The 71,299-nt window shown below is 45.9% G+C and overlaps 2 protein-coding genes across 3 annotated transcripts; one reads left to right on the top strand and one right to left on the bottom strand.

Annotated features, from left to right (window-relative positions):
- Window positions 1-32,218: 32,218 nt before the first annotated feature.
- On the bottom strand, window positions 32,219-44,469 carry NANP (N-acetylneuraminic acid phosphatase). Its single transcript, XM_073338397.1, has 2 exons — window positions 44,284-44,469; window positions 32,219-36,075 (listed from the first exon to the last, which is right to left on the bottom strand). The coding sequence occupies exons 1-2, from the start codon at window positions 44,371-44,373 to the stop codon at window positions 35,350-35,352; spliced, it is 816 nt and encodes a 271-aa protein (XP_073194498.1). The 5' UTR covers window positions 44,374-44,469; the 3' UTR covers window positions 32,219-35,349.
- A 118-nt stretch (window positions 44,470-44,587) lies between these two features.
- Window positions 44,588-70,733, top strand: LOC140909335 (sulfotransferase 6B1-like). 2 transcript variants are annotated; one of them, XM_073338395.1, is made up of 7 exons: window positions 44,588-45,212; window positions 59,245-59,360; window positions 64,389-64,478; window positions 65,235-65,361; window positions 68,017-68,111; window positions 68,814-68,970; window positions 69,467-70,733. In XM_073338395.1, exons 1-7 carry the CDS (start codon window positions 45,179-45,181, stop codon window positions 69,595-69,597), a joined length of 750 nt encoding a protein of 249 aa, XP_073194496.1. In that variant the 5' UTR covers window positions 44,588-45,178; the 3' UTR covers window positions 69,598-70,733. The 2 variants fall into 2 exon arrangements, with proteins under 2 accessions (XP_073194496.1, XP_073194495.1); XM_073338394.1 differs by lacking the exon at window positions 44,588-45,212 and adding an exon at window positions 50,769-51,309.
- Window positions 70,734-71,299: the final 566 nt, after the last annotated feature.

Below are 71,299 nucleotides of genomic sequence, written 5' to 3'. Positions count from 1 at the left end.
TGACGGGACTTTTCATGATCCAGTCCACGGTGCTGACCAGATCCGCCGTGACCCAATCCCTTTCACCCTGCAACCCAGTTCTGGGTTGCGACCCACAGTTTGAAAACCACTGATCCACAGTACTGGAAACTAACAGACATATCCATCCAGTAGAACCATCCTGCTGGTACCCAGAATGCAGTGAGCTACCTGATTTGTGCATTAACCATTTTTGGCATAATATGCTTAATATGTATTGGCTTTAGCCAAATCAGATGGAATTCAGTCTGTTGTAAGAATTTCACACTGAATTCTTTACAGGGTGTTTTCTTGAGCAATTATAATTGGTGCTGATTCTTTGACAGCCACCATTTTGCCAGATCTTGAGCTGGTGTAAATCAGCATAGCTAAGTCATTTTAGTGTAGCTATGTCATTTTACTGTAGCCAATGATCTGGCTCACAGTCTGCATGTTCAGCAACTCTGCAGATGATTATGGTCATTTGCTATATATTCAATTGCCACCATGATTTTTTGGCTTACCTGGTGCTGCAACAGTCTGACCAATGTTTGTTTCTTGGAAGCGGGTCTGGGGATTCTCTGAGCCCATCAGAGACCTGAAGATTTCTCCATTTTCTCTCTTTTACTGCCCTGGACCTTTAGATGCACAATACCACAGGACTCTTCCCACCTGGGAGGAGAAAGGGACAAAGCTCCCTTCAGAATCCACCACTGAACTTGATTGTTTAATTTGTTAGTTTAAGGTTTACAAAGTGGTATGAAGGCTTGAATGATACAGTTACTGGGGCATGAGAAATTCCTAGGAAAGACAGACAGTTAATCAGATAAAGAGTTATATACAGTAAGGGCTAAGTATAATTCTCCATGTCACTCCTTCATGAAAACGTTTCCTAACTCTACGGTCTGACCTTGCTGCCTCCCCATCACTGCCAGCCTCTGAAGGCCCAGAAGAGACAGACAAGTTCGGACCCAAACTCTGATATTCCCCTTTGTGGTATTGCACTGTGTGGCTAAGCCACAGAGCCAGCATAGCGTGACTGACTTGTTAAGCTCAAGGTGTAGCATGCCAGGAAGGCTGCCAAGTCTTTTAACTATGTCTTTGTTGTCTTTTAGCAGGTAGTTTGCCAAGATATGCGGTTTGGCTGAGTGGAAGTACTTTTTGTTTATGTATGTCAACATAGTAGGCTGATTGATCAAAATGTATTATTTCTAAGTTCCTACATGCATGGGATACTGGCAGATAAAGTGGTTTCCATATCCTTTCAACAACAGGGAGCTACAGGATGTATTCCTGGCCCTGATGTTTGCTTTCAGATCACACTGGATTTAGGAATATTAACATGATTTATATACTTTATAGCTTAGACTTAGAGCATCACGGTCTTGGGGAGGAGAAAATGTTCTTGATGATGATGTTTGGGGTTGAGAGGAAGTGAGGATGTCAGCCACAGTTCTTAACGGCAGGGTGATTTATCTAAGAAACCTTCAGGAATTAGAAATACATAAACAACACTTAAAGATTTATACCCAAATGATACAGACATTGTTCACTTGAACTCCTAGAACTAGATAGGCATTAACAGGTCATATAGGAATTCCTACAAGTTCAGGGATCTTGCTTTGCTTAATGACTACTTTCTGCCTCCTTTTGCCCTCCAGCCATTGCCTCACCACCAGGGCCCACTACATTGGTGTTGTGTAATCCCTTTTCCAACGCTCTCCTACATGCCCACTCTCTGCCTGTTGCACTGTAATTAAACTTGAACCATTTGGAGCTTTTTATAATCCAATCTCTGTTCAAAAGATCCTGGGCAGAAGCAAATGGAGCGGCCTCCTCTCTAAAGCTCCGTTTCTCATCAATAAAAACAGAGTGAGAACTGCACTGATTTAGAACAGGGCTGTCATTTTAAAAATTCTGATTGCGTTTGTGTTCCCCTTGACTAATATTCATAAATACGCTGACTGTGCTTGGACTAGGTTTTGATAATGCTACTAAAAATTGTGTTACAAGCAAAAACATGGGGCTATGGGTTTACAGGCTTGGGTTCAGTTTCCAGCTGTAGTTTTTCACTCCCCTACGCTTCAGGTACTCGAAGTTCTATGCAGACAGTGCAGTCAAAAGCTGGAGGCTGGAAGAGGGAGTGACTAGCGTTGCTGCCTTCCAGAAATCCTTTTGTCTGATATGAGATTAATACTGAGAAGTCTGATTCACCCTCATTTGAATTAAAAAAATGCCATTACTTAGTCTTTCAAGGATAGAGGACAATCTGCTCCAAAACAAACCAACAAAACCAGATAGTTTAGCAGTAGAGGACTGATCTTGTTCCTATTGACGTCAGTGCTAAAAGTCATATAAATCAATATGGCAAATATTAAATGGATTAAAATCTGGCAAACTGATAGATCTCAAAATGTAGTTGTTAATGGGGCAATTATCGGCTTGTGGGGTAGCTTCTAACAGAGTCCCTCATTGCTGATAAAAAGTTGCAGGGGACACACAGGAGTGATGAATAGTAACAAAGACAGGTCACGGATATAGCATGATCGTGTTCCCTTGACTAGGAGGGTGCAATCATACAACCTGCATTTCAATACAGCCATATAGGAGGCCATGCATCTGGGAGAAAAAGAATGTAGGATGTATTTGCAGGCCTGGGGACTGCATTCTGGAAAGCAGGTGACTGAAAATGACATGGGGGCCATTGCAGATAACCAGATGTACATGAGCCCCTAGGGCAATGCTGTTTGCCCTTTTTTGCTACACGTCACTAGAGATTTTGCATCAGTCTTCTTTCTTCCATTTTTCCACTGAAAAGGGATAAAGGGGATGGGAAAAGAGAGAGAGAAAGGGAGGAAAAGCTCAGAAATTGAAAAAAAAATTGTTTTAATCAAAAATCAAAATGTTTCATTTTCTGGAAAAGGACAGCTCTCTTGGCTACATTAACAGGGGAATAGGGGCAGGAAAGTGAATGCTCTGTACACAGCATTCATGAGAGCACTACAGGAACTGTGTCCAGTGCAGGTGTTCACATACTTAAAAGAATATTGACAAAGTTGGAAAGGATTCAAACAAGAGCTATCTGACTGATTTTTTGGCCTGGAAAACATGCCTGAGAATGAGACCAAAGGAGCTCAATCTGTTTAGTTTATTGAAGGGAAGGCTAAGAGGCAACTTGACCAGTCTAGAAGTGCCTACGTAGGGTGTAGATATCTGGGACTCTACAGGGCTTTTTAACTTAGTAGACACAGGCCATGCAGGATCCAACGGTGGGAAGTTGAAGTCAGCAAAGGTCAAGCTAGAAATGAGATGCGAATTTTTAACAATGAGAATAATTAGCCACAGAAACCAAAGTATGTGATAAATTCTTAGTCTTTAATAGACTTTAAATCTCTAAAGGATATGCTAGAGTTCAGCCACAAATTGTGGGATACATGCAGTAATAACTATGCAGAAGTCAGACTAGAATACCATAACGATCCTTTGGGTTTAAAATCTCCAAATATATAAAAGGAGCATTAAGTCCTTGCTGAGTAGCAGGTTGGGAGTCTAATATTATTGATATTTATTTGTATTACTGTAGTGCTTAGGAGTCCCAGTCATGGACCTAGTGGGCTAGATGGTGCTGTACAAACAACAAAAAGACAATTCCTGCCCCCAAAGAAACTTTTTCCACCAGTTGATATAATACTACATGTAAAAGAAATTGACTTATCTGTCTCTCCTTTGAAATATACCTGCTTTAGGATTAAAATAATATTTAAAACATCATTTACTTGATCTCCAGGAAATAAATTATCTCACAAAGATAAGTTAATTTTTGTTTTCCTTTTTCATTAAGTAGTAGGAAACACATTATAGGAGTCTGTCCAAATGGGCGTGTTTGGCTGTTCTTCAAACTAAAATGAGCCTTGGAAGATTAAAGTGGAGTTTGACTCGGGATCAGGTAAATCAACATGTATATAATGCGACTAAATGGCCTACAGGACATTCGTCTGTTCTACAGTTACACAGGCTGTCTATAAAAAGGAAGTTATTTAATTTCTTTACCTGTTACAATTGAATATGCTGTGTGAGGCAACTGCTGAATGTTTCTTTGAGACATCTAAGATTTTAAGTATTAAGAGTAAAGTTACACAACACAACTTTCGATTTATATGTGGTCTTGCAGTTAAGGCAGAGGACTGTGTAAGGAGTAAAGAACAGGTATGCCTTGAATGATTAATAGCTACTGATTCCTTCTGGCTCTCAAAAACTCAAAAAGCACAGAGTGGATCAAGAGATGAGTGGGGGAAGTTGTGAGTTAAACAAACTAGAAATAATTGGCTGTGAGACTGAAGGTCAAATAGGGCAAACTGTCTGTTACTCCAAGAAATCTAAACTGCATGTTTTTCACCCCAAATTATAAACTATATGTTTGTTTGCCATTCTAAATCAAATATAACATGAATAATCTATTTTTTCCAATCAATGTCTTTCACTCTGAGTTAGGGCAGAGAAATGAGAAGCTTCTATGAATCAGATAAACTCTCTCTCTCTCTCTGTGTTGATAATGTCTTTGTTCTATTGTAAGCCCTAAATAATGTGAAATGCTTATATACAGTCACAGAATATATGGAGTATATTGACCAGATTTAGAATACTATGATTGATTTGGGTTTTTCTTTTCTTGGTAAATGACTGTTGCACTCTGCAAGTGATAGGCATTGTATAGTATAAAAAGGAAGGCTGAAAGATAAAATCACCTGACCTGCATATAACTTGGAATTATTAAAAAAAATTGCTTAAAAGGGTGGGAAACCCAATTCATGACATAGGCTAATACTGAAATAAAATCCTGAAAATAAATTGTGACAGAGTGCCAGGAGCCTAGACCTGATCCAGCTCTGGTCACTAAGGGGGCCAGCTGTTGCCCCCCACCCCTGAGTGGATTTAATTTGGAGATGGGTGCTCAATAACTTAATTAGGCAGAAGGCTAATGAGAACAGTCAGCCCATCAGCTGGGAACAGTGAGGTGAGGAAAAAAAGACAAGGTAAGAGGCTGGTGGGAGTCAGGGGACACAGGTTTGCAGGATGAGGCGATCTTTCCCTTTCTGGGCTAAGGGGAAAGTTAATGTCCACTTATATGTTGCTGTACAAGGCGGTACTGGTGGTGAGGACCAAATAAACAACACACTGGTGCTTAGAACCTGGAAAGTGCCCAGCCTGTTTGTGGTGGTCCACAGGGCAGAGGAGGGAGCCCTGCCACGTGAATCAAACATAAAAAGACTCTGCTAAAAAAAGGATTGAAGAAACCTGTTATACACCCATGCCATGTGCTGGATACCAATGGAAGCAGCAATGAAACTGAAAGCTGAGCACTCAGTTGGTAAATGGTCAGTGGAAATCAGAGGCGGGTGGTGGTTTCATATTTAGATAGAATAAATGGGCCAAACACACATTCACATAACCCAGTCACCGACCAATATTAAATAGTTAAACAAGGTGTGCTATACAGAGATCTCAGCCTGCTTATTACCATGGCAAACACACATTAAAACCCCTTTTAAAGATACAAAAAAGACAGAAATACAGTTAAACGTTTGAAATGTAGAGTGTTAAGTACGGTTTCATTTTAACAACCCAGTAGTCTGATCACACAAAGGTGATAGCTATTCTCTCCCTGGAGTGGATTTAATGGGGAGATGATTTAATTAGGCAGAAGGTTAAGGAGCTAACAACCCTTTGTGCCCTTTCCTTTTAGCTGGGGAGAGTTCTTAGAAGGAGACAACCCGCCCCCTTAGTCTTTTTGATGGTCTCAAAGATGGTAATAACTGTCCTCGGAAAAAAGAAGTTAGTTGAGACAGGCTGGAGCTGTTGTCTTATTTCTTATAAGACAAACACACACACAAAAGGGGAGAGAAAAGAATATTAAAGAGAGAGAAAATGTATCTTGTCTCTGGTGTTGACTCCAACTTGCAATTGGAAAACACAGGCATAGCACCCAGCCTTATCAGCTACTCCAAGTCCTGGCAAACTTGTACCAGCATTGGGCTATTTAGGGCATTGCTTTTAGTTGCCTCTTTCTGGTCACAGGCTTACAGCAGCATTGCAAAATATGGAGTCTTGGGCAGCTAAACCAGGTTCCTTATTAGACAGGAGGAAAAAGGAAAGAGATGGGAAAGAAAAGAAATAAGGGAGGGAAAGAAAGGGACACAGTGGGGAGGAAGGAGGGGGGAGAACAAATCTCACATACCAGGTGGTGGTTAGGATGCAGCCAGAGCCAGTAGAGGTGGTGATGTTATCTGGGTGCCTCACGCTGGCCCACTCTGGTCAAGACATCTCTTAGGATGAATCTCAGAGACCAGCTCAGCTGACTTGGGCTCACAGGCCTTGGGCTGTAGGGCTAAAAATGGTAGTGTAGATGTTTGGACTCAGGATGGAGCCCAGGCTATGAGACCCTTCCCCCTAAAAGGGTCTCAGAGCCCAGACTCCAGCCCAAACATCCACATGGCCATTTTATAGCCCTGCAGCCCACGGATGCTGGAGCACCCACAGGGAAAAATTAGTGGGTGCTCTGCACCCACCGGCAGCCAAGCTCCCCACCTCACTTCACCTCCCCAGAGGTGCTCCTCCCTCCTCCCCAGAGCGTGCTGTGTCCCCGCTCCTCCGCCTACCTCCACTGCCAAACAGCTGTAGCAAGCTGCGGGAGGGGGAAGAGGAGGCACCGGGGTGGGGATTTGGGGAAGGAGTCAGAATAGGGGCAGGGACTTTGGGGAAGGGGTGGAGGCGGGGCAGAGGGAGGGTTGAGCACCCACCGGCACCATTAGAAGTCAGTGCCTATGCTGCAGCCTAAGCCCTGTGAACTTGAGTCAGCTGACCTGGGCCAGCTGCAGCTGTACCATGGGTCTTGTATTGCAGTGTAGACATAGCTTTAGGGGCTGATCCTATGCCCACTGAAGTTAATGGAGGAAATCTCATTGATTTCTGTGATCTCTGGATCAGGCCCATAGGATCCATTAAAGGTAATGGTAAAATTCCTATTGACTACAAGGGGAGCAGGAATTAGCCCAAAATAGATTAGTGCCTCATTTAGCTCATCTATAAAATGGGAAGAATAATATTTAATTTACAAGGTGCTGTAAAGCTATTTTCAGTAACTGTCTCTTCACATCTACTGATGAAAGCCTCATCCAGGATGTGTCACTTTTAGTTTTAAAGGCACATGTCAGCCCTGAGATGTTAAAAAGTAAATGAATGAATTTAAAGGAACAGGAAATGGGAAGGATGAGTGGAGGAAAACAGATTTGGGAAACCAAGATGCCAAACCTTAACCGAACAAAATGAACTAGACAAAGAGCCAGTAAAGGCCTGCCCATATGATAAATATTTCCACGAATAATCCTTGTTACACCTTTCTTGGAAGTGGATTCTACCTTTGCTGTTGTACTTAGTCTCACTTGTGGCTGGCGAATGGTCTCCTTTTCAGCAGATTGGTGCAAAAATATCAGCTCTGTCAAGACCAGTGTGAAATTGCCTTTTTGCAGAAACACAAATCTTTCTGTAGGAACGCTGCAACATTTTGCTTGTGTGAGTTTTAATTAAGGGCTGGGATTCTGATATTCTTATTCACCGCTGGAGATAATGAATGTCTTTGAGGCAAAATGTTTTGATGCTGTAAGTGCTTGATTGGAGTTAGCTGGCACTATTGTTTCACTCTATCACAATTGAATTTGTTGAACAAGAATAGGGTATTTTTTCTTGATTTATAATTACATTAAGTTTGCCAAAAGACTTTGTTCCAGGTGTTTTGGGATGAGAAAATGTGCTATACATTGACAATTAGCTGCTTGATGAGGATTAAAGGTAGGGTCTGAGGGAAGAAAGAGAGGCTTCTGAAAGCTTTGGTATTGCTGGAGCTGGAATATTGCCCAGAGCAGAGTCCCTCGCCTTTAGATTGGCTTGGGAAATAAAAGTGAAGATAAAAGGAAAAGGGTGTTACCTGTCTCATCCGACAAGGCTTTAGCAATGTTATCTTGGGATGGCAAGTAATAATTGTGAGAGAACACAAGGAATCAGCTTAATCTACACTTGAGGTCATAGTAGTGAACTAGAATTTAAGGTGCCTGATTTAAATAACTTTTAAGTTACTGTGTTTAGTCTTTTATACAATAGAATTGCTCCTTTGCGGGACATAAATGGCCAGATCCTTAGGGCAGGACAGTGAACTCTGGCCCCGTTACTTCCCATCCCCGACATGTCACTGAAGAGGCACAAAAGGCACTTGGTTAGGGCCAAAGGCTGAAGATCTGGCCTTAGGTTTGCAAGCTCAAAACATGAAGGGCAAAGTTAGGATCTTTGTCCTCATAATGGTTTTGAATGTCAGGATTTGGATGGATTCACTGCTACCAGCACTGTATAAGATTAAACAAGAGCCACAAATTTGAATGCCATAGTGGATTTCTCTAAATGCATTTTGGTGCAACTTGCTCCTTGTCTTGCATGATGAAAGCTGGCAGAAATGAGAGGCATGTATTTTAGATTGCAGCCAATTCCTTGATATGATTGATCTGTGATTCATTTACCCTCAGTGAAACAGAAGACTTGGTGTTTATGCTGTTGAGTGCTCAAAAGCAGTAATGCTTTCCTGAAGTTATCACTGAACCCATGTCTCTCTCTTTTGGAGTGGCAGATTTCAAGATGTAGTTATGTTATATGTCAAAAAGCAGAAAATCTTCTTGCTGACTGTGACTATGTAATTATGAGTCCACCTAAACTTCTAGGGATTAGAAGAGGGTGTAGTTGCCTGATGAGATGATTTTTGGACGATGCACTTCATCTGTTGTACAGCAGGCAATTCTACTTGAAGTCAGGAGGGGATATTATTGTTACATCAGTGGATTATTTGAGGTCCTTCAGTAGCTGAAGCTTGCTTTTCTATTCTTGTCATCCTCGGCATTAACTTGACTGGGGAACATCGGGGCAGGAGGAAGACTGTGAGAGGGAAAAGGGCAGGTGGAATTCAGGCAGCAGACTGAAGAGATGCAGAGGAACAGGGGCAAATGAGAGTGTGAGGGGGTAAGAGACTGTGAGGAAAGGGAGGGAAAATATGGGAGGCAGGTGTGGCACAGGAGATTATGAAGGAACAGGGAGGAAGAAAATGAGGGAGGGAGGAGACTGGGTGGTGGTGTGATGCTGACAAACCAAGTGCCAGCTCTCGCCAAAGTCCCAATGTCTCAAATGAACGCTGACCAATACAAAGCTGGAGTCGGTCTGGCTCACCTGTGTGTTAGTATTGTTAAAATGGAAATTAGAATTATAAATGTGTTTAGTGTTTAGACTTTATTGAGTGTTTGTGAGTTGCTGCCTGCATTAATCTAATTTAATCTCTGTTTCCCATACTATAAGGTAATATTTGAGTGGTTGCATTGTGAGCCTCTGTGAGTGGGTAAATCTCCTCCCGCAACCCATGAAGATGAGTCATGCAAGTGGATTCCTCCCATCAGGTGAGTTTGCAGCTCAGGAATTTTTATCCCCTTCCTCCCTGTGCTCTAACAAGAAGGAACAGGTTCACGATGCTGCTTTGACTCTGGGGGGCAAAAGCATAAGCAAGAGATCTCCAGCTGCTTAGCCTGGGTTATTCCTAAGGGACATACAGACCTTGCTTATTATAGAAGCCTCTATTATCTTTTGAAACTTAAGATTGTAACTCATTTGTGTATATCATTTACTTGCTTTAACCTTGTAAATAATTCTTTCCTTTTCCTATTTACTAAATCTCCGTATAGTTTATTATAGGATTGGGTGCAAATGTTGTCTTTGGTGTGAGATCTAAGGTGTAATTGACTTGTGGTAAGTAACTGGTCCTTTGGGACTGGAAGTAAATTGAATATTGTTGTAATTCTTAGTGTAAGGGACCATCTATCATACAAGTATGCTCACCTTGGTAGTAAAAGAGAATGGTGTACCCAAGGGGACTGTCTTTGACTCCATGTTTAGGCTGCTTTAGTGCCTGAGGAGTTTACATTTGATAATTGGTTGGTGAAATCTAAGTACAGAATTCACAACCAATTTGGGGTGTGTGCCCTGGTTCTTAACAGTCTTTCTTGAGATTGGTATTTTTATGCTCTTGAATCACTGCTGGCAGCATTACTGGTGGGACAGGTACAAAGACATGTAGACAGTAGGGGCAGGGAGAGAGATGGAAGGGGAGGGGGAGAGAATAGTGATGAGGGAAGGAAATGAAGGAAGAAAGAACAGGAGTACCTACACTGCAGCAGTTAGGACAGGGTCAGTGGACTCCCCCTCTGAGCAGCCTGGGAAGGTGTACATCTTATGTGTGCCTTTTTGTGTAAAAGCAAAATCAATTTTGCCCCTAAAATGATCTTGTGCACAGAGGCCTGGGCAGCTTCCCCACAGCAGTCATTGAAAAACAATGTGATTTATTTTATTTTTAAAAATCTAATCCTGTTGTTTTGGGTCTGACTCATGATTTTTGATTACTTGGGGTTGGCAGTACACAGGTTATTCTCAGAATAGTAGTTTTCCTAAGTGTAAGACAGCACCACCAGCAGCAAACTGAGACATTTTTCTAACATAGCTGTTTCTATCCATCCTGGCTATAACTTGCACATAAGTTCTTCTCTGACCCCCATCCTTTTGAGACCTATACATAAAAATCAAAAGGCTTATTTTGTAAATGTAATGGGTGTGTGTCATGCAAAAATACAGGATCTCAGAATGAAAACGCTGCTGGTTTTATTACAGTTACTCCTGTGCTGCCCTGTACTCCCTTGCACACATGTAGTTCCCCTTTGAAGATTTAGCTTCCTGTGTCTGGAGCTCTGCAATATTCACTGACTTGTGGATTAGTTTGTTTCCTGACATCAATGTATGTCATAACAGCATTTTCCTGTAATATACAGTAAGTACTTTTGACACCTTAAGGTATTTTTAATGTCACTGCTGCAATGTCTTTCTCTTGTTGAAAAGTAAAAAGTTTATTCTACTTGTTCGTGGGGATTTTTTGTTTTTGTTAATAGTGGTAGTCAAGAAAGTAAAAGGAAGAATGATGGTCTTGTGGTTAAGCCATTGGCCTAGAACTCAAGAAACATTGGTTCAATTCCTGGCTCTGACGCTGTTTCCTGCATCATGCTGGGCATATCATTTGGGACTTGTCTACATGGCCCTGCAGTGCGGACTATGGGGATGTGAATTGCAGCATGCACTAAAGTGTTGCACTGTAACTGCCCCATGTAGACCCTCCTACTGCAAACTAAAAGGTACCTAGTTAGTATTAATGTAGTTCTGTTTAAAATACAACTACTTTAATGCGAACTAGGTACCTTTTAGGTTGCAATAGCAGGGTCTACATGGGGCAATTACAAGACAACACTTTAGTGCATGCTGCAATTCACACCCACATAGTCCATGCACTGCGTAGACAAGCCCTTAATCTCTCTGTACTTCAATTCCCCATCAGTAAATCTGGGATAATACTTCCTTTCTCTCGCCTTTGCCTGTCTTGTTCTTTTAGACTGTAAACTTTTTGGATGAAGACTGTCACTTACTATTTGTATGTGCAGCACCTAGCACAACGGGGACCTGATCTCATTTGGGCCCTCTAAGCATTTAAAGTAATTAATACAAGTGGAAGGAATGTAATGCAGGTTAGCACTCAGAAAACTTGGTGATGGGTGTGCTATAAGAACCTTGAAAGATACATTAAAAGAGAGGAATTATTTATTAATTAGTCTGTTTTTAATTCCTGCATAAGAAATGGCACCTGCTGTTGAGAAAGGGGTTTGGGGCTAAGAATATGTTCAACAAGAAAAGACAATGTCTAACCATTTACACAAATGGTATAGAAGTTGCTGTGCCAGAGCTGCAGATCCCATCCCAAGATTTTTGCAAGAAGAAATCACTTCTAACGCATTCTCATGCTGTGCTGCAGGAAAGAGCCGAGAAGCATGTGTTGGTTCTAACCCCAGTAAGTGATTTATTACTGGTAACCTAAAAGTGACCTAGATAATCAACGCTACTTCCTGGTGTAGTGACATTACCAGTGTAAACCTTCTGAGAGCCTTCTCTATCATCTCCCCTCTTTTAGTTTTAGAAATGCTTACTAATATGGGGGTGGGGGAGGCCATTTGAGAGATACCTGTACTTTGGCGGTAAATGAGGCCGACTCCCAGAACCTCTGAGCCGGTGAGAGGATTATCCTGCTGCAGATCCATCTGGCTTTCTGTCAGTGTACTGTGCTTCTTTCTTCTCTGCCTCTCCATTTTCTCTTCTTCTTGAGATTGGGTTTAACTTTTCACTCTTTAATCATTTCACCTGTAGGCCTGGACTCTCCTTTTTTTTCTTTTTGACTTTGACTTTAGAATGGGTCTTTTTCTCTTGATCCCTTTGGACTTTAGGTCTGATCTTTTCTTTTCCCTCTCTCTGATTCTGTACTGGACCTTTTCCTTTATCTTCTCCTTGACTGTAGGCCTAGTCTTTCCCCTCCCACTCTCATTTCTGGCTGTTTACACCCATCCTCAAATAATTGTAGACTATTATGCATCCCTTCCCTTCACCCCTCATTGATGTTTTGCCAAGAAATACCTATATACAATAGCTTTTAAAATCTTTCCTTCCCATTTTAGTTAGTGGTTAATTTGATTGTGCTACGTACTCCCTCTTGCAGATCATTGTTACATAACACTGAACCTAACCCTCTGGAATTACACCCAATATCTCCCCGCAACTCAGTGTGATGCCTTTTACAATTGCCTTCAGCCAGTGTTGATCTACATGATTGTTCATATCCAAACCAATTCAACTCAATTTTTAGTAAGATTTTGTGAGTCATTAAATACTTTCCTAAGATCCTGATCTAGTTACATCTCCTCTGTTCCCCTCACACAGTAAACCCTGCCACGTCATCACTTTTTTCTTAGGAATAATTGTTTCCTAACCATTTTTATCATATTATTGTTCTTTATTCCTGTTTCTAAACTCATATGAGATTAAAATGTACTGAGTATTTTGTCTACTTATTACCCTCGAACCCTCCCCCAACTTGTTAAGAAGGATTGTGGTATTACAATCTAAGTACGGTGTAGTCTCATCTTTTGAACTTGCTAAGTAACCTTTGCTAAATCCAAAGCATCCGTTCAAAGATATCTTGTCCTCTATACTAATACCACTTTGCTATAAAATCTTGCTGTATCTTCTGTAGGATATTTTGCAAGCTACTTGTACTTACATAGTAATGTTTTATTCTTTATTGCAATGCAATATAGTTGTCTTTGCCTCAATCATTTGAAACAGCAGAGGCAGAATGTCTTGCACTCTAGCAGACTGGAGTTTATCCTTGGGAAGTTAGGCCAGTTCATTATTGCTGCATGCCTGGGAAACATGAAAACAATGTTTGAACATGGGTGGGGATGGGCTGAGATGCACAAACCCATGATTTTCACTGCCCCTAAAGGCTCATGGGGAAGGGAAAGGTGAGTCGAAAATTACAGGCATATATTTTACTCAGAAATTAGCTTTAACAATGACACTGTTACTGCATAATCATATCTCTGGGATCATAAATGAGGTGGGAAGTTCATTAGCATTGCATGCTCGGACATTTGTGAGCATGGTATTATGTTTGAAAGTTGCCTACAGAGCATAATAAAGTAAAGGGAGTATACGACTCGGAAAAAGTTTAAGTACTTTTAAAATTTTGAGTTTCACCCACTCATATAATCCTACTAGAAATAGTACTTGACAGCTGAGAAGATTGCTGTGAGAATTCAGCTACATTACACAGAGGAAGTAGTGGTACGTGTGTGTATTGAATTATTGTATCTGTCCATATGCAGTGTACATCATACAATTTATTTTTCCAGTTTTGTTCAGGTTTTTGTTTTAGCTCTGTTTCAGCTGCCTTTCTGCTAGACAGGCAGCCTTCGGTGGGTATAATATACCTTCGATGCCTGGTTGGAGTGCCCCAAGGGTCGGTCCTGGGGCCGGTTTTATTCAATATCTTCATAAATGATCTGGAGGATGGTGTGGATTGCACTCTCAGCAAATTTGCGGATGATACTAAACTGGGAGGAGTGGTAGATACGCTGGAGGGGAGGGATAGGATACAGAAGGACCTAGACCAATTGGAAGATTGGGCCAAAAGGAATCTGATGAGGTTCAATAAGGATAAGTGCAGGGTCCTGCACTTAGGACGGAAGAACCCAATGCACAGCTACAGACTAGGGACCGAATGGCTAGGCAGCAGTTCTGCAGAAAAGGACCTAGGGGTGACAGTGGACGAGAAGCTGGATATGAGTCAGCAGTGTGCCCTTGTTGCCAAGAAGGCCAATGGCATTTTGGGATGTATAAGTAGGGGCATAGCGAGCAGATCGAGGGACGTGATTGTTCCCCTCTATTCGACATTGGTGAGGCCTCATCTGGAGTACTGTGTCCAGTTTTGGGCCCCACACTTCAAGAAGGATGTGGATAAATTGGAGAGAGTCCAGCGAAGGGCAACAAAAATGATTAGGGGACTGGAACACATGAGTTATGAGGAGAGGCTGAGGGAGCTGGGATTGTTTAGCCTGCAGAAGAGAAGAATGAGGGGGGATTTGATAGCTGCTTTCAACTACCTGAAAGGGGGTTCCAAAGAGGATGGCTCTAGACTGTTCTCAATGGTAGCAGATGACAGAACGAGGAGTAATGGTCTCAAGTTGCAGTGGGGGAGGTTTAGATTGGATATTAGGAAAAACTTTTTCACTAAGAGGGTGGTGAAACACTGGAATGCGTTACCTAGGGAGGTGGTAGAATCTCCTTCCTTAGAGGTTTTTAAGGTCAGGCTTGACAAAGCCCTGGCTGGGATGATTTAACTGGGAATTGGTCCTGCTTTGAGCAGGGGGTTGGACTAGATGACCTTCTGGGGTCCCTTCCAACCCTGATATTCTATGATTCTAGGATTCTATGATTGGATCTAGATCAAATACTTACGTAGCCAGACTAAATTCACAAGAACGTAAATAGAAGCCATAAGGGTTTCTGTAAAATACCCTGTAGCTTTCATCAACTTAAATGGATGTTTATCAGTAATGAGGTATTTTGCAGTTAAATGAAAATAAGCCTTGGCAATAGCAAAACCATATTTGTCTTTACAATGCTTCTTTAGCAACAACATCCCCATAGGAAATCACAAGTAGTGCTGGATCATGGCACAGTCTTACTCAATCATGTAGGGGCATATAAGGGAGGAACCTTCCCCCCTCCAAACACATACATTTAACGGTGTGGCCTCCCACCTAGACTCAGGGCACAGTGGGAAAGTACTCTCTGCATAGCCACCAACAGCCTGCAAGCAAGTGTGCAGAGAGGGAACAGCGACAGGTAAGGAGTGGAGGGGGCCTTGGCCCACTCCCCCACTGAGCCAGCCAGCAGAGCTGAAGCGGGGTGGGGTGGAAATAATCTGTGCTTGAAAACAGCAACATCACCAATTACTTCAGCTGGGGCTGGGCTGGCTCAACTACATCTTGCCCCTTTCACAGACCATGATGCAAAGGCTCCATCTGAATCTTAAATAGGTCATATTAGCTTTCCTTGTGTTGTTGAAGCCATTCAAGTCTGAATAGCATAAAAGAGCACAATAATGATACATTGGAATAAAATCTAGGCACTTGTTTTTTGTAATTATGTACACCCACCCACCCCCACCCCGGTAAATAAACCAAGTAGCTAGGCTAGAAAATGAGAGCTAATACAATGGGATACTTCATTGCTCTTTGAGTATGAAATCTGCTAGACAGCTTTGTATTATATACAGTACTGTGCTCAGGCTGGTAAAATAACCTTGTGCTTCATGGTCATGAAGTTTTTTCCATTTTCCCAAACAAGCCATTAAGTAATTTTGCACAGGACATGTGGCACTTCACCAAATCAATCTACTAAGAAGAGAAATCAGCTGATATTAAACAAATCTACTGGTATTCTGATTCATTGCTGTATTGGGCAATTTTACACTGGCGCTGAACACACAAAGGGCCTGTTTCTCATTTATATTAGGGTCCCTTTACACAATCCTGACAGCATAAAGGGGCCTTAAGGTACAATTTACACCCATTTCAAGGCCCCTTTAAATTGCCAGACCAGTGAAAGGGGTATTAGTGTAAAGGAAAATCAGGTCAAATAGCAAAATCAGGCCAAATAGCAACAATTTCAAAATCCACTCTTAAAAAACCTGCTAGTTGCACTATAGAGATAAAGACAAATCGAGCCAGAATCTAATAGTCTTTCGTTTTCTCTGCTTGCATGTAACTAAATACCTCAGAGTCCATTTGCTCTTTTCTTTTTAAAGAAAAACTCAAGAAACTGGACGGAAAATGAGCAAGGTAAATAATGAGCATCTGATCTCCAGTAGTATACCAGAAATATAAAAGTCCAGAGAAGGAGAATGAAAATAATTAGGGGCATTAAAAGACTTTCATACAAAGAGATATTAAAGCAGTGGTTCTCAAACTTTTGTATTGGTTACCCCTTTCACGTAGCAAGCCTCTTAGTGCGACCCCTCTTATAAATTAAAAACACTTTAACACCATTATAAATGCTGGAGGCAAAGCGGGGTTTGGGGTGGAGGCTGACAGCTCACGACTCCCCATGTAATAACCTCATGACCCCCTGATGGGTCCCAACCCCCAGTTTGAGAACCCTTGTATTAAAGCTAGTAGGACTATTTAGTTTAGAAAGGAGACAAATAAGAGGTGACATAATGGAGGGAATATAAAATACTGGATCGTGTAGGATCAGTTTAGTCTCTATTTAGACTTTTTCAAAATACAAGAAGGGATGATATTAAAAAGCAACAAATTGAACATTAATGTTTTACAATTGTTTTATATACCCAACAGCTGTAATGTGTGGAAATTACGGATAAAGGTATTAGGTACAGAGCCTTAATAGCAGAATTCTCAGAAAGGATTAGTAAGACACAGTATTTATATGATTAAGAACATTATCTAGGGTTAAAATAGTCTTACAATTTATAAGGAGTATCAGTCCTGCTGCTTCAGGACATGAGCCAATAAAGCACTGCCAGGTGTTCAGATGAAACTTTTCCCATAAGCATGTTACTGTATAATTGATCATTTTGGCAGCTTTACACTCTCTTCTGCTGGCAACTGTCCGTCTATGCGGCTAGGTGGACCATTGATCTGACCTGCCATAGTAATTCTTGTGTTCCTATTAAATTAATCAAACATAATGATGTGTTCAAACAAAATACATTAGGATTTCGCTCCTTTTTTCTCTAGTAGAGGAAAGCAGTCATAAGCAAGATTTGAATGTGAAGAGAAATTAGCACCAGGGATATATGGCCACAACCTCAGCTCATGTAAATCAGCATAGCTTCACTGACTTCAATGAAGCAATACAATTTACACCAGCAGAGGATTTGACCCATAAAATTTCCCAAGATTTGTCAGTGTTTAAGGCTCAGAAGAGAACTGAATAGGGTGACTCTTGACACAGCTCACTGTACAGAGTTTTAAAAATTAGTCTTTTAGGTCCAGCATAAAATAAATCAGAGAAATGTTTCTCTAAAACAATTACCATACTCTTAAAATTGAGAAACATGTAGCTGTGAGTAGAGTCAGTCATAGTGCGCTGCTGGCTCAGTTCAGGTTCCTCCCGCTCTTCCAGTCCTGGGCCGCTCCAATTTGAGGAATAAAGTGGCAAAAACCTTTCATGCTCTTTTCGTTCTGGCTTGATCTGGGTTGCAATGCCGTCTTTAAAAACAAATAGCTAGTTTAGTATGCAAACCTATTATTCTGCCTCGTCACAGGAGAAAAATTTGTGTAGGTAAATATTTACTTGGCTTTAACTCCCTCAGACTGAACAGGTTTATTATCTAGTTGCTATGATCCTGCAGAGGAAATCAATCTAAAACTAAGTATTCTACCAAATCATAGTTGTGGTGGTGGTAGTGGTTTTGTTTTTAAATATAAGGGTTAGCAAATACTTCTAGCTCTGATTAGGTAACCCCTTTATACATTTTCTGGAACAAGAAAAAGCAGGGTTCTTTAGCTCATGAAATGGCCTTTAAGTTTCAGAGCATATTTAATGTGCTGAATGAACCTCTTTTCTTGTTAATATGTGCAACCTATTTACCATAATCATCCGCTATTTCAGGTCACTAAACTAGGTCTATTTCCTATCTGCTGGATTCTAAAAATAATAAAAAAGTGAATATTTCAGCCACTATGAAGGTAAATTATTTTCAGCAGGGGGGGAAAGAGTTCAAACACAGACCAAAACAAACTTAGGATCACACACAGCATATTTTTTTAAGCATTCAAAATATGAGAATTGCTAGCGTACAGGATAAGGTGTTTATTTTTCACTCTTCCTGAGCAAAATAAGTTATTCAGCCATGCCAAAGATCTGGGTTTTTGTTTTTGTTCTTTTTGTTTTTATAAATCCATAGAACAGGCTGAACTGTGGAGTTTTTGTCTATTTAGAATGTATGCTCCTTGGGGCAGGGACCATGTCTTATACAGGATTCAACATATCGTTGATGCTTAACAAATATAAATAATTGCTATTTCCAGTATGTAAAATAGGGATTCCTATTGTCAGCTTCTGAATGACCATTATCAGAGTTATTTTATTGTAGCATTAGAATGACATGCATCTGCTGGCAAGAAAGCTGGAGCCATCAAACAATCGAATTAGCATACCTGTAGCTTTTTGCCAGGGAAGTTCGGCCTTGTTTTCCCACACTAAGCCGTGACTGACAAAAATGTCTGTGTAATTCTCAACATTTAGAAACAGTAACCATGTCTGTCTTTTCTTTAGGAAAGTACTTGTTTACTGCTGTGTGATGTAACTATGTAATTGCATGCGAGGCAGATACTCCGAGTGCTGTGAGTTAGCAAACACTAGTTGTTACTATAATAACAGGACTAGTTCACAAGTGCTGCTAATTGCTACTTGCCGGGCTCATTCCAGAGGAGAAGTACAGACATCTAATATAATTTAGCCCTAAAAAGATACATTCTGAGACAGCTAACTAGCAGCATCTAGAAAATGACCCTAGTGAAATGTCAGGAGAAGCTAGGTGTTCATAAACGTGTAAGAATGTGTTAAGATGGCCCGCTTCTGAGAAATCAGCTATGAATGTTATTACTCAAATCCTGCAGTCTGGCATGGCATTGTATACAATCCCATCTATGCCAAACACAGAGGCAGGAGACCCTGCTTCAGCAAGCTATTTAAGTATGCGCTTAACTTAAAGGGGACTAAAGGACACTTGGAAATCTTTGCAGATTCAGAGCCTAAAAGTGTCCTGATGTTCAGCACATCTGAAGTGGGACTAACATTGTGAATAGGTCTTGTGCAGAATCTCCGCACAGGGCAAACTTCACTCAAAGCCTTCAAACAACTTGCAGGGTACAGGTGTTTCTTTATGGAAATAAGTTTGTATAGGGTCTTATTAATGATGAACCTCATAACATTACTCTACAATGTACTCTTTTCTATATATTGATAGTGTAATGGGTCTCCTTCCCCACTAGCTGGATTGCAGATGGGTGTGATTTGAAGGAGAGACTGGGAAAAGGGAAGTGAAACAGGTGTGGGTTGGGTGGTTTTTTTTTGTTTGTTTTGGTTTTTTTGTGAGGCGGGGGGCTGCCTGTCCTCAGCTCTAGGGTAGGGAGATGACATTGTGTTAACTCTGTCTGTTAAAGTTTGTTGGTATGTGATCTTGCCATATTTATTCAGATATCTGTGATGCTACAGTATTTTTTACAAATTACAGTACAAGGTGTAAGAAGGAACTATGAAGCAGTTGTTAAAAAATTACAGGGCAGAATTACAATATTTGGTACACACAAGACCACCTTTTAACTTTAAATAATAATCACCAGCTCTTATGTATTGCATTTCAGGATAGTCATCCCTTATCTAAACTCTACATTAGAGAACAAAAAGGGCCACCATAGCAAGCCACTATCTCACCTTCCAGTAGTATTTGAAAGAAGTACTCCAAAAAAGTGGGTTTGGGAGGGCTAAACTTCATGGTTGATTAGACATGGAGGTCAGTCATACACTGGGATACAAACTTGAGGTTTCCTATCAATATGACTGACCTTGGGTTGTTTCTTTGCTGACTAAGGCCCCAGTTCAGCAAGGTACTTAAGCACCTGGTATGGTTTTTAACATACTTAAATTTAGGCACATGCTTAAGTACTTTGCTGAAATGGCCTTTGCAGTGTTTCCAATTGTGCTTGCAAGTTTGGAGATCATCAGGATGGTGGCTGTTGAGAGGTCATGAGCACTGCATCTGAAATGTGAAATGCCACAATGTTCTAGTCTACCTCCCGAGCTATTCAGTTCACAGGATATGGGACGCATGATTAAATCACATCTAAATGAAAGGCAGAGTAAAATCAATATGTTAATTATATAAATTTTGTTGGCTGCCTTGAGGATTTTTCTTTTAAGAGTTTGGAAAACATTGCTAGATGTACATGTAGTTGCCTTGTTCTAAGCTGTGGAAGTTCTGAGGTCTTCACTGTGTCTGAATTCTCCATCTTCTCCCCAGCAATGGATCGAACGCAGCTAGAAGCAGTATACCAAGTTAAGGAACTTTAGTGTTAAGAGAAGACTCAAGAGCATATTTGTTTTCCTGTGCTACAGATCATTGCATTCTGATTGAGTAGTTGCTCCCTGCCAGAAGTTATGAGTCTTGTCATGGGAAATTCCAGGTGAGCCTGATCTATGTTTCTTCGAGGTAACAGCTGCTTCTTTTGCTCAAAGGGAATTCCCACTGACTATGATTTGTTACAAAGGGCATGACCCCTGGTTTTGTTTTGACACTGACTTTGAGCTGTTAGGGATGGCATTGTTTTTGTTTTGCTAAAATAAGACCTGATAACAGAGAAATTTTAGTCAACTACAAGTGATGAAGGTACTTCACAAGCAGAGGGCCTGATCCTCCTTTCACTTACACCAGTCATGTGCAACTGTATTGGAGTTGCTTCTGGGCCACGCTGGTGTAAATGAGACCAAAATCTGACACACACATAGTGAAAGATAAGGAAACCACTAGCAAATGCTACTGCTTTGCCTGGCGTGACCTATAAATGTTTGAATGGTACCACTTGGTCTTCTATAAGTCAACAAAACCTACTAAATTTGCCAACTTCAGCACATAGGACAAGTAAAGAAGACTTTAAGTTGGCCCACTTTTCAGCATCCAATGAAGAAATACTGTATAACAAAACTAAACACTTCATGTTGTGGTAACGCTTACCGGTCAGTCAGGCTGGAACCCCATTGTGCTGTAAAAATATCTAGTAAATAAGCCTTTGTCCCAAAAAGCTTATAATCTAACAGATGAGACCTAACAGGCGAATGAAACAAACAAGTGGGTGGGTGGATGATGGAACAGATGAGGTAAATAAAATATTAGGGTTTACACAATTCTTCGCTACTTAGAATCAGTAATCACAGTCTTTTGCAATCTCGGTGGCTCAAGGAAATATTGACCATTAATAAAAAACAATTCCAAATGTTTCCCATCAAACTTTAGATACTGAATGTTGGTCCGAGCTCCATTTTCTTGTAAAGCCACAAACATCAGTAAAGTTTCAAAAGAGATTTCCCGGAGTGCATTCCATGTGTTAAACAGCTAGCAGTCTACTATACAGAATTACTGTGGTATAACTACAGGTTTCAGAGGAACAGCCGTGTTAGTCTGTATTCGCAAAAAGAAAAGGAGTACTTGTGGCACCTTAGAGACTAACCAATTTATTTGAGTATGAGCTTTCGTGAGCTACAGCTCACTTCATCAGATGAAGTGAGCTGTAGCTCACGAAAGCTCATACTCAAATAAATTGGTTAGTCTCTAAGGTGCCACAAGTACTCCTTTTCTTTTTGTGGTATAACTATGTCGCTCTGGGGTGTGAATAATCCGCACCCTTGAGTGACTTAGTTACACTGACCTAAGTGCGAGTGTAGACAGCGCTATATCGGCCGGAGGTGGATTAACTAAGCCACTAGGAGAAACTCTCTCTCTTTGGAGGGCTTGAACAGTGATGGCATGCAAAGCTGTAAAATGAGCTACAGCTCTGTCCCGCCTGGCAAAGTGGGAGGGGAGCCTTGTTGTCACAGAATAAGTTAATAGTGTGAATAAAATCCTAACTCTTGAGTGTTTGTTTTCTCAATCTTAAAATTTAGCTCAATGAAGTGTAATGGAGCATAATATAGTAGCAACTGTTTGGTCTTATCCCTATATATTTTGGCTATTTCTTAGGACCAGATTGTGTTCTGGCCTATGTGCCTGCTCAGGTCAAAAGAGGGAGTTAAAAAAAAATCCTCCTTATTTCCTTGCATGGGCTACTTTAGGTCCATCTGAGTAGACTGAAGTGGGCACTGCAGACTCACTAGTCCCCCCCTAAAGCAGGTGGGTGGGGTGTGGGGAGGAGAGAGGAATGGATGGAGCTTTGCCCAACTTGACAACGCACAGCTGTCACAGCTCAGCCAAAATGAGAGGAGCAGGATGCTGTAATTTGCTACTGGTCTAGCCAGCAGCCGTTAGTGTTGGGATTGTTGTGTGTTTTTTCTACTGAAAAGTCATTGGAATACAAGATTGGGTGTGTGGTTCCTTTTCTATAAATAAATACACTGTTACTATAATAAATTAATACATTCCTAAGTGATTTTGGGGGCATCTGCCAGTGGGGAAAATAATATCTTTGCTCGCTATTTGTACAGCACCTAGCACAATGGAGTCTGGGTCCATGATTTAGAGCGTCTATACGCTATTGCAATATAAATCAATTAATCTGTTTATCTGTAGCTCACTTCAAGATTTTGGCATCCTGAGCTATAATGCAGCGATAGTAGCAAGATAATTGTATAAGACTCTTGAAATAAAAAAGTTACTTAATATACTTTGTCTACCTCTGACACCATCCTCCCTACCCCCCAAAACAACACCCCAAAACCAAATTTCTTCATTTAATTTTAGTTGTGAATCAACTAAGTGGCATAGCTTGTATGAAATGTTTGGGGGGACATAACTGGTAGATCTTAAACTATATTTATAAACATAGTTTATATATGCTGTGTTAGTATGCAATTTCCTTCCTTCAAAGAATTTATATAAAATTTGAAAAAGGAAATAGAAAAATGAAACATTACATTTGAATCCCATCATTTTGAGAGGATTTGCCAGGAAATAACTGTGTCTATATTTAAATTTTAAAAACTAGAAGGTAAGTCCCCTTTGTACTAGGTGCTCAATGCATAAAAGTAGCCTCATAGCCAAGAAAGGATTAGAACAATGTTTGCCATCTGTATTAAGCATGAAACAGAAAATTAATCCTAAACTGCCCCCTGCTGTGTATTAGGAAAAATGCAGTAAACATTATATCCAGTTCTCAAACTTGATTTCCTAAAGTAAGCTTCCTCAATCCATATTTTAGGCACCAAAATGAAAGTGGATAGTTTTGGGAGGTGCTGAATGTTCACAGGTCCCACTGAAGTCACTAATGTTTGTAAGTGCTCAGTACTTCTGAAAATCAAGCCACTTTTTAAAAGGTGCCTAAGAATGGATTTAGGTGCTTATTTTATGCTCTAGTTAGAGGAAGAAAACACCTGTATTGGATCCTAAACTCCACCCTCTGTAAAAGCAGGATATAGACATAGATTAAGGCCAGAAGGGAGCATTACAATCATGTAATCTGACATTTTGTAAAACACATCCAGCCATTTCTGCATCAAGCCCATAATCTCTGTTTGAACGATGGTGTATCTTTTAGAAAGACACTGTCTTGATCTAAACCCTTCAATAAAGCATGAACAAGTGTAAACTGATTTTTTTATATATACACACACCCTCCCCCTGTAGATGTAGCTACTTTAAGGTGAGTCATAACTGGTTGGAACACCATTCCCAGAGAGTAGTTATTAGTGGTTCTCAGTCAAGCTGAAAGGGCATATCGAGTCAGGGCCTGCAGGGATAAGCTTTGGGTCTAGTTCTGTTCCATATCTTAGTCATCAATAATTTAGATAATGGCATAGACTGTACACTTAAAGTTTGCAGACGATACCAAGCTGGGAGGGGTTGCAAGTGTGTTGCAGGATAGGATTAAAGTTCAAAATGATCTGGACAAACTGGAGAAATGGTCTGAAGTAAATAGGATGAAATTCAATACGGACAAATGCAAAGTACTCCATTTAGGAAGGAACAATCCTTTGCACACATACAAAATGGGAATGACTGCCTAGGAAGGAGTACTGTGAAAAGGGATCTAGGGGTCATACTGGACCACAAGCTAAATATGAGTCAACAGTGTAACACTGTTGAGGGAAAAAAAGCAAACATCATTCTAGGATGGAATGTTGTAAGCAAGACATGAGAAGTAATTCTTCCACTCTACTCTGAGCTGATTAGGCCGCAACTGGAGTATTGTATCCAGACTGGGTACCACATTTCAGGAAAGAGGTGGACAAACTGGAGAAAGTCCAGAGAAAAGCAACAAAAATGGTTTAAGGTCTAGAAAACATGACTTATAAGGGAAGATTGAAAAAATTGGGTTTGTTTAGGCTGGAGAAGAGAAGACCGAGGGGACATAAGTTTTCAAATATATAAAAGGAGGAGGGAGAAAAATTGTTCTCCTTAACGTCTGAGGATAGGATAAGAAGCAATGGGTTTAAATTGCAGCGAGGGAGGTTTAGGATGGACATTAGGAAAAACTTCCTAATTCCAGCATGGTTAATTACTGGAATAAATTGCCTAGGGAGGTTGTGGAATCTCCATAAATGGAAATTTTTAAGAGCAAGTTAGACAAACACCTGTCTAAATATACCCATGGGGGTGTGTGTGTGTAAGTCAGGTATATAAATGTAGCCTATAAATTTAGATTACAGAAAGAAAATGCTGCTGTACCATTTTTTAAATGTAAAAAGTAATTTATAAGCAGCATTTCATAGATCAAATAAATGTTTGTTGCGCTAACCAGACAGAAAATAAACACATACTTGTTTCTTAAATAAATCCAATGATTACACCTGATAAATCAAATTTCACTGGCACAACTTCATCAACTACCTTTACCTTTTTAAAGTCAGATGCTGTTTACCATCATACTTGTGATAAACTTCTAGGCTTCTAAAACTTTAGAAATCTTCCCTCTTTTGATGAAGAATTACAAAGACTACACCACATATTTGAAAACTATGATCCACATTTTTTTTTTTTTGTAAATAGGAGTGTGTTGTGGTTAAGGCTCTGGGCTGAGACTTGATATCTGGATTAAAATCTTCCTGATTTCCTGTATGACCTTGCACAAAACACTTAATCTTGCTGCACCTCTGTTTCCTAGCTTGTCTATTTAGATTACAAACTCTTCAGTACAGGGATTATTTTACTACATGTCTGTATAGTGCCTAGCACAATAGATTCCTGATCTCATTTGTAGCTTCTAGGTGTTGGTGTAACACAGATAATAGAGAAGAAAAAAGGAAAGAACAATAGATGTTAGATCTAAGTTATACCTACAATTTATAACTTTCTGACAGCACCTCCTGACGCAACCCAGTAAATAACAATATTTAACAAGCACCAAATACGAGACACACACTACAGAAATATTCTTCTTGGTCTATTTTCAGATTCCTGTAGTCTGAACATTTGAATGATTTTCAGAAAATTAGGTGAGAAATTGTGAGAATAGTTAACATGAGTATGTGTGTAGATCTGCTATTTCTGCATGCCAATAGCCAGTGAGATATCTGGGGCCATCTGATTTGAGCCTGAGAATACCAAAAGTCTTTGCAAAAGCATGTGTAACAGAATGTATTTGGAACAGAATCATATAAATTAGAGTTTAGATCATTCAGTCCATCTTCCCACAAATGCAAAACTTCTCCCAAGCACACTGTCTAGTACTTTCACCAGTCTAGTGTTAAAAGTCCCAAATGATAGTGGCTTCCCTAACTTCCCTTGGGAAGCTATTCCATAAGCTGGAAGTTTCTCCTTGTATTCAGCCTTCATTTTCTCTTATTCCTAGATTTACTACTTCCTACAGGCTACTCTAGTTGTCCTGGCTAGAATAGTCCACTAGGGCCTGCACTGCTGACCACAGATCAGATGCACTGTACATATCCCTTTCTGGCATGTCCATAATGGAGCAAAAAGGGGGAATCCTCAGCTGCCTGCTTAAGGTAGCTTTAAATGTCCTTTGTGCTACTAGAGTGGCACAGATCGCTTTCAAGAGTTGAGAATGTGACCCTAAATAATTGCACACATGAAGAGCATTCAAATGAATGCATGCAAACGCATTGACCTATTTTTTAAAAAATCTGGCCCATTTAAAAATGTCTAAAGAGGGGAGCATACACTCTGCTATACCAGTTTTACATGGGCATAAGTCCACTGTTGTCCTGGGTGTCATGCTATTGTAGAGGAGTGGAGAAGTGGACCAACTACAGCTATTTCTTGCAGCCTACTTAACTTATTATTGTATTGTGTAATTAATTGTTCAGTTAATTCTAATAACCACACAATAAAAAAATACATTAAATTGTATTTGCTCACGCTCCAATTGAAGATAGAAATAGTTACAGGGAAATACTATCAGCCTGAATACTACCACTGCCTGCAAAATTTGAAAAACATAATTGTGACAGGTTAGAAACTATATATTAAGTTTTCCAGATTTCACATATATCTATTGCCTCACATTCATGCTATAAATATAAACAGATATTGAGCGGGACAGGGAAAGTCTCGCAAACTGACATAGAAAAGAAATCAATGTGTCTAAGATAGCGAGATGGTAGGGACCTTTTAAATACCTTATACAGAAGGAAAATAAACTCTGTCACTGATGTATTTTCTTACTGAAAGAAAAGAGGACTTTTCCAAACCCTTCTCTTTTAAATATCTGAAATGAAACACAATGGAAGACATCAACAGTTTGGAAAACAAAACCTATCAACTCATCCATTGCAGCCATCCTGATAAATCCTATCCCTCCCCCTTCCATCCTGTGAGATTTTACATGCTGACAAAAATATGCAATGTTAACACCACAGAGCATCTTACCGGCTATGGAAACGATACTGTGCCAGAAAACAATGTCTATAATTTTTTTTTCAGAAAGCCTGAACAATAATATATTACTGCTTTGATCAAAATGCGATATTACCCCTTTGACATTACCATATGCAATATACCACATTCCTTCAAAAACAAAAAGTACTAGAACAGATGGATAATTCTTGCAACAATTTCCATATTCATTGATCCTACAGATCCATTTTTGAAACCAGTTAATCCGCAGCATTGTTTGAAATCACAGGGAAAAACATCTAGCCTGTAATCCTTTATACCTGTCTGCTGAGCCTGGATACCCATTGGTTGACAGCAGCTCTTTGCCACAAAAAGGTCAAATGTGCATAGCCTGTATAATATAGAGACAAATATATTTGGAGGGAAGCCTTTTAAAAAATACTTGCAGCCCCCCCATACTTGCCAACCAGCTGATGATAAATTCAGAGGCTCATCTCACTCTCTCTGTGTAAGTGTGGTTTCTCCCAATCATTTCTGTTGCAACTTTCTGCCACATTTTTCTCAGGTGCAAACTGTATTTCTAGTTCAGTGAGCAATAGGAATATGGGTTGTTATAACCATACAGCTAAGGGCAGCCTAGAAATCCTCCTTACTTGCAAGGGGTTAAGAAGCTCAAATAACCTGGTTGGCACCTGACCAAAAGGACCAATGGGGAAAGAAGATACTTTCAAAGCTTGGGGGGTGGGGGAAAGAGAGGCTTTGTTTTGTGTGTTTTCTTGGGAAGTGGAGAAGCATCAGGTCAGAAAACTCCTCCTCCTATAAACCATCCTAAAAGTCTCTCATATTACAAAAATTGTAAGTAAAAGCAGGCAAGGCATGTTAGATTATCTTTTGTTCTGTTTGTGAATTTTTCCTTTGCTGGAGGGAGGTTTATTCCTGTTTTCTGAACTTTGAAACTAAGCCTAGAGGAAGTTCTGCTGTGTTTTTGAATCTTTTGTTACCCTGTAAAGTTATTTTCCATCCTGATTTTACAGAGGTGATTTTTACTTTTTTTTTTAAAATAAAATCCTTCTTTTAAGAACCTGACTGATTTCTCTATTGTCCTAAGACCCAGGGGTTTGGGTCTGTGTTTTGTAACCAATTGGTTAGCATATTATTCTCAAGCCTCCTTAGGAAAGGGGGTGTAAAGGCTTGGGGTGATGTTTTTGGGAAATAGGAACTCCAAGTGGTTCTTTCTCTGATTCTTTGTTAAATCACTTGGTGGTGGCAGCGTACCCTCCAAGGGCAAAGAATTTGTGCCTTGGGGAAGTTTTAACCTAAGCTGGTAGAAATAGGCTTAAGGGGTCTTTCATTCGGGCCCCTGCATCTGTACCCTAGAGTTCAGAGTGGGGAGGGAATCCTGACACAGGTGATCATACAGAGGACTGAGAAGCATTAGCAAAAGTTGGAGCAAAGAGGGGAGACTTGGAAATCACCTGTCTGTACCGAGGCCCTGATCCTGCAAAGACTTATGCACACTCTTAATTTAAATGAAGTTGTCTCGCTCACTTCAGTGAGACTACTTACATATGTAAAATAAGGCCTATGTGTAAGTTTCTGCAGGACCTGGGCCTGTGATTGGATCTTGGCATTGCTAACAAATCTCACATTCATAAGGCATGAAAATTCATATAAAATAAACACCCACCAGACTGTTTATATTTTTTAAAAAGTTCCTAGTTCTAATCCTTGAGCTGAGTTCATGTGGACGTTAGAAGTCTCCTATGCAACTCTATTGCAATAACATGGGATAAGTGGCCAAATTATATTATATAGCAAGGACATATGCAATGCTGTATGTCTGGGTCCCTAACAACATAGGCACAAAGCTGCAGTTTTGCTTTAGACACAGCTGACATCAAGCCTGCATTGTTATGTCTCTTGTATGTACACAGTGAGATCTAGAAAGTGAATTATAATGGGGACAATCCACTACAAGGTTTGGTAGAAAAATAAAAGCTATGCACAAAAGAATGGAAAAACACTATGTAGAACACAGATATTGTATTTCTGTTTGCATGTTACTTCTGATTGTTTGCAGTTGATTCCCAGATGACAAGCTATCTTTAACTTTTTGAGTAAAAACTGCAAAATTAGTTTAAGGCTAACTTTGAATTTTGTTTTTAAGGTTAGACTTCAAAAACAAAGAACATATATGCTGGTACAATCAACGCCCCCTGGACAACCACAACTCTAGTCCTGGATCATTCCGTGAGAACAGCCAGAAACACACAGACAATGAGCCAGAGTCTACGCCCACAGGATATATGTAATTCTCATTGACTTCAGTTGGAGTTACTTGTATGCTGCAATGGAAGAATCATGCCCCATTAGTTTGATCCTACTTCTAGTGAAGTTAAAAGGGGGAACAGGAAAGAGTCAATGTCCTGTTATCAATGACTGCAAAAATTAAGAATGCATCTTATTAGACTACCTTATACAATCTTACAACTGTACATAGCTATTCTTTTAGACTTAGCTGGTTGAGGCATGGACTGGCATTACTATAGGGATGTACAGTGCCTAGCACAATAGGGTCCTGACCTGCTTGGCCTCTAGGCACTACGGCTATACAAAGGTTAAATAATAAATATTTATACCAAGCTGCATTTGTGTTTACATCAGAAATAGTCGTGCATCCTGGCTTCTTCAGGACCACATGAAGTCCCATTACGAATGCACACTTTTGACTACTTTGTTCCCAGTATATTTTTTTTTATTCATAATCATTGTACCCCCCTCTCCCACGGTTCTTATGCTTCAAAATAGTGGTTCACTCAGCTACTGTACCACCACATACCTGCCTCATACCTATGAAGCCAGCAGTATCCGTCAGTCAACCTGTGGAACTTTTTTTTTTTAAATCCTGGCCTTAATGATTTCTCAAAGCACCTATAGCCAGGGATCATCCATTTTTATATGTTAAATCAAAATAAACTAAGTAATGAAGGCAAGGAGTCCAAAACACGGTTTTATAGGAGAAATATTTTGCTAGCAGTAAATTAAAGTGATTGTTTAAATATTCTACTAAGAATTGTTAAAAGGAACGTAAACACTTTGCTACAGACCTAACATTTGAGAGAATAACATATTTCAATATTTTTTGGCCTGGTCCAAATCCTTCTGAAATCAGTGGGAATCACTCAACTGATTTCAGTGGGCTTTGGTTTAGGCTCTTTATGCTGAAAGTGGCATCTTTTGGAGGAGACAAAATGAAGATTATCTTATTTGGGCCCTGATCTTGCAAAGACTTACTTACACATGTATGTAATTTTACTTACTGTGATTAGTGACATGGGGTTACTCATAATGCATAAAGTTAAGCATGTGTGTACGATTTGGTGCCTTGGTCATGTAATTTTACTTACTGTGATTAGTGACATGGGGTTACTCATAATGCATAAAGTTAAGCATGTGTGTACGATTTGGTGCCTTGGTCATGATCTTTCATGACCAAGGCACCAAATCGTACACACATGCTTAACTTTATGCATTATGAGTAACCCCATGTCACTAATCACAGTAAGTAAAATTACATACATGTGTAAGTAAGTCTTTGCAAGATCAGGGCCCAAATAAGATATCATGGACCTTTTTGTAAGTGTGGGGGTGTTAAGCTCAGTGTCCTGCCATATTCTAAAAATCAGATTACATTTTGTCTACCTTCATTCACTGTGTGATTTTGATTGACAAGGGTATTCTTTACTACCATTTCCAAACTGCTGAATAGAATTACTGTGAACTAGTAAACAGATTATGCACTCCCCTCCAACAACAGCTGCGTTGAAGTAGTACTTCAAGTGGCCATACCACTCTCCAAGTAAATTTTGCCTATCATTTACAATGCCTCCCATGAGTAAGCTAGTATGACAAACTAAAAAGGCAAGAGAAAACAAGGATGAGGGATATCAATAAATTAAATCTAAAGAAAAATTGTTGGATAAAAAGACTTTGCTCCTTTCCTAGGAACAGAAATTACCATGATGGCTCAGATCAGTGGCTCATCTAGTCCAATATCCTGTCACTGACAGTATCCCATACCAAAGCTTTGGAGGAACTTTTAGTAGACTGAGATGGAATAATCTATCCATAGGGAAAGCTTCTTCCCAACTCCTAATAATTAAAGGCTGTTTTAGTCCCTCAAGAATGAGATTTTTTTATCCCTTCTAAATCTAATTGCTTTTTTTAAATTAATTTTTTATTGGAACTGGATGTTCTTGTTACTTATAACATCCAATTCTTTCTGAATTCTGCTAAATGGCAAAGTTTTCAAAAGTTTGTGTGTGTAACAGTTACAAAGCTTTAACTTTTTGAATCTCAACATCTGTCATTAAATAGTCTGCCCCCCCATAATTTCCCACAACTGTGAAAATTTAAATCAATAAAAATAATTGTCAATTATTTAAAAATAAAAATTGAATTCTGACAAACTTATCTATGTAGTTAGTATACAAAAGTGCTTTTGCTTCTTTTCAGAGAAAGGTGCTAGGTGGAGCTTAATCTTCAGATGTTTAGACAAAGTTCATTTCTTTAGGGGGGGGCTTAACAAGTGATCAGATGTATAATTATTAGGAGCAAGTTGTTTTGTGCTTTGTATGGTTGGTCCAGTATGCATTTGTATAGTTTTTATTTTTGTAGTTGTACATTTTTAGTTTCTCTGAAAGCAGGCAGGGCAAGGGATAAGTACTTTAAATTGAAACCAAAACAAAAATAAATTACTATAAAAGCAATAGGCTACAAATCTGTTTCAAGCAAGCTGTTATAACAATAGAGCTCACTGGAATGCATTAAAATATTTGTAATATCCTGTGTGCGAGCAAAAATGTTTATTTACCCCTCATACAGCTACTCGTAAATACTTAATGCATTATGATTGTGGATTATCAAGACACAAACATGAAACTTATATCCACTGAAATTAGTAAATCAGTAATGATCAACAATTCTAATAATTGGGCCACCCATGACTTTATCTGAAGTCAATGGAAAACACACCTATTCAGCACTTGTGAAAAATCAGACCCATTGATTTAGGAGCCTAACTTTGCTATTTTTGAAAAACAGGCCCTGTTTAAAAAAACACAAAACAAAAAATACTTTATTGGTACCATTTCTATCTACAAAGAGCCAAGGAAAATATGCTTTAAAAACAGGAGATTTTATTTGACAAGTACATCATTTATTTTAAATTAACAATTCAAAACCCAAAGCATGTCATTTATCAATGTTAACCAAATGTTCCAGATTAGCATTTCACAAAAATCAAAATTTCACAGTTCAAACTATTTCAGAATATGCCTCCCGTAAGAAACTATCTCCCAAAGTAAACATTTTTAGTAAAAGTGCAGGTGGAATTTTACTATATTTTGACAGTATATCTTAAAGGAACCTTTTTATTGTTTTTTAATTGCCTGGTTATATTAATAAAGACTTGGCAAAACCAGAAATCCACTGAATACAGACTGTTACACTGTCCTGTTTTGTTGCTTTTCTCATAAAAATGATCCAGCTGTTTTCTTTCTTTCAATTGGCATTTTGGAAAAAATCAATCTCAAGAAAACCAGCCTGCCAGTTTGACATGCAGATAAGCTAGATATGATGACTGATACTCTGAAAGTACCTTAGATAGGAAAAAAAAAATATGTTCTACATTTTTCTCGTTTTATAGCAGCATAGTAATAATTAATAGTAGCTAAAGTGCAGACCGGTAGCTACATGTATCCTGGTACAGTACTCAGCAATGAAGGAAAAATATTTGTGTGGCCCCTATGTAGCTGAGTATGCAGTTACTGTGCTTTCTTCTTTTGATAATTTGACACTGACCATGTGCAAAGCAGAAATAACAATGTTCCTCTCTAAAGCAGAGTGAGACAATAAATATGCCAGCAGGCGCAGCAGCCCGAGGCAGAATGATGCATTATTGGCAAGAAAAAGTATTAAACAGATCCTCAACTTGTATAAATAGTTGTAGTTCAGTTGAAGTCAATGGAGCTAAAACAAATTTACAGCAGTTGAGGATCTGGCCTTATGGCTCCATGGACATCTGCAGTCCAGAGCCTCATCCCATAATTATGGATTCTTTTTTATTACACTAGCACTCAGAGGCCCTTATCAGACTGGGCTTTCCTTCTCCTGGGTGCTATACAAACAATAGATTTTTAGTGTAACAAATCTTGGGAGGCTGTGGTAAACAGTTTTTTTTATTATTATTAAACAGTCTTCATTTACAGAACCAAGCCAACAGCCTAAACTTTGAGTACTCGGTGACACCATTTAACCTTTTGGATACATTTTATTGTTCATATAAGCCCCATTTTAGGCCTCGCCTTCCTTCTTAATTTTTGCTCATAACTATGTTAAAGACTTAGGCTTTTCCTTAACTGATTGTTCTGTATGGCTCTGGCAGTTTGCTCCTTGAGGTCCTTCCTTAGCACTGTCTAAATGAAGAAGTTGAACTGGTTTAACTTTTCTTTTACAAATTAATTTAAAGTGCAAAATCCTTCACAGACACTTATTTCAGTTTAGGGATGACATTTTGATTTAGCTTTCCTCTGTTACCAATCAATTTAAGTTAAACCAAAAAAGCCTCATTTAAACCAAAATAAGTCTATGCAGGGCACTGCACAAGTTTAAAATAGGTTTAAATTTAAACCTTAGGTTCGACTGATGCAGTGTTCTCATGTAGACATGTCCTTCTACACCTTCTGGTAGGTTTCCTTGCTTTATGGTGTTCTGTGACTCTCCAAGTCTGAAATGTTTTTATCCTAACTCGCAAACATATCCAAAGTATAACTATCAATTGTGATGATCATTTTTTAAAACATGACATTTGTGATCCATCACATAATGACAAATATTTGACCTAGTGTAAACACAGGCATGGGTGTTAATGTGCAATGCTTCCAATAAATGTATTAATCCTAATTTCTAAAAATATGAAAATTAAAATGTGATACTCCCAAAAGTTCATATTTTTGAAGTGTGAGAAGTTATTCTTTAAAAAAGAGGTGTTTCATAAGGAGAGAAACTAAGTACAGCAAAATTAAATAAATTTGTGGAGGAAGAGTAGTGTTATAATACGGCATAAACAGGGTAATCTTCTAAATCCAGTGTCAATAGTGTACAGTGTGAAGCTGTTTATCCAGTATTACATCCTATACTGGAATTCAAGTTCCTGGAAAAGTCATGCAAACCACTTATTTTTTTAGTAGTACACAATTTTTCAAAGTGAGTACGATGAAGTACATGTAGAAGCTAGAATTTGGAAAGGTTTTACAGCAATGGAATTAGTAGTCAGAAAGGCTCCAATCCTGTAACTGGCTCCAAGTGGGTAGACCCCTGCACCTTCCTGAGCCAACAAGACCAAAGTTTGATCAAAATTCACTAATAAAACCAAACAGAACAATTGCATAAGCTTTAAGAATATTAGACAAAACTGAGCAAAGAACATTGCAAATGTCCAAAAAAATCAGTTAACTCACAATACAGTGCAACGTAAATCATAATCTGCATTACAAATACTGTTTTAGTGCAGACACATGTATGTGATTAAAACAAAACTCTATCCACAAAGCCCTGCTGATGAATGGTCCCCTATACATATGCAAGCTTTGAAGTGTACATATATGTATTTTTCTGACAGGGATTTGGGTCTTATCTAAGAACAGTCTCTGCGAAATTTGTGAAAATAGTCACTAGCTTCCAAAATTACAAAGTCAATAAGTTTGCTCAAAAAGCAAAGTCAAAAATTTTAGAAAGGGCTGCTTTATGTACTAGATCCAATCACTTTTTCAAATGGGGAAATTCATTTTAATCCTTACTGAGAAATCTATAGATTAGACTGTGAAGAACCTAGAATTCTACCATATTCTCTCTTCCACCTTCTACTGTTTTATACACCACAATCTTTTATGACTGAAATTCCTGCTAAATATGTAAGCCAGCAAACCAAAATGAAAATCAAAACCATGGAGTTTTTCCTTTTTCATTGCAAAAGCAAAAGACTGATAAGCATGGTTGTCTCTGACCTATACTAAAAAGTCTCTCAGTAATTTCCAGAAGTAGAGCATAAATTTAAGATAATTGCACTTATGCTTCATTTCTTTTCCAAAAATTTCAATCAATAACAAGATTCAATTTAATACTTTTCTTCTACTGAACTCCACTCATAAATATACTCTTACTCAAACAGTGGATGTGTGAGTAAACATGTTTACATGTGTAAGATTTTAGGGCCAAACTTTCAACAAAAACATTAGCAGGCTAAGGACTTAGAATTTCTTCGATTCTACATTGGCACGGTCATGTACGTCATTAATACTAACCATCTTATTGGTTTCTAAGTTAGCATTCATTTTGTGGTCCATATTCTGTAAGAGCGATGGAAGATCAAGAACAGAAGAAATTATATAATGAGGTACTGGGGAAGTGTTTACTGGCATTGTCATTGTTTTATTTATCCAGACAGTTGCTTTCAAACCTGCATTCAGGCCTCCTTGAATATCTGTGTCTAGTGAGTCACCAACCATCACACAGTCCCAAGGCTGTACTCCTAGTAGATCACAACAATAAAGAAATATAGATGGTGCTGGTTTCTCTTCTTTCTGTTCTCCTCCCACAACAATGGCATCAAAGTATGGTTGACAGGCACACGCTTCAATCTTCTCCCTCTGAGTCTGTTTGTCTCCATTAGTTAATAAAAGCAAGCGGACCATTTTTCGAAGTTCAGTAAGCATGCTTCTTGTATCCTCTGTTAGGGTTAGATGCTGGAGGCGTGTAGTTTTCCACAGGAAATAACATTCTGCTGCCAGATTTCGATTAGCCTCACCACCCTTTGTTTCTTGTATTGCTTCTTCCCAATGTGAGATCCTTAAATCAGTAATGCACACCTTAGCTGGATCATGACACTCTTTGAGGAGTTTTTCTTGGACTTTATCACAAATCATGTGAGCTTCTCCTTCATCACACTGATGTTTTGATTGCAAGACATTTATTACCTTTAACAAATGGAAAGGGAAAGGAAGGTTACAATAAAGCATTACACACTAAGGGCCAGATTCTACCACCCTGGCTTACATGAAGTATTACTTTCTTCCACAGCAGTCCCACTGAAATAAACTGGGTTACTCCTTGAATAATGTATTATTCAACATTAGTAAGGATGGCAGAATCTGGCCCATAATTTGAAGTGATGTATCACAGAATTAAAAAAAAAAACAACCCATAAGCATAGCTCCACTGCATCAGGAGGAGCCCTCAGAAGGTACTGTGCTTTGGCTTTCCTCCAACACCAGAGGATAGGTGGGAGGGAGCAAGAGAGAGTAAATTACTTCACCCCTGAGTGTAGCATACACATAATATGACCACATTAGGGAAACCTGGGGTGGGGGTGGGGGTGGGAGGGTTAATCCTTCATACTCCCAGGGGGTCTAGCACAATCTAATGCTGAATGTGTGATAGTGTGATTTTCAGACCCATGGTCTAAGCTGTTATAAATCTCTGAAGAAACTGGTTACTACTCTATCAATAAGTGATGGCAACTTCAGAGCCTTGTAATTTCTGCGACAAAATCACAAATAGTAACACACAACGCCCCATTATGCAACCTTTATTTAGGATGACTAAAGTAAGGCCTCAGATATTATAGGGATGGGCACTACTGAAAACCCTAAGCAAGGAATGGTGTGTAAGCTGCCCCTCGCCAGAAATAGCCCCAAGCAGCATAATGCTTCATACACGAACCTCCCTCTTCCACACACCTCCCTCTTCCACGTTGCTCTGGCAGATCTACAGTCACCTCCCAAGTCAGCTCAGTAGTACTGAGCCGCCACTCGGCCTACTCCCCACCCCTTCGTTCCTGGGCCACCTAGTGGGCACACAGCCCCCATCCGTGTGCTCTGACCCAGGTAGCCCACTCGGCTTGCAAGCGAACTTGTTATTTCCCCTTAATCCTCTGCACAGCCACATAGCCATAACCCGCCCAGAGCGGGTAATGTCAGGTATCCCTCGGCCACGTACCGCTGATTGTGTCCCCCCCCCCCGTGAGGCAAACGCCAGTGCCTTACAGCGAGCCCAGGACGAAGGGATTAATAATTTTATGGGGCGGGGGGGGACTGGTTATGGGGCAGCACATGACGCTGTCCCCAGGGTAGAATTTTGGGGGCTGCCGTGCCCGGGGGATGGCGGCGGGGGGGTGAGGGGAGAGGAGAGGGGCTGCCGTGCCCGGGGGATGGCGGCGGGGAGGAGGGGAGAGGAGAGGGGAGAGGAGAGGGGCTGCCGTGCCCGGGGGATGGCGGCGGGGAGGAGGGGAGAGGAGAGGGGAGAGGAGAGGGGCTGCCGTGCCCGGGGGATGGCGGCGGGGGGGTGAGGGGAGGGGAGAGGGGCTGCCGTGCCCGGGGGATGGCAGCGGGGGGGCGAGGGGAGGGGCGAGGAGAGGGGCTGCCGTGCCCGGGGGATGGCGGCGGGGGGGTGAGGGGAGGGGAGAGGGGCTGCCGTGCCCGGGGGATGGCGGCGGGGGGGTGAGGGGAGGGGAGAGGGGCTGCCATACCCGGGGGATGGCGGCGGGGGGGGGGTGAGGGGAGGGGAGAGGGGCTGCTGTGCCCGGGGGATGGCGGCGGGGGGGGGGTGAGGGGAGGGGAGAGGGGCTGCCGTGCCCGGGGGATGGCGGCGGGGGGGGGGTGAGGGGAGGGGAGAGGGGCTGCCGTGCCCGGGGGATGGCGGGGGGGGGCCGAGGGGAGGGGAGGGGAGAGGAGAGGGGCTGCCGTGCCCGGGGGATGGCGGCGGGGGGGGGAGGGGAGAGGAGAGGGGCTGCCGTGCCCGGGGGATGGCGGCGGGGGGGGGAGGGGAGAGGAGAGGGGAGAGGAGAGGGGCTGCCGTGCCCGGGGGATGGCGGCGGGGAGGAGGGGAGAGGAGAGGGGAGAGGAGAGGGGCTGCCGTGCCCGGGGGATGGCGGCGGGGAGGAGGGGAGAGGAGAGGGGCTGCCGTGCCCGGGGGATGGCGGCAGGCGGGGGGGAGGGGAGGGGAGAGGAGAGGAGAGGGGCTGCCGTGCCCGGGGGATGGCGGCGGGGGGGGAGGGGAGGGGAGAGGAGAGGGGCTGCCGTGCCCGGGGGATGGCAGCGGGGAGGAGGGGAGAGGAGAGGGGCTGCCGTGCCCGGGGGATGGCGGCGGGGAGGAGGGGAGAGGAGAGGGGAGAGGAGAGGGGCTGCCGTGCCCGGGGGATGGCGGCAGGCGGGGGGGAGGGGAGGGGAGAGGAGAGGGGCTGCCGTGCCCGGGGGATGGCGGCGGGGAGGAGGGGGGAGGGGAGGGGAGAGGGGCTGCTGTGCCCGGGGGATGGCGGCGGGCGGGGGGGAGGGGAGAGGAGAGGGGCTGCCGTGCCCGGGGGATGGCGGCAGGGGGGGGTGAGGGGAGAGGAGAGGGGCTGCCGTGCCCGGGGGATGGCGGCGGGGAGGAGGGGAGAGGAGAGGGGAGAGGAGAGGGGCTGCCGTGCCCGGGGGATGGCGGCGGGGGGGGGTGAGGGGAGAGGAGAGGGGCTGCCGTGCCCGGGGGATGGCGGCGGGGAGGAGGGGGGAGGGGAGGGGAGAGGAGAGGGGCTGCCGTGCCCGGGGGATGGCGGCGGGGAGGAGGGGGGAGGGGAGAGGGGCTGCCGTGCCCGGGGGATGGCGGCAGGCGGGGAGGAGGGGAGAGGAGAGGGGAGAGGAGAGGGGCTGCCGTGCCCGGGGGATGGCGGCGGGGGGGGTGAGGGAAGAGGAGAGGAGAGGGGCTGCCGTGCCCGGGGGATGGCGGCGGGGGGGGAGGGGAGGGGAGAGGAGAGGGGCTGCCGTGCCCGGGGGATGGCGGCGGGGGGGGTGAGGGAAGAGGAGAGGAGAGGGGCTGCCGTGCCCGGGGGATGGCGGCGGGGAGGAGGGGGGAGGGGAGAGGGGCTGCCGTGCCCGGGGGATGGCGGCAGGCGGGGGGGAGGGGAGGGGAGAGGAGAGGGGCTGCCGTGCCCGGGGGATGGCGGCAGGCGGGGGGGAGGGGAGGGGAGGGGAGAGGGGCTGCCGTGCCCGGGGGATGGCGGCAGGCGGGGGGGAGGGGAGGAGAGGGGAGAGGAGAGGGGCTGCTGTGCCCGGGGGATGGCGGCAGGCGGGGGGGGAGGGGAGGGGAGAGGAGAGGGGCTGCCGTGCCCGGGGGATGGCGGCAGGCGGGGGGAGGGGAGGGGAGAGGAGAGGGGCTGCCGTGCCCGGGGGATGGCGGCGGGGAGGAGGGGAGAGGAGAGGGGAGAGGAGAGGGGAGAGGAGAGGGGCTGCCGTGCCCGGGGGATGGCGGCAGGCGGGGGGGAGGGGAGGGGAGGGGAGAGGGGCTGCCGTGCCCGGGGGATGGCGGCGGGGAGGAGGGGAGAGGAGAGGGGAGAGGAGAGGGGCTGCCGTGCCCGGGGGATGGCGGCAGGGGGGGGTGAGGGGAGAGGAGAGGGGCTGCCGTGCCCGGGGGATGGCGGCGGGGAGGAGGGGAGAGGAGAGGAGAGGGGCTGCCGTGCCCGGGGGATGGCGGCGGGGGGGGTGAGGGAAGAGGAGAGGAGAGGGGCTGCCGTGCCCGGGGGATGGCGGCGGGGAGGAGGGGGGAGGGGAGAGGGGCTCCCGTGCCCGGGGGATGGCGGCAGGCGGGGGGGAGGGGAGGGGAGAGGAGAGGGGCTGCCGTGCCCGGGGGATGGCGGCAGGCGGGGGGGAGGGGAGGGGAGGGGAGAGGAGAGGGGCTGCCGTGCCCGGGGGATGGCGGCAGGCGGGGGGGAGGGGAGGAGAGGGGAGAGGAGAGGGGCTGCTGTGCCCGGGGGATGGCGGCAGGCGGGGGGGAGGGGAGGGGAGAGGAGAGGGGCTGCCGTGCCCGGGGGATGGCGGCAGGCGGGGGGAGGGGAGGGGAGAGGAGAGGGGCTGCCGTGCCCGGGGGATGGCGGCGGGGAGGAGGGGAGAGGAGAGGGGAGAGGAGAGGGGCTGCCGTGCCCGGGGGATGGCGGCAGGCGGGGGGGAGGGGAGGGGAGGGGAGAGGGGCTGCCGTGCCCGGGGGATGGCGGCGGGGAGGAGGGGAGAGGAGAGGGGAGAGGAGAGGGGCTGCCGTGCCCGGGGGATGGCGGCAGGGGGGGGTGAGGGGAGAGGAGAGGGGCTGCCGTGCCCGGGGGATGGCGGCAGGCGGGGGGAGGGGAGGGGAGAGGAGAGGGGCTGCCGTGCCCGGGGGATGGCGGCGGGGAGGAGGGGAGAGGAGAGGGGAGAGGAGAGGGGAGAGGAGAGGGGCTGCCGTGCCCGGGGGATGGCGGCAGGCGGGGGGGAGGGGAGGGGAGGGGAGAGGGGCTGCCGTGCCCGGGGGATGGCGGCGGGGAGGAGGGGAGAGGAGAGGGGAGAGGAGAGGGGCTGCCGTGCCCGGGGGATGGCGGCAGGGGGGGGTGAGGGGAGAGGAGAGGGGCTGCCGTGCCCGGGGGATGGCGGCGGGGAGGAGGGGAGAGGAGAGGAGAGGGGCTGCCGTGCCCGGGGGATGGCGGCGGGGGGGGTGAGGGAAGAGGAGAGGAGAGGGGCTGCTGTGCCCGGGGGATGGCGGCGGGGAGGAGGGGGGAGGGGAGAGGGGCTGCCGTGCCCGGGGGATGGCGGCAGGCGGGGGGGAGGGGAGGGGAGAGGAGAGGGGCTGCCGTGCCCGGGGGATGGCGGCAGGCGGGGGGGAGGGGAGGGGAGGGGAGAGGGGCTGCCGTGCCCGGGGGATGGCGGCAGGCGGGGGGGAGGGGAGGAGAGGGGAGAGGAGAGGGGCTGCTGTGCCCGGGGGATGGCGGCAGGCGGGGGGGAGGGGAGGGGAGAGGAGAGGGGCTGCCGTGCCCGGGGGATGGCGGCAGGCGGGGGGAGGGGAGGGGAGAGGAGAGGGGCTGCCGTGCCCGGGGGATGGCGGCGGGGGGGGGTGGAGGGGAGGGGAGAGGGGCTGCCGTGCCCGGGGGATGGCGGCGGGGGGGGGGGTGAGGGGAGGGGAGAGGGGCTGCCGTGCCCGGGGGATGGCGGGGGGGGGCCGAGGGGAGGGGAGGGGAGAGGAGAGGGGCTGCCGTGCCCGGGGGATGGCGGCGGGGGGGGGAGGGGAGAGGAGAGGGGAGAGGAGAGGGGCTGCCGTGCCCGGGGGATGGCGGCGGGGAGGAGGGGAGAGGAGAGGGGAGAGGAGAGGGGCTGCCGTGCCCGGGGGATGGCGGCGGGGAGGAGGGGAGAGGAGAGGGGCTGCCGTGCCCGGGGGATGGCGGCAGGCGGGGGGGAGGGGAGGGGAGAGGAGAGGGGCTGCCGTGCCCGGGGGATGGCGGCGGGGGGGGAGGGGAGGGGAGAGGAGAGGGGCTGCCGTGCCCGGGGGATGGCAGCGGGGAGGAGGGGAGAGGAGAGGGGCTGCCGTGCCCGGGGGATGGCGGCGGGGAGGAGGGGAGAGGAGAGGGGAGAGGAGAGGGGCTGCCGTGCCCGGGGGATGGCGGCAGGCGGGGGGGAGGGGAGGGGAGAGGAGAGGGGCTGCCGTGCCCGGGGGATGGCGGCGGGGAGGAGGGGGGGAGGGGAGGGGAGAGGGGCTGCTGTGCCCGGGGGATGGCGGCGGGCGGGGGGGAGGGGAGAGGAGAGGGGAGAGGAGAGGGGCTGCCGTGCCCGGGGGATGGCGGCAGGGGGGGGTGAGGGGAGAGGAGAGGGGCTGCCGTGCCCGGGGGATGGCGGCGGGGAGGAGGGGAGAGGAGAGGGGAGAGGAGAGGGGCTGCCGTGCCCGGGGGATGGCGGCGGGGGGGGAGGGGAGGGGAGAGGAGAGGGGCTGCCGTGCCCGGGGGATGGCGGCGGGGAGGAGGGGGGAGGGGAGAGGGGCTGCCGTGCCCGGGGGATGGCGGCAGGCGGGGAGGAGGGGAGAGGAGAGGGGAGAGGAGAGGGGCTGCCGTGCCCGGGGGATGGCGGCGGGGGGGGTGAGGGAAGAGGAGAGGAGAGGGGCTGCCGTGCCCGGGGGATGGCGGCGGGGGGGGAGGGGAGGGGAGAGGAGAGGGGCTGCCGTGCCCGGGGGGATGGCGGCGGGGGGGGTGAGGGAAGAGGAGAGGAGAGGGGCTGCCGTGCCCGGGGGATGGCGGCGGGGAGGAGGGGGGAGGGGAGAGGGGCTGCCGTGCCCGGGGGATGGCGGCAGGCGGGGGGGAGGGGAGGGGAGAGGAGAGGGGCTGCCGTGCCCGGGGGATGGCGGCAGGCGGGGGGGAGGGGAGGGGAGGGGAGAGGGGCTGCCGTGCCCGGGGGATGGCGGCAGGCAGGGGGGAGGGGAGGAGAGGGGAGAGGAGAGGGGCTGCTGTGCCCGGGGGATGGCGGCAGGCGGGGGGGAGGGGAGGGGAGAGGAGAGGGGCTGCCGTGCCCGGGGGATGGCGGCAGGCGGGGGGAGGGGAGGGGAGAGGAGAGGGGCTGCCGTGCCCGGGGGATGGCGGCGGGGAGGAGGGGAGAGGAGAGGGGAGAGGAGAGGGGAGAGGAGAGGGGCTGCCGTGCCCGGGGGATGGCGGCAGGCGGGGGGGAGGGGAGGGGAGGGGAGAGGGGCTGCCGTGCCCGGGGGATGGCGGCGGGGAGGAGGGGAGAGGAGAGGGGAGAGGAGAGGGGCTGCCGTGCCCGGGGGATGGCGGCAGGGGGGGGTGAGGGGAGAGGAGAGGGGCTGCCGTGCCCGGGGGATGGCGGCGGGGAGGAGGGGAGAGGAGAGGAGAGGGGCTGCCGTGCCCGGGGGATGGCGGCGGGGGGGGTGAGGGAAGAGGAGAGGAGAGGGGCTGCCGTGCCCGGGGGATGGCGGCGGGGAGGAGGGGGGAGGGGAGAGGGGCTGCCGTGCCCGGGGGATGGCGGCAGGCGGGGGGGAGGGGAGGGGAGAGGAGAGGGGCTGCCGTGCCCGGGGGATGGCGGCAGGCGGGGGGGAGGGGAGGGGAGGGGAGAGGAGAGGGGCTGCCGTGCCCGGGGGATGGCGGCAGGCGGGGGGGAGGGGAGGAGAGGGGAGAGGAGAGGGGCTGCTGTGCCCGGGGGATGGCGGCAGGCGGGGGGGAGGGGAGGGGAGAGGAGAGGGGCTGCCGTGCCCGGGGGATGGCGGCAGGCGGGGGGAGGGGAGGGGAGAGGAGAGGGGCTGCCGTGCCCGGGGGATGGCGGCGGGGAGGAGGGGAGAGGAGAGGGGAGAGGAGAGGGGCTGCCGTGCCCGGGGGATGGCGGCAGGCGGGGGGGAGGGGAGGGGAGGGGAGAGGGGCTGCCGTGCCCGGGGGATGGCAGCGGGGAGGAGGGGAGAGGAGAGGGGAGAGGAGAGGGGCTGCCGTGCCCGGGGGATGGCGGCAGGGGGGGGTGAGGGGAGAGGAGAGGGGCTGCCGTGCCCGGGGGATGGCGGCAGGCGGGGGGAGGGGAGGGGAGAGGAGAGGGGCTGCCGTGCCCGGGGGATGGCGGCGGGGAGGAGGGGAGAGGAGAGGGGAGAGGAGAGGGGAGAGGAGAGGGGCTGCCGTGCCCGGGGGATGGCGGCAGGCGGGGGGGAGGGGAGGGGAGGGGAGAGGGGCTGCCGTGCCCGGGGGATGGCGGCGGGGAGGAGGGGAGAGGAGAGGGGAGAGGAGAGGGGCTGCCGTGCCCGGGGGATGGCGGCAGGGGGGGGTGAGGGGAGAGGAGAGGGGCTGCCGTGCCCGGGGGATGGCGGCGGGGAGGAGGGGAGAGGAGAGGAGAGGGGCTGCCGTGCCCGGGGGATGGCGGCGGGGGGGGTGAGGGAAGAGGAGAGGAGAGGGGCTGCCGTGCCCGGGGGATGGCGGCGGGGAGGAGGGGGGAGGGGAGAGGGGCTGCCGTGCCCGGGGGATGGCGGCAGGCGGGGGGGAGGGGAGGGGAGGGGAGAGGAGAGGGGCTGCCGTGCCCGGGGGATGGCGGCAGGCGGGGGGAGGGGAGGGGAGAGGAGAGGGGCTGCCGTGCCCGGGGGATGGCGGCAGGCGGGGGGAGGAGAGGGGAGAGGAGAGGGGCTGCCGTGCCCGGGGGATGGCGGCGGGGAGGAGGGGAGAGGAGAGGGGCTTCCGTGTTTGGAGGATGGCGGCGGGGAGAGGGGCTGCAGTGCCCAAGGGAGGAGGGGGGAAGAAGGGCTGCCGTGCCTGGGGGATTGGGGGCGGAGGGAAGAGGGGCTGCCGTGTCCAGGTGTGGGGGACAGGCGGCGGGGGCGGAGCAGCCCCTCCCGGAGTTGGTGGTGTCACCCTTGCGCGCCGAGCCAGCCCGGGCCGGTACCTCCTGTATGGCCCGCCGGCCCGCGGCGGCCGTGTCGACGAGCGTGTTGTCCAAGTCGAAGAACACGGCCTTGACCCCCTGCAGCCCCATCGCAGCCTCGCGCCCGCGCCGCCGCCGCCGCTGCTGCGCTCGGCCGGCCGCGCGCTCCTCTACATCTCGCGAGAGCTGCGGGTCTCTCAGGGGATTCCCAGCAGGGCGGCCGAGAGAACGGGGGCGAGAGAGACCAAAACAGCGCGAGACCTCGTGCTCGCGGGCGGCGTGTGCGCTGTCGGCTTACGTGGTTGCGCGCGCAGCGGGCCCCGTTGGGTTGTGGTTCCGACCCGCGGTGGAGGGGGCGGGTTTCCTGCCACGAAGCTCTTCTCCGTTCACACGCGCTGGCGCCGCCCGGCTAAAGGGTGGAGCGGCGATAAGGCTGCGAGTCCGACGTTAGAGCGTGGCCCTGGCCGCCTCCACCGTGTGTCCTGGGCATAGTCCTGGCAGCCCCCGCCACGCACATCCCCTGCCCTGGGCGCAGCTGTGGCCGCCTCCCACACACCTTCTGCCCCGGGCACGGCCATGACAGCCCCTCCGCTTCCCCTGGGCACAGCCGCGGCAGCCCCACTCCCCCCCACGCCCTCTGCCCGGGGCACAGCCGTGGTAGCCCCTGTACATCTCCTGCCGTGAGCACAGCTACGGCCTCCCCCCGTAGCCCCTGCCCTCTGCACAGCCAGGAGTCTGACAGCCCCGCCCGAGCCCATCCTCTCCAGGCACATCCCTTGTGCACAGTAATGCCAACCCCACCGTATGCCACATTTCCTCTGCCCCCTCACTGAGCACAGCCACAACCACCTTGCTCCATACCCCGTCCGGAGCACAGTGGCGCCACCATGTGGCCGGCGCGGCAGACCTTGGGATTATGAAATGGGCCCCTCCTCATCTCACAAAACCCGGTGAGTGGGCAACAAAATGGCAGATGAAATTTAATGTTGATAAATGCAAAGTAATGCACATTGGAAAACATGTTAACTATACGCGCTATCTCAGAGTGTCTAAATTAGCTGTTACCAGGCAAGAAAGATCTTGGAGTCCTTGTGGATAGTTCTCTGAAATCATCCACTCGTGCAGCGGCAATCAAAAAAGCAAACAGAATGTTGGGAATCATCCAGAAAGGGATAGATAATAAGACAGAAAGTATCATATTGCCTCTATATAAATCTATGGTAAGCCCACACCTTGAATACTGTGTGTAGATGTGGTTGCCTCATCTCAAAGAAGATATATTGGAATTGGAAAAGTTCAAAAAAGGGCAACAAAAATGATTGGGATATAGAACGGCTTCCATATGAGGCAAGATTAATAAAACTGGGACTTTTCAGCTTGGAAAAGAGGCGACTAAGGGGGGATATGAGAGAGGGCTATAAAATCATGAGTGGTATAGAGAAAATAAATAAGGAAGTGTTATTTACTCCTCATAATACAAGAAAAAGGGGCCAACAAATGAAATTAATAGGTAGCAGGTTTAAAACAAACACAAAGTATTTTTTCATGCAAGGTACTGTCAACCTCTGGAATGCCTTGCCAGAGGGTGTTGTGAAGGCCAGTACTATAATGGGGTTCAAAAGGGAGCTAGATAGATTCATGGAAGATAGCCACTGATGGATCTATTAGCCAGGATGGGCAGGAATGGTGTCCCTAACCTCTGTTTGCCAGAAGCTGGGATTGGGTGACAGGGCATAGATCACTTGATGATAACCTGTCTGTTCATTCCCTTTGGGGCACCTGCCATTGGCCACTGTCAGAAGACAGGATACTGGGGTTGATGGACCTTTGGTCTGACCCAGTGTGGCCGTTCTTATGAGAGGAAAATTCTGCGCCTTAATGAAGCATTTCCCATAATTTGCACTACAACTGGTGGCAAGCTGCAGATGAAGACTGAGAAGGTGTGCTTAAGAGTTCTTGCTGCTTGCATGTTCCTCAGTGTGGCCTGCCTTTGGAATATCTAAGAGTATGTCTACACAGCAACTTCACACCTGCAGCTGGCCCGTGCCAGGTGACTCGGGCTTGCCGGGCTAGGGCTGTTTCACTTCTCTGTGTAGATATCTGGGCTCAGGCTGGAACCAGGGCTATTGGACCAGCGAGGTCCCAGAGCTTGGGCTCCAGAACGAACCCCGGAAGTCTACACAACAGAGTAGAAACAGCCTCCCCGCAGCCTGAGCCATCAGCGCCAACTCTGTGGGTGCTCCGGGGCTAGAGCACTCACTGAGAAAAAATGGTGGGTGCTAAGCACCCACCGGCAGCCCCTGGATCAGCTCCTCCCCAAACCCCCAGCGCCTCCCGCCTGCCGGCAAGCACTGTGGATCAGCGCTTCCCACTCCCACCCTGCACCTCCCGCCCACCGCAATCAGCTCTTTTGTGGCGTGCAAGAGATTGGAAGACGGGGAGACGAGCAAGGATGCAGTATGCTTCTGGGAGGAGGTAGGGCTGGGTGGGAAGAGGTGGGGCAGGGGTGGAGTGGGGACAGGAAGAGGCGGGGTCTGGGTGGGGCCTTGGGGAAGGGGTGGAGTGTGGGCAGGGCCTGGGGCAGAGCTGGGGGGTCGAACACCCCTCGGCACTTTGAAAAGCCGGGGTCTGTGTTCTGAGCCCTGTAAGTCCAAGTCAGCCAGCTGTGGGTTTTTCTTTGCCGTGTAGACATACCCTAATTGAATGAGGAACTCATGCTGGAGGATGATAATAATTTCATGTTTCAGAGTAACAGCCGTGTTAGTCTGTATTCGCAAAAAGAAAAGGAGTACTTGTGGCACCTTAGAGATTAACCAATTTATTAGTCTCTAAGGTGCCACAAGTACTCCTTTTCTTTTTGCGAATAATTTCATGGCTATTGTTGAGGGTGGTGATAATGAACATGCTGTAGATTTAAACAGGTAAGCACATGAGTTCCAGGCTTGCATTGTGGAGACTATTCTATTTGACTATATTTAGTCTTTTGAATGAGTCTCTTGACAAACCTGGAGGGACATTGGCTTACTGAACCCAAACCACTATCATTTCTTGGTCCTGGGGAGAAATAGAAGAGAAATGTTATTCCAGGTACCAAAAAAAAAATAATGCAAATAAAACAGGTCTGCCATCCTTACTAATGTTGAATAACACATCCGAGACAAAAAGAGAGGATATAATGAAATCCACATTCTTCCCCCACCAAGCATCACAAGCCAAAAGCGATGGGGTTCATTGAAATAAAGGTTGGTCCTCCAATCCCAAAGTCAGTCCAGCAGGAGTGTAGGCCGGTAGCAATATTCGTGTCATCACCATGCAGCTTAGTTTTTCTAATGATGGGCCTAGAACCCTAGATCCACAATCATGATTGCTGATCTGCCCTCTGCTGGTGGAATATTTAATTTGATTTGAGATCTTTACTTCATTGATTGCAGCTTTTTCCTTATGGCTTGGTTTCTGTATGTGCTGGGGCTGTGAAGATATCAAATATTTGAGTATGTTTTGTGCTGTGTGCATGCTGTATTTAACTACATTAAACCTTCTTGTATCACTGTGCACAATGTAATTCTAGTATCCTCACTGGATTAAAATATGCTGCATAACCTTCTGTGTTGTATCACATATTTGTGTTGCAGCACATAATTTTGTTGGGACAAAATGCACAACTACTAGAATGTAGACATCCATGTAAATCCGGAGATCTCTCTGCCTAGCTCTGGCTTTTTCACACTGTCTACAGATCCAGAGGAGGAAGGAAGCTGGAGACCCCTTGGGAAGAGGAAAGAAAGGCTCGTGGAGTGAGAGCCCCGGTGATTGGTTGGGAAGCGGTAGGTGAAGTAGTGGGGGAGGAAGGATGAGCTGCGAGCAACCCACCAAAGAGGAAGTGATGGGGGCTGGGTGGGGGAGGCAGACCATCTGCAGAACAAGGAGAAAGAAGCGGTCTTCAGGTAGAAGAGAGTGAAAGGGGAGGGTAGGTGGTGGGCAAGAGCCTACAATAGTATATATAGAGGTGGGGATTGTCTGTGGGATGGGGGAGCAGAGAGTGACACTGGTAAGGTTTTATTTTAAAAGTGCTTGTTCTATTTTAATAGCTGTGATCTCTGGGCATTGATAGCCAGTTTCAGATCTTTGTTCTGAGGGCCATGCAGGGAATTTTTCAGTCATTCTGAAAAGCTGATTGCTGTTGCAGAGAGCTGGGAAGAAATGCAAACCTGGTTTATGTTAAAATTGTAAATAGACCACTAATTTACAAGACTCTAGTTACCTAAAAATAAAGTTTGAAAGTCAGTAATTAGAGCAGGGGTTCTCAACCTTTTTCTTGCTGAGGCCCCCCTCAGCATGGTGTAAAAACACCAGGGCCCAGTGAGGGCAGGAGGGGAACTCAGGGTTCCGGGCCGGCGGGGGGACCCTTGGGCATAGGCATAGATTTACTTCTCTTTGCGGAAGTGCTGGGGCTTGGGGCACCAGGTTTCAGCCACGGGGCTCCACAGCCCCCCTGAAAGGGCTCACGGACCCCCCAGGGGGTCTGTGGACCCCAGTTGAGAACCACTGATCTCGAGTATATTGCAGCTTAGAAAACCCTGATCTGCAGAAAGTCTGGAAAATCTCAGTCAAGTTACCAACTCTAAATTAATCTTTGCCTTTGTTATCATCCTTATTTATTCTCCACTTACTAATGGGCAAACCCCCACTACTTGCTATAAAAAAGACAGACAAACAATCCCAGGCACTTCTCTTGCTTCCCCTGTGAATCTCATTCTCTGCACCTGAGACGACAAAAGGAAACAGCTGTTGGACTCAGGGGAAGGAGTCTTGACCTGATAGTCTGGTCAGTAATCTGCTAAAGCATGTGGTGAGAAAGTTTGCTTTGCAACTAAAATAGTGTCTTAAGTAGATATTAGTACGTGTTTTAAATTTTTATTTTTCTTCTAACCATTTCTGATTTTTATGCCTCATTACTTGAACTCACTTAAAATACATCTCTTTGTAGTTAATAAACTTGTTTTACTGTTGACCCTTACGCAGTGTCTTTAAGTTGAAGTGTCTGGGTAGCTATTTAAGGTAAGGAGTTGGCATGTTATTCCATTAAAGGTGTAATGGATTTAATATATTTGTACGGTCCAGGAAAGGGCTGGGCAGTATGGGACATACATTTCTGGGGGAAGATACAGGGCTGTTGGTGTGTTGGGATCCCCCTGCAATATAACCAAAACTACTGCTTAATTTGTAATGGTAGAGGTGCTGGGGCTCAAGCATCATGCAAGCAGCCGTGCAATGCTCCACAGACATTCCTCTGGCAGCTGAGTGATGTGGAGGGTTGCGCTGCTGTTTGCATCTCTTGTGCGCACAAAAGAACTGATGCGGTAAGTCCAGAGGCGATGGGGCTATGAACTGCCAAGTCCAGAGGTGCCGGGACTCAGCCCCGGCAAAAATTAAGCACTAACCGATACTGGTGAGAGCCCAGTGTAGCTAGCAGGCTGCGGTTACATGCAGACACTCAAGGTATGGCTTGCATGCTGGGAGACTGTGAGTGGCCCAGGTAGGAGCTGCTACAGCAAGGCATCATACGGCACCCAAAATTGCAGGGCAGGGATGACAACCCCCACTAGTCTGGATTGTGCCATGGTATATCACAACTGGACATAGTAAAATTGATTTCTGACCTGTATCTGCAGTGTGGTGTCTCTGAAGTATACTGGTGAAGGGGCTTGATTGGATTCTGTTGAGTCCGCTGTGGACAGTGACAGATTCTTTTGTGGAAGGTTAATACACCTCTACCCTGATATAATGCGACCCGATATAACACGAATTCGGATATAACGCGGTAAAGCAGTGCTTTGGGGGGGTGGGGCTGCATGCTCCGGTGGACCAAAGCAAGTTCGATATAACACGGTTTCACCCATAACGCGGTAAGATTTTTTGGCTCCCAAGCACAGAGTTATATCGGGGTAGAGGTGTATTAGATACTGGGGTATCCAGCCTTTACAGTGAAGGCCGTCTTTTTGGTTTTACCTAAAACCCTAACTTGGCTATCAGTATTAGGCTTAGACGAAAAAGTTAAAGACAATCTTTACTCTGAAGAGATCCCAGTCTCTGTTTTAAAACCACTGTAAGCCTGAGAAGCAGTTAACCCATCTTCCTTTAGTCCTCTCTCTTTCCTGTTATTGTGGCAACTCATCCAGTTTTACAACTTCTAGTTCGCACACAAACAGCAGCATGATTCTACATCAGCAACTCCCCAGGGTGCTTAACAGATACCTTTACCTTAGGTAAAAAGAACAGGAGTACTTGTGGCACCTTAGAGACTAACAAATTTATTTGAGCATAAGCTGTAGCTCACAAAAGCTTATGCTCAAATAAATTTGTTAGTCTCTAAGGTGCCACAAGTCCTCCTGTTCTTTTTGCGAATACAGACTAACACGGCTGCTACTCTGAAATCTGTCTTTACCTTTGGTGGAAACTTAACAGCCAGTGGGTTAGGTGGAAGAGTATTCCATTCCACATGGAGGCTGAGGGGCTGAACAAGCACAATTTGTTTCTCACCCTTATCCCACTAGGAGTTTCTCCCATTACAATTTACGCCAAAGGAAAGCACAAGTTAAATGTAATGCTCAACACTGGCTGAAATCCATTACAGTTCATGACCAAGAGTTCACACCAGGAGCTTGTAATTCAACACTTCTTTCAGTTTGGATTTCCCTTATTGGACAAGAGAAACAGGGTGATGCAGCAGATAAGCCAGTGAGTTCATATGGAAGAGTTCCTTATCAGCCTCCTCCTCCCTCTCCTCCCAAAGAAAACTAGAGACACGGTTTAAGGGCAGAGTCTGGCAAAAGGCAAAGCAAACTCCAACCATGGCTATGAGCAGCTTTGCTAGGGAAATAGATGCAGTTCTTGATGCAGCTGAAGGGAAAAAACCTGAGGAGTTGCTGATCACGTACAAGGGGGTGCTATACCCTAGTGTGTTGTGTTGCGCTGAGACCTTCCAAGCATTGGACACCATGAAAGTTAGAAAAGATGATGTCTTCCTCGCTACTTATCCTAAATGCGGTAAGTCTGGATTTTTTTGGTGCAAAATTGAAAGAAAAGTGCTTAGATGTCAAATATATGTGATCATTTTCTAAGAATGCAGAAAAGCACTGAAATTCAAATGCTACATGCAGTAGTAAATCCTCTGTTGTCACAGGGAAACAGTGTGCTAGTGAAGGAGTACTTGTTGCACCTTAGAGTGACTAACCAATTTATTTGAGTATTAGCTTTCGTGACCTACAGCTCACTTCATTGGATGCATACTGTGGAAAGTGTAGAAGATCTTTTATACACACAAAGCATGAAAAATACCTCCCCCCACCCCACTCTCCTGCTGGCAATAGCTTATCTAAGATGACCACTCTCCTTACAATGTGTATGATAATCAAGGTGGGCCATTTCCAGCACAAATCCAGGGTTTAACAAGAATATCTGAGGGGGGGGGGTTAGGAAAAAACAAGGGGAAATAGGCTTGAATAGAGACTGGGAGTGGCTAAGTCATAATGCAAGGTAACCTAAGTTAATTGTATCCAATTTGCAAATGAATTCCAATTCAATAGTTTCTCGCTGGAGTCTGGATTTGAAGTTTTTTTTGTTGAAGAATTGCAACTTTCATGTCTGTAATCGCGTGACCAGAGAGATTGAAGTGTTCTCCTAATGATTTATGAAAGTTATAATTCTTGACATCTGATTTGTGTCCATTTATTCTTTTACGTAGAGACTGTCCAGTTTGACCAATGTACATGGCAGAGGGGCATTGCTGGCACATGATGGCATATATCACATTGGTGGATGTGCAGGTGGACGAGCCTCTGATAGTGTGGCTGATATTATTAGGCCCTGTGATGGTGTCCCCTGAATAGATATGTGGGCACAGTTGGCAACGGGCTTTGTTGCAAGGATAGGTTCCTGGGTTAGTGGTTCTGTTGTGTGGTATGTGGTTGCTGGTGAAGTATTTGCTTCAGGTTGGGGGGCTGTCTGTAGGCAAGGACTGGCCTGTCTCCCAAGATTTGTGAGAGTGTTGGGTCATCCTTCAGGATAGGTTGTAGATCCTTAATAATGCGTTGGAGGGGTTTTAGTTGGGGGCTGAAGGTGACGGCTAGTGGCGTTCTGTTATTTTCTTTGTTAGGCCTGTCCTGTAGTAGGTGACTTCTGGGAACTCTTCTGGCTCTATCAATCTGTTTCTTCACTTCCGCAGGTGAGTACTGTAGTTGTAAGAATGCTTGATAGAGATCTTGTAGGTGTTTGTCTCTGTCTGAGGGGTTGGAGCAAATGCGGTTGTATCGCAGAGCTTGGCTATAGACGATGGATCGTGTGGTGTGGTCAGGGTGAAAGCTGGAGGCATGTAGATAGGAATAGCGGTCAGTAGGTTTCCGGTATAGGATGGTGTTTATGTGACCATCGTTTATTAGCACTGTAGTGTCCAGGAAGTGGATCTCTTGTGTGGACTGGACGAGGCTGATGTTGATGGTGGGACGGAAATTGTTGAAATCATGGTGGAATTCCTCAAGGGCTTCTTTTCCATGGGTCCAGATGATGAAGATGTCATCAATATAGCACAAGTAGAGTAGGGGCGTTATGGGACGAGAACTGAGGAAGCGTTGTTCTAAGTCAGCCATAAAAATGTTGGCATACTGTGGGCCCATGCGGGTACCCATAGCAGTGCCGCAGATCTGATTGTCCCCAAATGTAAAATAGTTACGGGTAAGTCACAAAGTTCAGCCACCAGGTTAGCCGTGACATTATCGGGGATAGTGTTCTTGATGGCTTGTAGTCCATCTTTGTGTGGAATGTTGGTGTAGAGGGCTTCTACATCCATAGTGGCCAGGATGGTGTTATCAGGAAGATCACCGATGGATTGTAGTTTCCTCAGGAAGTCAGTGGTGTCTCGAAGGTAGCTGGGAGTGCTGGTAGTGTAGGGCCTGAGGAGGGAGTCTACATAGCCAGACAATCCTGCTGTCAGGGTGCCAGTGCCTGAGATGATGGGGCGCCCAGGATTTCCAGGTTTATGGATCTTGGGTAGTAGATAGAATATCCCAGGTCGGAGTTCCAGGGGTGTGTCTGTGCGGATTTGATCTTGTGCTTTTTCAGGGAGTTTCTTGAGCAAATGCTGTAGTTTCTTTTGGTAACTCTCAGTGGGATCAGAGGGTAAAGTGCTAATAAACGATGGTCACATAAACACCACCCTATACCGGAAACGGCATTTGCTCCAACCCCTCAGACAGAGACAAACACCTACAAGATCTCTATCAAGCGTTCTTACAACTACAGTACTCACCTGCGGAAGTGAAGAAACAGATGGATAGAGCCAGAAGAGTTCCCAGAAGTCACCTACTACAGGACAGGCCTAACAAAGAAAATAACAGAACGCCACTAGCCGTCACCTTCAGCCCCCAACTAAAACCCCTCCAACGCATTATTAAGGATCTACAACCTATCCTGAAGGATGACCCAACACTCTCACAAATCTTGGGAGACAGGCCAGTCCTTGCCTACAGACAGCCCCCCAACCTGAAGCAAATACTTCACCAGCAACCACATACCACACAACAGAACCACTAACCCAGGAACCTATCCTTGCAACAAAGCCCGTTGCCAACTGTGCCCACATATCTATTCAGGGGACACCATCACAGGGCCTAATAATATCAGCCACACTATCAGAGGCTCGTCCACCTGCACATCCACCAATGTGATATATGCCATCATGTGCCAGCAATGCCCCTCTGCCATGTACATTGGTCAAACTGGACAGTCTCTACGTAAAAGAATAAATGGACACAAATCAGATGTCAAGAATTATAACTTAGATAAACCAGTTGGAGAACACTTCAATCTCTCTGGTCACGCGATTACAGACATGAAAGTTGCAATTCTTCAACAAAAAAAACTTCAAATCCAGACTCCAGCGAGAAACTGTTGAATTGGAATTCATTTGCAAATTGGATACAATTAACTTAGGCTTGAATAGAGACTGGGAGTGGCTAAGTCATTATGCAAGGTAACCTATTTCCCCTTGTTTTTTCCTAACCCCCCCCCCCTCAGATATTCTTGTTAAACCCTGGATTTGTGCTGGAAATGGCCCACCTTGATTATCATACACATTGTAAGGAGAGTGGTCACTTTAGATAAGCTATTGCCAGCAGGAGAGTGGGGTGGGGGAAGGTATTTTTTCATGCTTTGTGTGTATAAAAGATCTTTTACACTTTCCACAGTATGCATCCGATGAAGTGAGCTGTAGCTCACGAAAGCTTATGCTCAAATAAATTGGTTAGTTTCTAAGGTGCCACAAGTACTCCTTTTCAGACTAACACGGCTGTTACTCTGAAACCTGTCAGTGTGCTAGTGAGCCATGTGTTTTCCTCTTCCATAATTTCAGATGTGTGTTTATTCTAGGAGTGATAGACATGCTGCTGGCTGTAGTAACTTAAATACAAAGAATCATGCAAGATTATGGTGAGCTTAAATATACAAGTGTCAGGAAATTTTAAGCTTTTGATTCCTATAGTTGCTGTAATTCTGCCTTTTTGTGCCTATGTAGCATTATACCTTCATGTATATGGTGAAGAGATGGGGGTCAGTCCACAGAATTCAGAGCCAGAACAGAATCTGAACTGCCCCGAAACTTTGTTAATAACAAACTAATGGCAGGCTTAGAGCTGTACACCGGTATAAAGAGGCACGGACCCCATCACTAGTTTAGAACAGACACAGACAAGACAGTTCAGACACAGGTCATGAAGGATGGGATTTTCAGAAGCAATCAGCGCTAGCCTAATTCTGCTCCCGTTGAAGCAATGGGTGTAAAGATAGGTGGATGCTAAGCACTTTTGAAAATTCCACCTTAAGAGATGGTATGAATTTAAGATGGGAATAGGATTCTACAAGGAAAGACTTTGTAGGAGATATGTTTTGAAGAAGGCTTTGAAGGAAGAAAGGAGTTTACTTGATGCAGGAGAAAAAGAAGATTTTTCTAAGCAAACTGAAAAGGAATCTGATTGGCTAATAGGCGATCTCCAGTCAAATTATATAGGAAATTTAACCAGAGTATCTATAAAAAAAATTAATTATACTATTGGCCTTGCAGTATGTAGGCAGGAATGAGAAAACACTTAAGTTAAAATTCCATTTACTAAATAAGCTATTCTTGGAGCTGCAGGTTTTTTCTGGCAGAGCCGTAGGCTGAGCAATTGCAGAGAGACAGTTCATAGGCGAGCCAGGTAAAATAAATTGAGAGATTTCCAGTTTATATATAGGCAGGTGTGAAAGTAACTTAAAGGACTTACCCGTACTCTGGAGTCCTGATGAGGCGGTGGGGCCTTTAAATCCCCAGGCACTTTAAATCAGGGTTTAAAGGACCTGGGTCTAGGGCTGTGAGGGCAGCAGCTGGGAGCCCCGGGCCCTTTAAATCACCCCCTGAGCTCCCAGCTGCAGAGGCAACTGAGAGCCCTGGGGTTTGGGGATGATTTAAAGGAGGCTATTTAAAGTGCCTGGGCCAGATTAACTTTTTGTGGGCCTGGCACCAAAGATATTTGAGGGCCCCTGTCATAAATATAAAGGGAAGGGTAAACACCTTTAAAATCCCTCCTGGCCAGAGGAAAAACCCTTTGGAGGGAGTTAGGGTGCGGGAGCAGGCTGGAGGTTGGAGTGCAGAGTCTGTCCAGGAGCTAGAATGAGGGAGGGGGCTCAGGAGGTTGGGGTGTGGAGCGCTTACCTGGGGCAGCTCCCATTCGGTGCAAGTGGTGCAGGTGGGTATGTGGGGTGGGGGAGGGAGCAGGAGCTCCCGTTTGGTGCTCAGGGTGGGGATGTTGGGGGGTGCAGGAGTCAGGGCATGTGGTGGGGGGGTGCGGGCTGGGGTCATGAGGGTATGAGGGGGGTGCAGGAGTCAGGGCAGAGAGCTGGGGGTGTGGGCTGGGGTTGCTCCCAGCCCTGAGCGGCTCACAGCAGGGGGCTGGAGGGGGTATGCCCCCTTCCATGCCCTTCCCCAAGGCCCCGCCCCCACCTCTTCTCTGCTTCCTCATGCCAGATAACAGCTGATCAGCAGCAGGGAGAGAGAGTGGGGGGGGGGGGGTGAATGCAGCACACTGGGGAAAGAGGCGGGGGAGGTGGGAGCTGGGCTGCCAGTGAAGCCTGCCCTGCAGCAGCAGGACAGAGCCCCGGGAGAAGGCAGCACCAAGCTTCTGCCCCCATAGGAGAGAGCGGGGAGCAGAGAAGAGCAGCCAGGGCCCCTTCCGAGCGTGGGCCCTTTAAATAGCCACTGGAGCCCCACCGCCACTACCCTTTCCTTTTTTATGAGTCTGAGCTTAACTAGGTTCCTGATTGCCCTGGCTGTGGGAGACACTCCCAGCTGGGATAACAAAACCCATAATGGGATTTAACCCTCATGTTCCAACTTGCTGTCCTGCTTGGCAGAATCTCCCCCTCACACACCAGTAGGTTAAGGGTGCAATAGCACCACTTTTGGGGGATACATGTGTCAGGGTTCCCTCCCCACTCTGAACTCTAGGGTACAGACGTGGGGACTCGCATGAAAGACCCTCTAAGCTTATTTCTACTAGCTTAGGTTAAAAACTCCCCAGGCACAAATTCTCCACTGTACCTTGGGTTTCAGTAACGCTGCCACCACCAAGTGATTTAACAAAGAACCAGGGAAAAGGACCACTTGGAGTTCCTCTTCCCCCAGCAATCCCCCCAAGCGCTTACACCCCCTTTCCTGGGGAGGCTTGAGAATAATATCCTAACCAATTGGTTACAAAATGATCAAAGACCCAAGCCCCTGGGTCTTGGAACAATGGAAAAATCTGTCAGGTTCTTAAAAGAAGGATTTTATTTTAAAAAAAAAAAAAGAAAGAAAGGTAAAAATCATCTCTGTAAAATCAGTTTGGAAAATACTTTACAGGGTATTCAGACTCAAAACACAGAGGATCCCCCTCTGGGCAAAACCTTAAAGTTACAGAAAACAGGAATAAACCTCCCTCTTAGCACAGGGAAAATTCACAAGAAAAACAAAAGATAAACTAATCCGCCTTGCCTGGTTTACCTATACGGGTTGCAATATTGGAGGCTTGGATTGGGATGGGTTGGAGAAGATGGCCCCTCTCAGTCCCAAGAGAGAACAACCACACAAAACAAAGAGCACAAAGAAAACCTTCCCCCCTCCCAAGATTTGAAAGTATCTCCTTTCCGCATTGGTCCTCTTGGTCAGGTGCCAACCAGGCTATCTGAGCTTCTTAATCCCTTCCAGGTAAGGAGGAATTCTAGGCTACCCGTAGCTGTATGGTTATGACAACATGCCATTCAATACCCTTATCGAAGCTGTTCTTAGCCCAAGACTGATGATTTTTTCAGAACACTTGGTAATATTTAGGCTGGTGTCTGTTTGGCCCAGATCCACAAAGGAATGTAGATGCACAAACTCCAGACTTAGGTACCAAAGTCCTAGCTTTAGGCACCATTCCAATTTACAAATCCCCAGTTCAGCTGCTGCCTATGCTATAGACAAACTAAATTTACTCACCACCTCCATTTTTGCTGTAAAAGTCTCCCAGACACCTATGTTTCTTCCTCTGGGCAAATACACTGATGCCTCTGGGAGGCACCCAGATGCCTACTCACACCTAAGCCCTTCATGATCCTCAAGCCAGAGGCAGATAGGCACTGTCCCAGCTATCTCATCTGTAGGGCCTGATCCATTAGGTGTCCTCAGAGGCAGCCTAATTGCACAAAATGACTTGGGGGGGAAGGGGACGGATTATGTTTTTCTAAAAGATATGTTCTAGGAATTCTTTGGGGGATGTTTATGGCCTGTGTTATACAGGAGATCAGACTAGATGATCACAATGATCCCTTCTGGCCTTGGAATCTATGAACCTTTAGCCTAGTGTTTAGGATACTCACCTGGGATGTGGAAGATTCCCAGATGAATTCCTCCTCTTCCTGATGAGAAGAAGGAACTTGAACTCGGCTCTCCCAGACTCATGATAGTACCCTTGCAGGGATCGTTTGATTGTTGGACAAAGGCATTCCTCTCCCAGTAATACTCTTTTTTTGCCACAGATAGTTACTCCTGAGCACAGCCCGTGCTCTACTCTTCCCTGCCAACCCAAAAGGAAGCATATGTGTAGTAACTGAGCTGACTGGGGCAATAGAGAAAGAGCAGGTGGCAGTTTGAGGATGTTGCAGGGAAACCTTATCTTCACTTCTCTGTTCTTCAGTCTTGCAGCAAAGATCTCCTCCTCCTACATGAAGGAGATTCTGTGTAGCAACAAGATCTGAGTCACTGCACGGCAATAAAAGACCCACTGCACCAAGTCTCAGAGCCCAGGTCAATTGATTCAGGCTTACAGGACTTGGGACACGGAGCTAAAAATAGCAGTGTAGACATTTGTGCTTGGGCTGGAGCCTGGGCTCTGACACCTTCTTCCCCCACTGTGGGATTTCAAAGCCCAGGCTCCCCTGAACCCAGATGTCTACACTGCTATTTTTAGTACCACGAGCCTGACTCAGTTGACCCAGGCTGTGAGATTCAGTTGACCCAGGCTATTGGTGCCATGGGTTTTTTATTGCAGTGTAGGCATATCCTTACACTGTGTTCACAAGCTGTACATAGCAGAAGCAGCAGCCTTAAAGTGCTTACAAGGGTTGCCATTATATACACATAGGCAATGTAAATAAAGTACAGTTGTGCGGGGGATATATAACTTAACTTGTAATTGCCAAAGCACAGGATTTCATTCTCGCCCCCAATGTTGCATTAAAGAGACACACTCAATGTAAAAATCACACTTCTGTCTGAAAATTGTGTACCTACAACTGTTACAAGCTATATAATGGAACACCTACAAGTTATATGGAGGACTAGTATACTGACTCTTTAGAAAATTATGCTAGATATTTAACAGGCTACAGTTCTGAAATTCCTGCTTGGCTCCTTCTAACAGTTATTTTATGTTTCAGGAACTAATTGGATTGAACACATTTTAAATGACTTGACATCCGCAGTTCTAAGGGAGGAGGTACCACGAACAAAGCATTTACAAATTCTTGAATTTGGAGTTCCAGAAAAATTTCAGGTCAGCATGGACTAATTCAGAAAGCTTATTTTTAGTATCTAGTACTTTTTTAAATGTCTGTATTTTACAGTATCTCATATAAGTACAAAACACTTTACAGAGAGGATATACACTTCCATATCAAGTAATTTGAAGTTAATACTCTCAATTACTTTTTGTATGTGGGAACATGTTATAAAAGATTAAAACACGGGCAAACAAGTGTGATTTGAAATGAAATTGACTTTTGTGTACTAAAAGAACAGAAATTAATTTTAACTCTAATCTGGACCTCCTACTGCTGTATTAGAATTTCCAATCCTTAGTGTCAATTTTGAGTGCAATATTTTAAAAATCTTTTGAGAAGAAAAGGTTAATGAAGTCATTAGCTGATTATTTCTGATTTCTATCCATCCTAGTTTAAGGTGTGACTTTTCCAAAGTGAAGTCGAGCCTATGCCTAAGGGCTTGGCTACACTTGCAGATGCAGAGTGCTGGGAGTTAAACCGGCCTTTGGAGACCGCAGCAGGGAAAACGCTGCCGTGTGTTTACACAATCAGCTGCAAGCCCAGTGGTGTGGCCACATTAGTAGCTCTTGCAACGCCACCGAGAGCAGTGCATTGTGGTAGCTATCCCAATGTGTCAGTGGCTGCAGCGTGCTTTTCAAATGGAGGAGGGGGTGGAGTGGAGTGTGACAGTTGTGTTGTGTGTATGTCGGGGGAGAGACAGTGTGTTTTGGGGGGCAGTGTGTGTCAGCATGCTGTCCTGTAAGTTCAGATGGCAGCAGACTCCCCCACCCCCCACCTCTTTCTCACACACACGTGCCTGGGCAGCAGTGGCATTCCACAGTAATGGTTTGCTTTGTGTCCCGGAGAAGATAAACATGCCGGCTGTCAGAAATGGAGCTTTGAAAGGGGATATCCGCTTGCCTGCAGCCATTACAAGCTACATACCACACAGACTATGCTGACAGCTTGTGCCACACCCTCTCAAAGAAACTGCGGAACCACCTGATCAACATCCTCTACAGCAAACAGGGAAAGATTAAGAATGAGCTCTCAAAACTGGATACTCTCATAAAAAACCAACCTTCCAGAGTTCAAAACAATGAGAAGAGTGGCCACTTGACTTCAGGGGATTATGAGATGTTTCCGGAGGCCAATCCCCGTGCAGTAATGCAACACGTCTCTCAGCAAGCTTTATGCTTCTCGTGGAGGTGGATTGCCGGGAGCGCTCCAGCTGCAGAGTCCAGGCGCTCTAAGTGCCTTGCCAGTGTGGACACCCAGGGCCGTCCCTACCCATAAGCAACGTACGCAGCTGCTTAGGGCACCAGCAGATTTGGGGCACTAAATTTCCTGGTGACCTAAGCAGCTGCGTGCTGCTCCAGGCCCTGCTCCGCCTCTTCCCCATGGCCTCCTCCTCTGCTCCGCCTGGCTTCTTCCCACTCCTGCTCTGCCCCAGCCCCGCCCCCACTCCACCCCTTCCCCAAAGCCCCTGCCCCTGCTCCACCCCAGCCCCCTCCCCACTCCCCTGAGGACTGCAAGGAGTCGGGCCCGCACTTACCAGCGGCAATAAGTAGAGCGACCCGGCCACAGCCTGCTCCGCTCCGCTGGCTCCCAGCCACACTGCCGGTGCGTGCTGCGGGGCTGTTCCCCCCCGGGCCGCAAGGCTGGGAGCCCAGGGAGCAGAGCAGAGTGGGCTGGGGCCGGGTCACTCCACTTCCCGCCACCCCATAAGTGTGGGGTCGGGCCTGACTGCCCTGTACTCACCGGGTGGCAGGAAGTGGAGTGAGGGGTGAGGGGGGCCTGCGTAGGGCACCAAAATGGCTAGGGATGGCCCTGTGGACACCTCAGAAGTTAGGATGCCTGGGGCCGATATAATGCACTCTAACTTGCAAGTGTAGCCAAGCCCTACGTCTTTGCAAGATCAGGGGAATGTGTGACTCTAACAGTGTATATGGCTGTGTGTGTGTCTATATGTTATAATTGCAAACGATGAGTAGTAACACCTGATGGACTGTTACTTTTCTTTATGTGGTTTTATAAGTAATGCACAAGATTGGGAGTCAGAGTTAGGAGACCTGTGTCTGGCTTCAGGCGAGACATTTCATCTCTCCTCTTCAGTTGCCTCATTTGTAAAACAGAGATATTATTTATTTTTGTCACAGAGGTGCTGTGAGACTTAATTAATTACCGTTTGAAACTATTTAAGAACCTCAGTTAAGAGATCATATGGGCTGACAGCAATGGAGCAAAACCTGGGTAAAATCTGAGACAGTGTTGCAGGACTAAGGGTACGTCTATGCTGGCAGAGTTACTGTGCCGGCAGTTTCAGCGCCGCTTAGAGAGCATTGATGAGAAACTGCTGTTGTGTGTTCACACCGTCAGCTGCTTGCGTAACAGTGTGTTCACACTTGTGGCACTTGCAGTGGTATTCGGAGCGGTGCACTCTGGGCAGCTATCCCACAGAGCATCTCTTCTGCTACTAAGAGTTGTGGGAAGGCGGAGGGGGTTGCGGGGCATCCTGGGTCCTGTCCCAATGCCCTCTGATGCATTGCTTCACATCCCAGCAATCCCTGTGCTTCCGTCTGCATTTGGCGCCATCTTTCAAAGGTTTGTGTACTGCGTGCCCTGCCTCTTCGGTCTGCAGGAATGGATCCCGCACTGTTGACCAATATGCTGCTCGCTCTGACCAACACGTCATGAGCGGCAGTGGAATTATTCCTTAAACTACAAAGGCGAGAGGAGACTGACATTGATCTCACCACGCGTAGTAACCATGACACGAGATTGCTTGTGGCATTCACGGAGGTGCTGACCACAGTGGAATGCTGCTTTTGGGCTCAGGAAACAAGCACTGAGTGGTGGGATCATCCTGCACGTTTCGGATGATGAGCAGTGGCTGGAGAACTTTCGGTTGAGGAAAGCCACATTCTTGGGACTGTGTGATGAACTCACACCAGCCCTGTGGTGCAAGGATACAAGAATAAGCGCTGTCCTGCTGTTGGAGAAGCGCGTGGCGAGTGCACTGTGTAAGTCGGCTATTCCAGACTGCTACCAATTGGTCACTAACCAGTTCGGAGTGGGAAAGTCAACAGTTGGACTCAGGTTGACAGAAGTGTGCAGGGCCATTAACCACATCCTGCTCCACAAGACTGTGACTCTGGGCAACATGCATAACATTGTGGATGGCTTTGCACAAATGGACTTCCCTAACTGCAGAGCGGGACAGATGGCACGCATATTCCAATTCTGGCACAAGACCAACTAGCCACTGAGTACATTTATCGGAAGGGGTATTTCTCTATGGTTCTTCAGGTGCTTGTGGATCACCGTGGGTGTTTCACGGACGTTAACGCATGACATATACACCTTTCGGAACACTGGCCTATTCAGGAAGCTGCAAGCAAGGACTTTATCCCCAGACCAGAAGATCACCGTAGGGGAAGTCAAAATGCCCATTGTGATCCTGGGAGACCCCGCCTACCCCTTAATGCTGTGGCCTATGAAGCCATACATGGGACACCTGGACAGCAGCAAGGAGCGGTTCAACAACAGGCTGAGCAAGTGCAGAATGACTGTTAAGTATGCTTTTGGCCATTTAAAGGCCCGCTGGCGCTGCCTCTATGGGAGGCTGTACCTGGCCGATGACAATATTCCTATGCTTATAGCTGCGTGCTGTACGCGCTATAGTATTTGTGAAGGGAAGGGTGAAAGCTTGACACAGGGCTGGACCACTAAGGCTCAGTGCCTGGAGGCTGAATTTGAACAGTCAGAGACCAGGGCTATTAGAGGGGCGCAGCATGGGTCCATAGGATCAGGGATGCCTTGAGGGAGCAATTTGAAGCTGAAAGCCACTAAGATTTGTTGCTATGCTCAGGAGTGCAGTTCTTGTAATGCCAGGAGGTGATTGTGATTGGTGCAGACGATGCACTATGAAAGTGTAAGGAAACTGCCTGTTCCTTTGTGGGGCTCTCTTTGCTTTCAATTAATGGAATAAAGATTGCTTTCACACCAAAACAATTATCTTATTTAAAAACAACCGGAGGAGAGAGACAAACAAAAAAACACATCAGCACTGTGAGGGCTGGGGGAAGGGAGGGTCCCAGGATTGTTAAAGATTTGGGTATGTCCAGGTATCATATCCAACCTTCTCCTTTGGAGTACAGTGCAGCGGGTACTGTACTTCAGTAGGGCTAAACTGCAGAGGGACGAGTGTTGAGTGCAGTAAAACCACCCTGTAAAGTAAAGTAAAACACGCAAGCCTGTGCCTAATACAGTAAGAAAGTGATTACAGATGAAATCTCACTCTCAGAGATGTTCCAGTAAGCTTCTTTTACAGACTAGTCTCTTTCTAGTCTGGATCCAGCAATCACTCACCCCTGCTATTGTTACCTTCCTTTGCTCCAGTTTCTTTCAGGTATCCTTTGGGGGTGGAGGGCTATCTCTTGAGCCAGCTGAAGACAAAATGGAGGGGTTGAAATAGACTTTCTCTTGTGGGTGGACACCCCCTCCCCGTTATAGAAACCAGCTACAAAATGGAGTTTTGGAGTCACATGGGCAAGTCACATGTCCATGCATGACTCAGAGCTTACAGGTGGCAGCCATTGTTCACATGCTACCTTCAATGTCCTCAGGCAGACTTCTTATGTGGATTGAAGTCTTCCAAGAACCATTGTCTGTTAAGTGTTTCTTGACTGGGCACTTAACTTGCAAATTCCTTTCTAAAGAAGCTGACCAAATGCCTTACTAAGGCGACTTACAATCAAACAAGTACACAGCCAACATACATAACTTTGAGTACAAAAATGATACATGCATACAAATAGGATGAATATATTCAGTAGATCATAATCTTTGCAGAGATATGTTACATGGCCTATTTAGCATAAAACATATTCTAGTTGTGTCATATTTACTTTCATAAGCATATTTCCATAAAACATTATGGGGTGCAATGTCATATACACATATTATATATTGTCAACATATTCAAGGTAGACATGTTGTGATTCCTTTTTTTTTCACATATTCTTTTTGTTTTGATTTAGAAAATAAAAAGTTTACCTTCGCCACGTCTTTTTACCACACATCTCAATTGTGATAATATTCCCAAGGCTGTTTTGGGGAGTAACGCAAAGGTAAGTGAGCATTTTAATATTTGATATTATTCACTTTCCAAGCAACTCCCAGTTTTCCTCTGGCAAAAGTTCTCTACAGGATTGCCTGGAAAACAGGAATTCAGTTTCACAAAAAAATTCAAGGTTACAGCATTTGGTTTTGTTCGGCATTGGGATGTAACCAAGAACGGTGGAATTTTTTTTGTGAAAAAACAGATTAAGGAGAGCAAAGACTTGAACCTGGGTCTCTGATGTTCCAGGTTAATGCCGTAACTGTTGGGACTTTGGCTATTCTGGGATGTGTGTGTATATGCCTCTCTCTCCCTCCCATTTTAACCAGAAATGAATAAATTTCTGGGAAAACTTTTGGCCAGTCAGCATTTTCTGGTGAAAAAACATTTCCCTGAAAAATTCCTGACCAACTCTAGTTCTCTACTTGGCTTTTTCAGATCCCACAATCTGACATCTTTCACTAGAAAAGTGGAATTCAGTTTTTACTGGTTGTTGTTTGTAATTCACACCAAGGTCAAATCTTAGATCCCAGCCCTGCAAGGTGAGCTGTATAGGATAGCCCTTATTGCTCCATGGAACCCCCATGAAGTCATAGGGGCTCCAAGCAGGTGTAAGGTCTCTCCACACAAATCAATTTGCAGGATTGGGGCCTCACTTTCCAAATTTCAGTTCCTGTAGGAGCTGATACGTTTTTAATGCAGGGCCCTTGAGATCAAAGGTTACCTTAAAATACCAAAGACTCATGTGCCTTTGCTGTTTTAACAGTTACTGGTGTTATTTCGAAATCCAAAAGATGTAGCTGTATCCTATTACCGCTTCTACAACAAAAATCCTATGCTTCCAAATGTCAGCTCCTGGGATGAGTTCTTTCAGAAGTTCATGAGTGGAGAAGGTACAGTTATTAGATCTTTGCTATGTTTCTCAGTGGCGTTTATAAACACTCTAGTACAGTGTTCTCAACTCTTCTTTGGTCTGCAGTCCAAAAAGGGAATCTGTGATCATCATGTTAAAATTAATCCCAAATGGATTCAAACTAATGATCTGGGTTGGGGAGGGCAGGGAAGCTGGTGCTAAGGAGTCAAAGGTGCTTCACTCTTCTTCAACCCTGAGCAATGCTCAGCACTCGGAGCATTGCTGTGGAGATATTCAAATGGTCAGGATGGTGCAGTATACAGGGATTCCACTTCATCCCCAGCACACAAAGGGTAAACTCCAGCTTTCCTTTTCTTTCTGGAAGGCATTATCCTTCTTGCGATTTCACATCTTAACAACTAGATTTATGAGTGAGCTTCTCCCCCTTTGTTCTCAGCTACTTTTTTCTCTTGCTTTCATTTGCATCTCAGAGCAGGGGTACACATTTTAGAGCAATTCAAAATAAAGGTTTGGGGTAAAATTTTTAAAAGTGCCATAGTGGCTTAGGAGCCTAACCCTCATTGACTTTCAGTGAGACTTAATCACCTAAAGGCCATATTTTTAAAGGCATATAAGTGCCTAAAGATGCAGATAGATGCCTAGTGAGATTTCAAAAAGCACCTAGGTACCTAATTCCCATAGACTTCAAGCACTTTTGAAAATTCCACCAGGCACCTATCTGCCCATCATATCGAAATCACTTTTGAAAATGGGATTCAGGTTTTCTAAATCTCTTAGGCACTTTTGAACATTTGGCCCTTTATTTATAATTGAGCAGAGGTTTGAGCTACAACTGAAATAGATAAACCCCTTTCTGTAGACTGAAGAACTCAGTATTAGTCTCACTATCATCTGTGACAAAGAGCACTATTATGCTGGAAAGAAGAGTATTCCAAAGAGCGTTCATGCTGTCAAAGCAATGGGAGCAGACATGAGTTACAGATTTCCTGTCATGTCAAGAAGCTTCATAGCAATCGGGCTCAAACAGACTCAAGGAAAACGACAGTGAGAGCAACCCTGCATTTCAAGTGAAGTTCTCTTGTAAAGGGGAAAAAGAGACTGTAAAAATGGCATAGTGGATTTTGTACACATCTCTTTATTACTTCCAGATCAGAAGTGCTAGGCTTACAAACAAACAATGTTTTATGTAACTGCCAGCTCCTCAAATTCCATCTGGGATTTGTGAATCAAGTTGGGCTCTTTCCTTCTTCAACACCACTGCCAGTGATAAGCACTCTGCAGGCCAAACTGCACTCTTAGTAACATCTGTACAACCCCACTGGCCTGTCATGCCAATTTAGCAAGCTATTTTGATGATGATGTTGCGCAAAATGGAATAGATTCCAGCTTGTACTCTCCTAACTGTGCTGATTTGGCAGAGTTTAATGCTTTTCACTCCTTTTAAGATGCATTTTATTTCCTAAAGTAAGCAGAGAGGGCACTGTATATACTTAGGAAAACAGACCTGTTTAGTAAGAAGGTGCCTTGTTTTACATACTCATTTTGCAGAGAACAGCACTTTAACAAAATATCAAGCCAAACCCTCTGTCATACTAGCTACTCTGACACTGAGGTGCATTTCAGGGATTTTGAGAAGTTGCTGACAGTATAATACAGTGTCTATGTATGATATCAGCAAAGTCTCTTTATTTCACCCCTTTTTTTGTGCAGTTCTGTCAGGAAAGAGACGAGAAATCAGCTGGATCTGTCCGGCTGAGTAATCCCCTGATGTAGGAGAGCTTTCCATGGATGCAAAGCTGGCATTCTTGATTCTTGTACTATTCTGCCGCTATAACTGGCACAGGGGTGGTGTCAAGAGATTAATCTTAATTGGTGAATAGTTCCTTGGGGACTTTGCCACTTACCATAGGTTAGAGTAGCCTCTAGGCTGCTTGAAGTTACCGTGGAGCCAGGTCTGAGCTGGGCAGAGAATCAGGGAACCGTAACCATAAACTGCCTTACAGCCCCTGAAGCAAATGGAGAAAATTTAATATAGCAAAGAGTCTGTGCCATATTCTAGTAAACAATTATTGGAAAATAAAGTATACTGGTAGAAACTAATTGTTTATATTTTGTAAGGGCCTATCCCTGCAAGCACTTATGCATGTGAGTAAAATTTACTCACATTAATAATCCCACTAAAGTAAAGGAAATTATTCGTATGGTGAGTGTTTGCAGGACCTTAAATCTGTGTTGTTGGGGTTATTTTTTTTAACTTCGCCATTTCATAAGTGCAATGTTAGCCTGGTTATGTGATAGATTGAATATACACACATGGCTGTGTTACTGATTACTACAAAATGTATTCAAGAATTAATTTGTTGTAAACAGATTTTTTTTAAAACTTGTCATGTAGAAACGGTATAGCTTGATTATGTAAAAATAGTTGGAAGAAGAAAGTGAAAAGTCAAGTCTGGAGTGAATGACTTCCAAAATAACATCTGTCCCCTCCTCCCCCCAAAGAAAAAGAAAAAGGAAAAAAAAAAGAACTAAGAACAGAGTACTGAAGGATTAGACGATCTAAGCTCTCCAGGACTCTATGTTGAAGTTAGCCTGTACATTTCATCTTGGGGCAATTTAAATATACTTTAAATTATCTTCTGTTTTTGACCTGTCTGCCTTAACTTCATTTTAGTCTGCTGGAACTCATATTTTGACCACATTCTTGCCTGGAACAAACACATGGATAAAGAGAATATCATGATCATCACCTATGAAGAAATGAAAGAGGTAAATATGTGTAGAAAGTTAAAAATGGAAAAGACTTATTAGGTCTTGTACTCAGTTCTGATACAGAATTGCTCCCTTCAGTATATTCTCAAGCATCTTGTCCCATCCAGTTTTCATTTTGTCCCAGGCAAAACCTTATTGTGCAGAGAACAGGTATATGATGTTGCAGCCTGTTTTCCCACTGGCTACTAGCCCTTCTATCTTTAGCCCAGCTCCCTCCTCAAGCACGACAGCCTTGATCCTGCAACATTAAGCACGTGCATGAGAGTGGTCCCATTGACTTCAGTGAGACTGTTCACATGCTTAAAGTTAAGCATGTCCATGTTAGCAGTTTGAGGATCTTAAACTGTAAATTCTCTGGGTTAGGTAATGCCAATGCTTATATAGAACAATACTAATTGATGTGGCTAGATAAATGTTATCAGTAGTAATTAATACTAAAATAAAGAGATCCATGCAGAAGATTGAGAGCATTCACTTAACACATTGCCATTTGGGAAGGGAGGCACATTCCAAAATCTTATCAAAAGTAACCACCATTCCTGCAACTTCCTGCTGCTGAACTTAATATATTTCTCTAATGTTCTGCCCTTTGTAAGGATGAGAATATTATCAACTACATTCATTTGACAAGATAGAGGGAAAATGTCTGGCATGTTTGCTTTAACTTATACATAATTCTATCGCATTTTTGTTTTTCAGAACTTACCTCAAGGAGTGAAACAAATAGCTGAATTTTTGGGGTTCTGTCTGCCTGAGGAGAAGATTCAGTCTATTGCAGAGAATGCCGCCTTTGAATCAATGAGCAATACATCCCAAGAAACATATGGAAAATTTGGTCCCATCCTTTTCAGAAAAGGTACATTTATACAGAGCGATGATAGGCCTAGAGTTTAGAACAGGTATCCAAATTGGTCATGGGAGCTAATTAACATTTAAAAGGCTTGATAAGATGCATGACTGTTGTGACCATTTCAGGAGGTCCCAAATGCAGAACTAATGCATTTAATTCATAGCTGATAATGAATTTTCTTCTCCTGAAAATGGACATCCCTAGCTAGATGATCACTCAGGCACTGAATGCTGTTCTTTCAAAATATGAGCTCTGTGGAAAATACCTTGGTTGTAAAAGGTGCATGCATATATACCTGTAAAATTTAGTGCAAAGGGTTTTCTTTAACCTAAAATTTTAAGAACACCATCCACATTGAAGCCTCATATTGATTTGAAATGTGGCAATAAGTTCAGTCATTCCAACTGTTTGTGTCAGCATTTCATTGTTATCTACCGCTACCTGACAGGTGATCTTATACTTCCAGGAATATTTATGAGTTTATTTCATTGTTCTTTTGCAGGTACTGTTGGAGATTGGAAGAATCTGTTCACTGAAGCTCAAAGCCAAGAAATGGATGCCAAATTTGAAGAATGTTTAGCAGGAACGAAACTGGGAGCCAGGCTAAAATATGATAAATACTGCAAATATTAAATCCTTGAATATCAGAATGACATTAGCATTTACTCAGAAACATCATCTATTTTACTACCTTTTGTTTGAGAACATAGAGATTAAAATAATTAGCCTTTCACGCAAGAATTTTCACACAAAAAACAACCAAACCCAAGACACAGTAAATAAGGCTAGTGGTCCAAATACTGCCCATCTGTGACTTATTTAGGCTTAGAATCTCCTGTGCATAGTGGCACATGAGGCAACCCACTTTTCCTACTGCTGCCTGTCCAGAACAAGATGTTTGACTCAATTGTAAATTGTCTCCATGATGGCAACAACTTTTGCAATTGTTTTGCAATAGGCCATTTTTTCTCCTTCATGCCTTCTCTTCCCTCCGGGTGGAATCCAATGGAATGCTACGACTACACTATGCAGCTTTTAGCAACACGGCTGTGCCGCTATAGCCGTGCTGCTAAAAGCCGCGCAATGTAGCTGCTGTTTGTCGTCAGGAGAGAGCTCTCCTGCCGACAAAAAAATTCCACCCACAACGAGCAGCAGTAGCTTTGTCGGTAGGTTCACACAGGCACTTTTCGTTGGTAAAACTTTTGTCGTTCGGGGTGGCGGTTTTTGTCATTCAGGGGGTGTTAAAAAAATGTTTTGCCAACGAAGTCCCAGTGTAGACACAGCTAAGATATACCTTTGTGCTTCTGCCTTGTGGTAGCCTGATGACATTGTTGGGGACACTGGGGCATGGCCACTAGGTAACTCGAGGGGATGGAAGACCACGAGTGTCGATGAAGCCCCCTCGCACTAGGCCCAAGTGTCCTTGGCCCCCCGCCTGGAGGCACTCACAGCAGTTATGCTGAGGATCTGCAACAATATGTTGCAGAGTCAGACTGCCTGAAACTAAGCAAGGCCGAACAGGGCAGATATGAAAGAACAATGCTGAATAAAGCAGCTTTATGTATGGTTTAACAAATGAGAACAAGGGAACTAGCTGGGAACTGGATTGGCTGGCTATATGGATACTTAGGGCAGCTTGCTATTGGATAAGTATGCTGGGAAAAAGGATGTCTAAAAGCCTGTGTAACTTCCTGCTCTGTGTGCAGGATTTGAGATACTATTCTCCCTGTACCTTTTTGCAGCTGCAAATAAACTTTTCTGCTTCTCCACCCCGTTGTGATTATTGGGTGTAGCACACCGGGTCGCGAACCAACCTCAGCTGTTGTTTAGCCTCTCGGCACTGGGTGCCGGCAACAGCTTTTGGCGTCCCTGGGTGGGCGACGAGGCTGTTATTTAGCCTTGCCCGGATCCCTCCTGGAGGTCGAGGATTGCGGCGAGAACCGACGCCCAGCACGCACCGGTGAGTTCATTGGGGGCCTCGGAGGAGACGCAATTTGATCGACCCCTGAGGGCACAACGGTGAAACGCACTCATATAGTGGAGAAGCAACTGTGGACGACGGTGAGGAACCGGTCCCTTGGATAACGTAGGAACCTTTTGAAATCCGGCTTGTTTGCTCTGTTGGAACCTGGGGACGCCCTGAGTTCCCCTGTATGTATGGGACAGGGACAGAGCTCGGGGGTTAGGGCACGGTGTACGCCCCTAGAATGCATTCTACCAAACTGGAAGGTATTTGGTGCGGATCCAATGACTAAGAGCCAATTAAAACGATTCTGTACAGTTGACTGGCCTCAATATCAACTAGAGGACCAGGAGTGGTGGCCACCAGGAGGGT

The sequence above is a fragment of the Lepidochelys kempii genome, chromosome 3, assembly GCF_965140265.1.
Source record: "Lepidochelys kempii isolate rLepKem1 chromosome 3, rLepKem1.hap2, whole genome shotgun sequence".
Taxonomy (NCBI): Eukaryota; Metazoa; Chordata; order Testudines; family Cheloniidae; genus Lepidochelys; species Lepidochelys kempii.
The sequence above is the reverse complement of the archived record's forward strand: the minus strand, read 5'-3'. Positions and strand labels throughout refer to the sequence as shown.

Coding starts and splice junctions, on each gene's coding strand:
- NANP (XM_073338397.1), bottom strand. CDS start 44,373: ATGGGGCTGCAGGGGGTCAAGGCCGTGTTCTTCGACTTGGACAACACG. Junction 36,076..44,283: donor GCCGGCGGGCCATACAGGAG/GTACCGGCCCGG, acceptor CATTTGTTAAAG/GTAATAAATGTCTTGCAATC.
- LOC140909335 (XM_073338394.1), top strand. CDS start 51,114: ATGGCTATGAGCAGCTTTGCTAGGGAAATAGATGCAGTTCTTGATGCA. Junction 51,310..59,244: donor CGCTACTTATCCTAAATGCG/GTAAGTCTGGAT, acceptor TTTATGTTTCAG/GAACTAATTGGATTGAACAC. Junction 68,971..69,466: donor TCCCATCCTTTTCAGAAAAG/GTACATTTATAC, acceptor GTTCTTTTGCAG/GTACTGTTGGAGATTGGAAG.